The sequence below is a fragment of the Squalius cephalus genome, assembly GCF_949319135.1.
Source record: "Squalius cephalus genome assembly, chromosome: 17".
Lineage (NCBI taxonomy): Eukaryota > Metazoa > Chordata > Actinopteri > Cypriniformes > Leuciscidae > Squalius > Squalius cephalus.
This window is the reverse complement of record NC_137138.1, coordinates 34,340,467-34,400,768: the sequence shown is the minus strand read 5'-3', so window position 1 is coordinate 34,400,768 and position 60,302 is coordinate 34,340,467. Positions and strand designations below refer to the sequence as shown.

At 37.9% G+C, this 60,302-nt stretch overlaps 2 protein-coding genes across 3 annotated transcripts; both read right to left on the bottom strand.

Annotated features, from left to right (window-relative positions):
• Positions 1-8,395: 8,395 nt before the first annotated feature.
• Positions 8,396-24,449, bottom strand: dkc1 (dyskeratosis congenita 1, dyskerin). The gene is made up of 15 exons (XM_079847148.1): positions 24,359-24,449; positions 23,508-23,569; positions 21,761-21,847; positions 21,350-21,441; positions 18,422-18,606; positions 18,257-18,321; positions 15,566-15,692; positions 14,485-14,615; positions 12,892-13,035; positions 12,693-12,813; positions 12,383-12,501; positions 12,193-12,296; positions 10,140-10,188; positions 8,804-8,956; positions 8,396-8,704 (listed from the first exon to the last, which is right to left on the bottom strand). Exons 1-15 carry the CDS (start codon positions 24,372-24,374, stop codon positions 8,636-8,638), a joined length of 1,524 nt encoding a protein of 507 aa, XP_079703274.1. The 5' UTR covers positions 24,375-24,449; the 3' UTR covers positions 8,396-8,635.
• Positions 24,450-27,480: 3,031 nt separating this feature from the next.
• On the bottom strand, positions 27,481-45,132 carry tmlhe (trimethyllysine hydroxylase, epsilon). 2 transcript variants are annotated; one of them, XM_079847171.1, is made up of 8 exons: positions 44,948-45,132; positions 44,681-44,825; positions 42,550-42,726; positions 35,459-35,738; positions 32,577-32,696; positions 30,889-31,125; positions 29,687-29,825; positions 27,481-27,854 (listed from the first exon to the last, which is right to left on the bottom strand). In XM_079847171.1, the coding sequence occupies exons 2-8, from the start codon at positions 44,817-44,819 to the stop codon at positions 27,723-27,725; spliced, it is 1,224 nt and encodes a 407-aa protein (XP_079703297.1). In that variant the 5' UTR covers positions 44,820-44,825; positions 44,948-45,132; the 3' UTR covers positions 27,481-27,722. The 2 variants fall into 2 exon arrangements, with proteins under 2 accessions (XP_079703297.1, XP_079703296.1); XM_079847170.1 differs by having other exon boundaries at positions 44,956-45,106.
• Between the last annotated feature and the right edge of the window lie 15,170 nt (positions 45,133-60,302).

The following is a 60,302-nucleotide window of genomic DNA, read 5'->3' as shown; positions in this document are numbered from 1 at the left end:
CAAATTCTGGGTTGAGCCTTTTGGGTCATTTTTTGGGGGTTATTTTTTAAGTGTTTGGGTAGTTTTTGTGTCACCCAGATCCTGGGTCAGACGTAACAACCCAGTGTTTGGGTAGTTTTTGTGTAACCCAGATCCTGGGTCAGACGTAACAACCCAGTGTTTGTGTAGTTTTTGTGTTACCCCGATCCTGGGTCAGACGTAACAACCCAGTGTTTGGGTAGTTTTTGTGTTACCCAGATCTTGGGTCAGACGTAACAACCCAGTGTTTGGGTAGTGTTTGTGTTACCCAGCTCCTGGGTCAGATGTAACAACCCAGTGTTTGGGTAGTGTTTGTGTTACCCAGCTCCTGGGTCAGACGTAACAACCCAGTGTTTGGGTAGTGTTTGCGTTACCCAGATCCTGGGTCAGATGTAACAACCCAGTGTTTGGGTAGTTTTTGTGTTACCCAGATCTTGGGTCAGACGTAACAACCCAGTGTTTTGGTAGTTTTTGTGTTGCCCAGATCCTGGGTCAGACGTAACAACCCAGTGTTTGGGTAGTGTTTGCGTTACCCAGATCCTGGGTCAGATGTAACAACCCAGTGTTTGGGTAGTTTTTGTGTTACCCAGATCTTGGGTCAGACGTAACAACCCAGTGTTTGGGTAGTTTTTGTGTTGCCCAGATCCTGGGTCAGACGTAACAACCCAGTGTTTGGGTAGTTTTTGTGTTACCCAGATCCTGGGTCAGACGTAACAACCCAGTGTTTGGGTAGTTTTTGTGTTGCCCAGATCCTGGGTCAGACGTAACAACCCAGTGTTTGGGTAGTTTTTGTGTTACCCAGATCTTGGGTCAGTGTTTGGGTAGTTTTTGTGTTACCCAGATCTTGGGTCAGACGTAACAACCCAGTGTTTGGGTAGTTTTTGTGTTGCCCAGATCCTGGGTCAGACGTAACAACCCAGTGTTTGGGTAGTTTTTGTGTAACCCAGATCATGGGACAGACGTAACAACCCAGTGTTTGGGTAGTTTTTGTGTTGCCCAGATCATGGGACAGACGTAACAACCCAGGGATTGAGTTATTTATCGCGGGCTTTCTGCGCCCTCTTCAGGAGAGAGCAGTGCATCTCCGTCAAACTGGTGCATGTCTTCGGTAATATAGCCTGCAGGTTTGTGTACATTTTAGTTTATCTATAAATTCGTTATTGTTATGTATATCGTTTAATTTTATGCAAAGCTCCTAACGAGTGGATCTTGTGGAAACATCATCTTTTCGCTTGATGGAAACGCCTGATGCCTTTGCATAACAGTTTATGATTTTATTCAAAAAGATACAGAATATAAATGCTTAGAAAGTGAAAATGTGTTCTCAGAACTGTACACTGATTGTTTATGGACAGTCAGTCACAGCATATTTCGGCTACGATGAAACGCAGGTAGAAGTTTGTTTAATTTTTACTTCTAATATTTTTTTTAACTCGCTTAAATGTTGGCAATATGTATTTAAAATGATATCAAATATACTGTAGGCTACTGTAAAAATATGATTGAAAATAAAGGAATTCATGAAAGCCAGTGGTTGTATCGAGTATTTTAAAAAGGTTTAGAGGATTTAAGTTAATCTGTAGACATTAATTCATGTATGAAGCACAAAAAAGCTAGTATTAGTAGCCTACTGAATCAACCCAGTATGATGGGTTAAGTAAAAAAAACAATTTTCTGGGTAAAAATGTGTTCTGTCCTAGCCTAACCCAAATTGGGTAGTTTTAACCCAGTGTTTTTCAGAGCATTCCTTTAGTAATCCAGGGTTCTCGCTGTCATAGAAAACTTGACTAGGAACCCAATTGGCAATTGATCACAATTGTTTATGTATAATCGTTAAAATTTCGACAAACGTCTAAAAGTCATTGAAATCCGTTGGTGAAAAAGTGTGTGAACCTCTTCTAAAACAGACACAGGCACAGTCATCGATTCACCTAAGAGTGTTTTTCTTTCTTTTCTATGTTTGTGTGTGACTGTGTCAGAATGGCAAACACATAGTTAAGCAAACCACCGTATAATTAGTGGTGTCACAGAATCCAGCGGCTTCTCAAAACAGTTCATATGATGTCATCGTCTTACTAAACGAGTGTGTTAAAGAGGTCATCAGAGGCAACATGAGGGAAACCCTGCTCTCACGAGCCTCAGAACAACATGCTCATTTCTTTCATGTATAGCCCGAATAACCAGACTCCGGGGTTGCCGAGTCCACGGTTTCCCCGCGGAACTGGGCGTTGCTTTTTGTTTTGCGGGTTAGAAGTTTTACATATTTATTTTTGGTTATTTATTTTTTGTTTGAAATCTTTTAATGAAATCTTTTGCTTGTATATTTTGCCAATGGTGGGACTTAGAGTGCTAAGAGACAGTGTAGGGTTTTGTTTTTGTAGCTGCATTGACCAACAATTCATGTTAAATTCTTGGATATTTTGAAATTTGTATTTAGATTTATATTATTTATTTAACTAAAATGGATTTTTCAGTTGGTGTTTGGTGCAGATTTCAGTACGGATTGGACAGCATGTGACTGTGAGGTAGATAAATTTGATTTATTTAATGAAACATGTTGGCCTGGTTTTACAGACAGGGTTTAGATTAAGCCAGGATTAAGCGTTAGTTCAATTAGGACATATAAGTAGCTTTTATTAATGTGCCTTAGAAAAAAATATATCAGTTCAAGTTGCTTTCATTTAAAGTCCCCCTGTAGTCGATCATTTTATCCCTTAAAACTCATCTTTTATCACCAAAACGACATATTTAAAAGTTTTTTCCTTGAAAAAAATGTCTTCATGTCTTAAAATATCTTGACTGTAACTCGGCACCCTTGCCTCATTTAGTATGCGCGGCTCTATGAATATGCAAATGAGCCCCGCCTCCACTCACTCACTCAGCTCAGAGATCCACTGGTTGACGATCACACGTTGATCTGATTGGTTACAAGGTCGTTTGTGACGTCAGAAGCACCAGCGATTTCAAAGCGTGTTTTTGAGACTGTCTTTGGTTCACTGCAGTTTTAAGGAGGAAATACTCAGCAATGCTGTCGACTTATGAATTTACACATGGTTTGTCTTAAAGCAGATTAAAAACACCACATAGACACATAATCAACATTAAAAGCTGGATTTACACCACAGGGCGACTTTAAAAACAGTTCAAACAGACTGGGATTAACATCTCTGTCATTTAAAGAAAAGAAAAAATTGCCCTGTATATTTTTAGGAATTCCAACAATGAAACCGGGAGCGAATGGGAACGCTGTTCTTTTTGTTTTGTTTTTTTAATGCTTTATTTGAACATTCAGATTACAGTGTGAAACAACAACATTAGAACACAACAATAAGTATTAAGAATAACAGAAATATAAAGAATAGTTAAAGAAAACACTTCCCCAACACCAGCACAAAACAACAACAGAACTAGACAGTCACTAAAAATAACCGAGATTGAAAAAAAGAAAGAAAGAGGGCGTTACTTAAATTAAAAGAAATTTAAACATTAATTAAGGTAAAAAAAGTTTATAGGTCATGCAAATTGTACATGTTCTGAGTGCTTGTGGGAACACTGTTCATGAAACACCCTCGCTTTAGGATAGTGAAGTAATGAGAGTTCATTAGTGTTTCACAGAGCAGGAATTACATTCTCAGCATTTCTTGCAGAAGAAATCTTAGCAACAGCGAGTCCAGTCAGTCGTCAAGATCCAAAGTGCTTTACAATGAGAAATATTGAAAAGAAAGAGCCTACTTAAAGAGATTAACTGTCTTTTAATGGAGTCGTTATTAGCAACAGGACTTAGCAAAAACACCAGCTTTATTTTCATTCAGTTTCTAGGAATGTATTTGACAGCCTGGGGCCGATACCATGAAGCCGGTTTAGGAGGATAGCCAGATATGTTTCAGTTTAGTTTGCACCAACCCTGGGTTTTAGGAGGCACTTTTAGCGTGCTCACAGTGACTCGCGCTCCTCGGCTAACCTGGTCCGGGTCAGGTGATGTTCCAGGTGAGAGGTTGCAAACCGTACTTGGACCAATCAGCTGTGAGCAAAGTGTCACATGTCTGATGCGATAAAGTCACTCCACCTGTTTCTACTCCACATTAAAGATCACTACACAGCAAATGATTTTTAAAGACAAAATAATAAATTTGTATGATTTAGATATTATGTAATTATTATACCCTTAATCGATCGCACATGTACAATTTTAGTTCATCAATTATTATTACGCAGAGTTTAAATGAATAAATATATAAAGGTAATATAAATACGCTTTAGAATCAATAGATAAAGCTATAAAATGACTACATCTTCAATTCTCTCTATGCCTTTATCTACTGTATAAACTAACTTCACAACTTTAACTTGCACTAATATACAGTAGCGAGACTTTTCTTTGAGTCGTCCTCTTTCATAGACAGCTATTCTTCTCGCTGTGTAAATTTGTTTAAATTCTTAAGATTTTAATACTTTTATTTAATAAGTGAATCGCGCTGCTTCTCTCACGAGAAATGAATCTCAGTTTCACTCTTCCTCGGCATGTGATTGGCTGTTTGCTTCTGATGTCACACATAGAGAGAGCTGATGATCAGCATCATGGCACCAACAAAGCCTGGTTGGATTGGTTTGGTTTTGTCAACCCTGAGTTTGTTCAACTACCGTCATACAGAGCCCTGGTCTTGACTTCATCAAGGCATGAAAAGTTATTTCCTGGTTTAATTGGAAGATAGAGTTGGAGATCATCAGCATAACATTGATAATGAATGCTGTTTTTTGTCAAATAAAACCCAAGCGGGCCCAGGACGGATCCCTGTGGAACAGAGGCACTAAAGTGTGTTACTGTCTGTTTCTGATGTTCGAGACAGATTTGGATGTGTGAAAATATTATCAACATTCGACCGACTTATTAATAGGACAGAAAAGCATGAAGATGCTCGAAGAAGACCTCGAGTGATTGCCAACAACAGCAAATAACCGTCTCACCTTTCAATCAAACACTTCGCTAATCATGCGTGTGAAGCTAAGGGAATATTTCACCCAATAATAAACAATAATAATAATAATAATAATACCTCTGTTTAACTCAAAAGATACAATGGAATGTCCATACCATGGAAATCAATGGGGTCCACTATTGTTTGGATCTGCATGTTCAAGAATCTTCACCCAAAACACTGCAAATAATTTGTAGACACTCAGTTCAATTCGAAAGATCATCAAACGTACAGTCAAACACACATTTACTCAGACTCCTTCAACATCTCTCACATTATCAGTTTATTCGCTATAGTTTAGAAAATGGTAATAAAATATGAGCAGAACTCAGTTGATATTTGACTGGTTTTGTCCGTCCTTCTGTTAGACTGTCTCACACATGAATTATGTTGAATATCTGTCAGCTGTTAAATTTAACTACACAATTAGATAATACCAGTTTAGCTCAACCAATCACCAAGCAATGCTTCATTGTGTTCAGTCTGTGTGTAAAAAGAGCATTAGCAATTAAAGACAACACACTTCAGCAACACATGATCAGCTCAAAGTGTCCAAATCATATTTGGTCCCTAATTTGTATAAATGTTACTGGTAGTCGCTGTATGAAGAATATTTGGGTATAATATGTCACAGTTTACTTTATTTTGCTCTCCTCACTTACAGAAATAACTATAGTGTCCTGCACACACTAGTGAAAAAATATCAAAAATGTGCCTATATCCGGTGTCTGAATAATTTTTGGTTTGACTGTACATACAAATTTTTATTTCCATAATTTGTTATGCTTTATTGGCATCTGAGAGGTTATAAAACCCCAGAGATGTGTAGGCAGTTTCCCAGCCGCTGATTCGCTGCTTTATGGTGCCATCATCTGGCAGACACTAACACACACACACACACACACACAATAATGACAATCCATGTTCACACACTTCTGCACTCTGCTATTGTTGCGATGTGGTTTTCAGGGGCTAGATATGGCTAGAAATGCTGGTTCCTGTAGTTCACCTCAAGCTTTCTAAGCCCTGAAAGGCAGAAATCCAGAAGAAAACACTTGATCAATGTATAGTACCATGATGCCACAAGCAATATTTATTCAATGAAGATCTAAAATGAAGATCCATCAATCCTATAAGCATTTTTTGTTGTCTTAGTACATTATTTTCAAATAAAAATAGTGTGAAATCGCCACACTTAGATTGCATCCAGCCTTTTCACTATATAGCAAATAAACAAAGGGGATTAAAAAACAGGTTTGGTTCAATAGCTTGACATTCTGGCTTTATGTAACATTCTTCACTTTTTTTAATTATTGGCCTGTGTGTGTTAAAAACATTATGGAATCAACAATAGTTGAACTAAGTGCGGCGATTGCATTAATGTTTGCCGGGGTTGTACATTATATTTAATGTGCAGTCCATGCATCTGATCTCAGAACAGGAGAACACACACTGATAGTTCAAGAGCACTGAGGAGCTAATACCATTAGCTTTAATGTCAACCCGATAACACCTACCGTTTCATATTTGATGCATTCATTTCTAAAGCCTCTAAATCATCAACATTATCAAAATGTTGCTGATAAACCTGTTGCACACAGTCTACCCCGTGCCTTTCGTCGTCTGATTGATATTTGTAGCACACCTGTAATCTCCTTCAGGTGGAGGTTCACGTCTCTGAGCTTGTTCGTAATATTTCAACATGAACTCTGGCTATGTTTACACAACGATGCACTAACAGTTTCTTTCCATGTTCAGATAACGATCCCTGTTCACACAGATGCACGAAAACGACACACTTAAAGAGTGGAAAACTTGTGTTTTGGGGCCTGGAAAATAAAACTCTTGAAAACGGGGTTTAAAAGCGGAAGATTTTGAAAAGAGTCATTATCATCTCTGTGTAAACTACAAAAAAAAAACATTTCTGTTTTTGTATCTTACATGGACACAATAACAGTATTGTCTTCAAAAACTTTCATTTGGAAACCAGTTTTCAAAAGTTGTCGTGTAAATGAACAGAAAACTCTTAATTAGTGACATTTTTATAGTTGAAACCGTGTAAAGGCCCTTAATGGGCTGAGGAAACTTGAGGGATAATCAAGTAAACGAGTTAAAATGCATCAAATATGATCATCAGGCTTTTGAGGAAGGTTTATTTGTTCATCTGTCAATCATTGTATTGCATTAATTTGTTTTAAAGTTACCCATACACAAAAGAAATATATTTGAAATATATTTTCAGAGTATATTTTGGAATATATGCAAATATTTGAAATTGGCCCAATAAATATATTTCACACACATCATATATTTTTGTTATATTTCAGAATATATTTCAATGTTTTTTTTCTGTATGGGTCCCCAAAAGTGTCAAAAATATATGTGGCATATATTCAAAATGCATTGAAATATATTTTGAAATATAACAAAAATATATGATGTTAAGTGTGAAATATATTTATTGGGCCAATTTCAAACACTTTCATATATTCCAAAATATACTCTGAAAATATATTTCAAATATTTTTCTTTTGTGTATGGGTACAGTGCTTTGATCAATTTATTTTAATTTAAACATCTCACTAAGTCATCATTGGCAGATATAGACTGATATTTATATGCACTTCCTGTAAGTAGTGTAAACTAACGTGTTCACTTACATTTTTCACTTGTTTATTTACTTAAAAATTGAGGAAAACTGTTGCCTTAAAATTAAGTAATGTGCAATTGTCAAGTTTGCATAACTTAATTTTAAGGTAACGGGTTTACTTAATTTTACTAAGTTATGCAAACTTGATAATTGAACATTACTTAATTTTAAGGCAACCGGTTTCCTCAATTTTTAAGTAAATAAACAATGCAAAATCAAAATTAAGTGATCAATTTTTACAGTGTTTTATACGGTTATAAGATCTCACTGATTGACATTACAAACTATCAGAATCTTAACTTTTTGGTCATATCAATTACATATGCATGAAATTGCTGCTCAGTTTGGGTCTCTCCTCCAAGTATGGGCATCATATTCTTTCTATATCAGACGTGATCATAAGATAAACCCTAAAAGCCTGATGCGTCAAATTATTAACTTTAGATTTTTTTCTTTTTAAATCTTTAGACAAAAATACATTTAATATCACTTTACATGGCCAAACTAGATTTTAATAACAGGCGTCCTCCTGAAAGCGGTTCGCACTGCTGGAACAGTCAGTGAATCTAGCAAACAGTCAGGTGTCCTTCCAGGATAAACCCTGTCCAATGAGAGGCCAGAAGAGAGTGAACACAAGCCCGTAAGACTGTGCTGGTCCTACAAATCTCTGAGTGGACGAATCGGCTCCTCTTAAACATGGCAGATGCAGAAGGAAACAAAGAGGCCTTTTTTTTGTAAAAAGTCAGTCATGTTTCATTTGATTACAATTTCTGTATTTACAATAATAATAAAAAAACCTTTCAAATACATGAATGCACCCGGGCGATACGGGTTTCATTTGGACGATCAAAAAAAACAACACAAGTATTCAGAACCGCAAACATTCACAAGAACGAGCGTCAGAGCCGCAGACCCGGCCCGTTGTCCATCATCAGAGCCCGTGTCCAGTCCACATGAGCACTTGAGCGATCTCAACATTACTCGAGTCTGTTCATTCTGAGGCCGCTTCTGCATCCTTCTCCTTTTTCTTTTTCTTCTTCTTCTTAGCGCTCTCCGTAACCTGCATGTAAAAGGAGTTTAGTACATCATCCTCACACTGAACGAACAGACGTGTTTGTGTGTGTGTGTGTGTGTGTCATGAGCGCTCAAACCCGCTGACCTCGGGTTCCTCCTCCACCGGAGCCTCTTCTGCCAGCTTCAGCTTCTTCTCTTTCTTCTTTTTCTTCTTCTCCTTTTTGATTTCTTCCTCTGTCTTGGATGTGTCCTGAGCAACGGCATCACCACTTTCACTTCCGCTCTCATCACGTTTCCTCTAGAACAACAAATAGTGTTAATCCAACACCAAGAGAAGCAAAAACACGTTTACAGTCTCGTTCTTAAACGTTCCGTTAACCGGTCTTCCTCTTCTAGAGTAAGGTCATTAACGGCTTCAAGGTGCTGGATGGCACTTTCTCACTCTACTAAAGCATACAAATACCATAATAGGTTTGCATATGTGACCCTAGACCACAAAACCAGTCACATGGGTCAATTTTTTTACAATTGAGATTTATACATCACATGAACGCTGAATAAATAAGCTTTACATTGATGTATGTTTGATAGGACAACATTTGGCCGAGACGCAACTATTGTAAATCTGGAATCTGAGGGTGCAAAAACATCTAAACATTGAGAAAATCTCCTTTAAAGTTGTTCATTTATGTTGGTGATTGTGCTGCATTCACTCACAGAAATACATGTTTTATATATTTACGGTAGGAAATGTACAAAATATCTTCATGAAACATGATCTTAATATCTTAATGATTTTTGGCATAAAAGAAAAATGGATAATTTTGACCTATACAGTGTATTGTTGGCTATTGCCACAAATATACCCGTGTGACATGTGACTGGTGACGTGATCCAGAGTCACATATATTGAGGTTCACATACTCGTTTCTCTGAAACACACTTCTACAGCCAGTTATTCTACTCTGAAATGTGTGTTTTAGTTTTGGTCTGTGAGATACTGCATGTTGCCAATTATCATTGTCCATTGCGCTCGCTCCATTGAGGACCGTGTGAGCATCGAGTCTGAAGAGGCGGGGATATTTATATTTGGACTGCAGTACCCATTTCCACCACTAGCTGTCATTCTTACAGACTGCACCTTTAAACACAGCATTGCCCTGATTTTACCCAGCATGCAAACATTAACCTGATTCTGTCTTGATGAATTGTTCGATCAGCTAGTTTATTAAACATCAAAGCTGATTTCTATTTCAAAAATGTCTAATAAAAGAACACACAGTAGTGCTTTAAATCATTAATTTAATTTTTATTCACAATTATCCTATATTATTGTATATAATACAACTATATAACATTATACCATTTGAAACGCAGGGCCGTTCACGACGAGAGAAAACAAGATTGAGAATCAACCTAGGTGAATTCAACAAGCTGATTTTAGTGTGTGATCACAAAGAAAACTGAGAAGTCACATGTACCTTTGCTGCGGTCTGAGCAGTCGCTTCACTCTTCTTCACCTTCGCCGTGCTAGGAGAGAGAAAGAAAAAGGTAAATCCCATACGACACACGACTCTTTCCCGAGGATCTGGCGGTGGGTGTGTCCCGAGAGCTCCGGGGACGCCGGCACGTTGCAGACGCCAGATCCCGAGCTCAGGGTTTACTGTAGCAGACAGACTCCCTCTAAGGTCACCGCAGACCAGACAGGGATAACAGTCTGCGGAAACACCTCGGAGAAACACGGAAGAGCTCCCAGAATCAGTTGCATTTGATCTTTATTGCCTTTCAGTTTTGTAATATATCAGATCCACTGATAAATAGCACCATCCTGTGGACACTAAGAATGTAAACCGCATTGAGTTGTTTAAAGGCTAATTTTCACCTGGTATTAAGATTAAAATCATAAGTTTAGAGTATTAAAAGTCATAAGATCGGATCACAAGTGGACGACTCTAAACACAGGTGTAAGCGGGTCTAAAACGCTTTGAGCTCGTCCACTTCCAGAGGGAGTTGAAACACATTCGACCGGACTGCTTTCGTAGTGTAAACGCTCATGTGATCGAGTGTGTTCAAACAGCCACTAAAAGACCGTCTTCTCTCCGTCCACTGAATAATGAGTGAACATTATGAGAAGAGCTCGAGCCGGACGGGTTTGAACTTTATCAGCTGGAGACACGAGTTTGGTTTGAAGAGGGAAATCGAACCAAACACACTGTTCTCTCACCATTCCTGATTTCTAACACACACTCACAGCGCTCGGCTGATCTTGTGTCTGTAAGAGCAGAACTAAAGCTGATGCTCTCCGTGTGTTTATCTGTCGTGTTCATATGTAGATTGCATGAGATTATTTTGTCCATTAGATTGAAAGATCAGAAAAAACACATTTACACACTCATAGACCCTCCTCTGAAGAAATCAGGATTGAAGTGGTTGAAAGTGGATTAAAACACAATGGGCCCTATTTTAACGATCTGAAACACGTATCAAACGCGAAACGCAAGTAACTTTGTGGGCGGATCTCGGGCGCTGTTGCTATTATACCGGCGGGATAAATGACTCTTGCGCTCGACGCAAATCTAAAATGTGTTGGTCTGAAGTCGCTTCATTACTCATAGGTGTGGTTTGGGCGTAACGTGAAATAAACCAATCAGAGTGTCATCTCACATTCCCTTTAAGAGCAGGCGCGCTTGTTCCATGGCGGATTGCTATTATAACGGCGGATTTGCCAGGAGCGGTTCACAGCCGAGGAGACCGGCGTTCTCGTCAGGGCCGTAAAACACAGAGAAGTGACATTGGGGATGGAGAAACCCACCCAAATTAGCTTCGGTTAAACAGGCGTATGATAATTTGGGTAAATGTGTAAGCTAGATTTATGCCTATTTTTCACATCTTCATGGACACAACAATGATTTCCCTCATGTGGAATATTGTTCCTTGTAATAATGTATGGTTTGCAAAAATGAAAAGAGAAGCAAAGTGTGTGTGTGTTGTGCTCACGCTACATTATTGCCAAGCATGCACCCTTAAAATAGCATCTGAACGCGCCACTGACTTTAGACGAGGTTTCTCCTGGTCAGTGGCGGGATTGTTTTCTGGAACTGCAAAATAGCACCAGGGAACGTTTGTGCCGGAACACGCCTCCTCTTTTCGCTGAACCGCCCCCGGGAGCGCAAGTTCATTCCCTAATTTACCAGCGTGTGTCTGTGGAGGGAAAAGTCCGCTGTGCATCGGGTGCAAAATAGGAATGATACATGCATCGCTGTACAAAGTCAATTGCGCTGAGTGCAAGATAGGGCCCATGGTGTGAACGGGAATTTTTCTCCCTCGTCTACTTGTGACCCAATCCACCAAAACGCATCTCAATACCAGCTGTAAACTGGGCCTTAGACTAAAAGTAGACTCTGCCACTCATGTTGTCCATTTGAAAACAGACTATCAATTGGTTTTTTTCACCTATTGCTATTGTTGCTCCTGCTTTGTGAACACTATCACAATAGTAACAAAGTCAGTTCCTCCTCCTCCAGTCATGTGTACCTGTAGTCCACGTATCCCTCTTTCCAGTCCGCAGGAGTGCTGCCGTTCGGCTTGCCATGTTTGTCCAGAAGTCCTTTCTGAATCATCATTTTCTTCTGACTAGCCTGAAACACAAGAATGTTACGTTATGAATCACAAACGCGCACACGGACGTCAGCACTAAAGTGTGTGATTTCTCAGTGATCCTCACCTTCGGTCCGAGACCCCATTTGCGTGGATACGTGTCTCGCTCCATAATGACCCTCTTGATTTTAGCAACAACCCCGTGATCACATGTGGATATGACGGCTGTCGTCATCAGGGCCACCGCTGCGGAAAACACCAGATTAATGAGAATCTGCTAAAACATTAGCATCCCTGCTAACAGATGAAGCGTTTCACACAGCCATCAGTCTTGGGTGATAGATAGACAGTCATCTTCGCAGTAATGCTAATGTAATCTACATCACATCATCATGTGGCTTAGAATAGTGCATGCTGGGATTGCAAATGTTGTTTACCTGTACAAATGGCTTCTCCTTTAGTAGTTATAATGACAATGTCTTGATTGATCTCGATGCCATCTTCATATCGCAGGACGCCTGGTAACATGATCTTAGCGCCGTAACATATAGCGTTCACCTGTCACAGAAACACGTCATTATAATCCCGAACTGAACCGATCTGAGCTGATTCTGAAGGGTGAAGGCGAGTCCTTACAGCGCTGTCCTTCATGACGATCCTCTTGTGAGAGATGAGCAGCTTCTCCAGAGGGAAGATCACTCTCCTCAAGTACGTCTCGTCCTTGTTGTGGTCGAACTGCCACTGCGCGTCCAGCACGTCGTGCATCGTCACCAGGTTATCCTACAGACACACACACTGGGATCAGACAACTGAACGCTTTTAAAGTCATGCAACATGTTTTATTAGCTCTTCATGTACGCGTTTATACCGATTCTGTGCGTTTTAAATTAAAAATACCCGCCACTTGTCGCCACCTACTGGTGTAACAATGTAACGACCATTCAAATAAAGATCGTCAAAGTTACTTTCAAAAGGTGATCGACTCCATTTTGATCACTACTGTTGACATCAGTGTTTATATCCAAACTATAAACTTATTTTGTGATCATTTTAATTATATTAAGAATGATATTTAAGGCCGTTATGTCTCAAAGCATCATTTTACATGTTTTTAAGGATTAGCCGTTTAAGTGTTTGTAATTTTAAACCATTCAAGTGACATTAGATGCCAAATCTCTCGTGTTGTGTGTCAGCATGCAAGGACTAATAAAATATTTTCTCTTTAAAAGAGAACTAACAAAATGACATGTATTGACGGTCATCAGCTTCTGACATTAATTGTTGCAGTCTTTTTAAAATGAACAATTAAACGACTCAAACAAATCTCTTGAATTTTTAACGGCCACTTGTCGCCACCTACTGGTGTAACGATGCAACTGGCAATCTTTATTTTAATGGTTAATTTACTTTCAAAAGGTGATTCACTACATTTTGATGACTACTGTAGACAGTGTTTATCTGAACTATAAACTAACCACAGTACTTCTGTGATAATATGAATTATATTAAGAATGAAATGATTCGGTGAGGCTGAAAAGACTGCAGATACGCTGTGATTGCTCCTTTTACTGCCCGTTTATGTTGTCTTCAGTCGTTGCATGAGAACATTTTACATTATTAGTTAGCTAACAATGGTTTTCATTGTGATATTGAAATTGGTACTGAGAATTGTCAAGTTTTACATCCATTTAATATTCTGGTATTAACAACCCGTTTTACTATAAAGATGACCATTGCGATTTGTTGTAAAATAAAATGTCTTCAAATAAAATCAGACATAAGAAATATTTTTAAACAGTTTGCAGAGTTATCTAAATTGGGGACATAGGTTATGTTTTTAACTATCTGTATATAGATGCAATAGAAGTCTAACCAACACCCTTCAGCATTTTAATCATTTTTACAAATGCACAGACCTCCAATAAGAGGTTTTGGGAGATCGTCAGGTTTAGCTCATTTCTGGGTACAAATTTATACTCAAAAATATAATCAAGTAGATACACTGGGTGGGGAACTGGAGAGAGTGATCATTACTAGCCTACGACTCGGATGAAGAACATGATCCTGAAGCAGTTTGTGTCGGCTGAAGTTTGATGAAGGAGGTCAAACAATAACCACTTCATGATTTTATTAACACTCAGCCATTTTCTGTCCCAAAGATTAATTAGCAGAACTGGGGACGAAGCCCAGAACCGAACTCAACACTTTGGGTCCGGGTTCTCACCGTACCATTTCTCCCAGCACACCGGAGCGAACCCTGCGCAGCTCCTGCATCTGCCCGCCGACGCCCAGCAGCAGACCCAGATGCACACACAGCGTTCGGATGTATGTGCCCGCTTCACAGCTCACCCAGAAAATACCTGCAACACACACACACTCTCAATCTTGCACTTCGGAAACTAAGTCATCACAGCGGATTTAACCCTCTACACACACCTGAGCAACAGAAGAGCCACTGGCTTGTATATTTTATGTGCCAGTGTGTGAATGATTGCACCAAATTATTTTATCTGCGTAAATTGGCACAGCGTTTACATTATCTGAAAGTAAACTTTTAACATAAGCTCTATCATAAAAAAAAAAAAAAAAAAAAAAAGTTTGCTTGACTTAATTAGCCTGCATGTCAAACACTGGAGTAGGGCTGTGAAATGATCAAATCACATCCAAAATAAAAGTTTGTTTACATAATGTGTGTACTGCGTATAGTATTTATGTGTGCATGCATATATATATATATATATATATATATATATATATATATATATATATATATATATATATATATATATATATATATATATATATATATATATATATATATATTATATATATATATATATATATATATACACAAAATAAAAGTTTGTGGTTACATTATGTGTGTGTACTGTGTGTAATTTATATATAAATACACACCCACGCAAGTATGTATTTAAGAAATATATAATATAAATTATATATACACAGTATATACATGCATGTGTGTATTTATATACACAAACAAATTATATGTAGTACACACACATTATGTAAACAATGTGTTTCACATTTTGGATGCGATTAATCGTTTCACAGCCCTACACTGGAGAGGGAAATCTAAACTTATAAGCCAACGTCTAATGACGGGCATTTAATCGCCTAGCATGGAAATCTAGTGGCGTGTGCGAGTGATCTGTAGAGGTTTGCAGTAAAGCCATCAGTCTTGGGTGATAGATAGACAGTCATCTTTGCACAGTGTGCTAATGCAATCTACATCACATCATCATGTGGCTTATAAATAATGAGGAGAAATAAAGCTTGCGCTCCTAACCTAGTCTCCTCTCGGGGTCATACTCGATCAGCTTGCTCTCGTAGATGGTGCGAACTCTCAGCTGGCGCTTCACAGCAGCGATGAGCGGAGGCCTCTGGAACAGCGCTCCTGTTAAACACTCCATCGCCTGAAGAGACACACACACACACTGATCAATCTCTCACACAAGACTTCCTGCACTCATTCACGGTCACGGCCCATGTGTATAGAGGCTTTCACACCGGAAGAACCTTTTCATAGTTCCTACAACTATTGGCGGAAGATCCCGGATTTTGGCGCGTTCGCACCGCAGGAACTGGGAATGCTTTCAGTTCTAGGAACTCCTTATGGAGGAACTAATTTAGCTAATAACTAATGTAACCCTAACCCTCCTACCCTAGAGTCGGTCTAAAAAAAATATATATAGAAAAACATTTCTATGGGAACCATTAGTTCTTGGGGAATCATCCTGGTGGCTCGTTCCGGTGCGAAAGCCCGTGTGTGTTCAGAAATGTCCGCTCTTCTTCGGTGAATCCAGGCCCTCCACTCATGCACGGTCTCCGAGAGCATCCGATACAGCAGAACACTGCAGCAGAGCGACGAGACCGGCAGAGAGAGAGGAGGGCCGAGAGACACTCAGAGAATGGATAAACAAGTTCATCATGTCACACACACACACAGCAATGAACTGACACACTAACGGCGTTATTCAAAACCACAATGGCAGATTTCTGCAATTATTCACTTTTATGCGTTAAACCAGAGGGGTTTTAAAGTCAAAGAGTGTTTTTCAGCCTAATATTAAAGTATGAAATAACACAGAAATTGAATAATAATAAATAAAAACTATAATCTACACAATGAATTAAATGCGCTACAAAAGCTTTTCGGTCAAGTGATTCGCTCTGTCGTTTGATTACAATGACAGACAGCAACAGGTTTATTAGGCTCCTGTCACTTTAAGACTGAATGCACTCATTGCAATGAACCACTTAAAGTTGCACAAACTGTGCTTCAAAAATAGATCAAATATCTGCAGGTAAATTATTCCAGTCTATTACATCATTTTGTATGTTTAAACAAACTTGATCCTCACATTTTGCGGTGGACTGTACATGCTGTCATTGAAGGTGACTATTTTTGGTTTATATTGGATGTTTATTTATAATTCGATTCACTGATGATATACTTTGTTGTACATTTAATATTTCAACTTTGTGGTGTTATTTTTAATGAATGTTTGTGTTTTGTTGGTTGATGTATTGTTAAGTTGTATTTTTGTTGTGTTGTGGATATGTAGTAACTGTTATACACTGTTATATCTCGAAAACGAGATGTTCATCTCAAGGGGTTAATCCTAATAAATAAATTTCTATAAAAATGCAATAGTATATTTCTGCCATCATTCCCCATTATGCTTTCAAAGTCAAAGACAGTGTACTTCTGGTAAGTCTAGCCTAGTATTCAAGTATTCAAGTATGAAGCACTACAAATTTAATACTAATAAAATAAAAACTATGGTCTTCACTGAATTTATTAATTATGCTACAAAAGCTTTACGGGTCAAGAGGATTAAGTGATTCGCTCTTTGTCGTTTGATTACAATGACAGACAGCAACAGGTTTATTAGGCCGCTGTCACTTTAAGACTGAATGCACTGATCCAATATAAATGACATTCGTATGATTATGTACGGGTTGTGTTCACTGAAGACATGACGAGTGTTAACGTAAACGCAGTCAGTTAAGTCGGCATTGACACATAAGTGTGAGTATTTGATCAGTAAAGCGCAGAACTGATATTTTTGAAATACAACTAAGTTCCCAATTCTTTCGTTTTTCGCATACGTTAACTTTGAGTTTTACGACAGAATGTTGGCGATTAAAGGGGTGGTATAATGCCCTTTTCAACAAGATGTAAAATAAGCCTCTGATGTCCCCAGAGTGTGTGTGAAGTTTTAGCTCAAAATACCCCACAGATATTTTTATATAGCATGTTAAAGTCACTTTTTGAGGGTGAGCAAAAACATGCCGTTTGTGTGTGTGTTCCTTTAAATGCAAATGAGCTGCTGCTCCCGGCGCAGAGGGCGGAGCTTCAACAGCTTGTGTCCTTTTACCTCATACACATGCACTGAAACTTAAGAACTTTTAGCCTTTTATGTTCAAACTGGAGTCAGAAAGATGGAGAGACTCAAGTGACAACATGTAGACAACATTTCTGAATGGTTAGTTGATGAATTTATGTAGCTTCTAGTCATTGATTAGCATATTCTGTCTTGATAATCTATAAATCATGTTCCGGGGGCGGGGTTTATGTAAATTCAAGGGTTAGTGACGTCACTAACCCGGGAGGAATGTGGTGTAGTCTCTACCAGCCGTTTGTTGTAGTCCTTAAAAAGGATTTCTTTAAAAGCAAATATCTCCCTTTGCTTTGAACTTTGAGCGTTGCAACTGCAGATGTTGTTTATGCTCAAACAGCAACATTACACACTAACTAAAGTTAGAAAATTTAAATCATAATCAACCAGCCCTTTAATGAATCTAATGTTTTCGTTTTGTCTCCAAGTACTTTCTTAGACAAAAGCACCTTTCTTTAGAATTAAAGAAGAAAAAAAACATTTGTAATCCCTATTGGATAATTATTTCTACCAATCCCAGAGTTTATCCGTCATATTCCCCATCTCTGTTTAAAGCAGAACTCATTCCTACTTACCCTGGCTAGCTGGTGTTCGTTCTCTAGTGCATTGTGCAGCCGTACTATGCCCACATACTCTTTGCCTAAAAGTAATGAGACAAGAGTAGTAAGGAAAGGCTGCTAGTTTTAATGTGAGGCTGAACGGGTCAAACTGTTGACCTGGAAGTGCTGCGGATGACCCACCTGCGCTCTGCTGGGATTTAACCAATCGCGTGGCTCGCTCCACACACACGATCAAGCAACCCGTGACTTTGGGGTCAAGAGTGCCACTGTGACCCGTTTTCTCGACACGAAGGATCCTCTTGATCCACGCGACGACTTCATGGGAAGAGGGATTGGCAGGTTTGTCCAGGTTAATGAAACCAGCTCTGGGAACACAGGTTCAACATAACACTTGTGTGAACTTGAGGTGCAACTTCATGATACACTCACATTTGTGGAGGAACCATCAGTCTGGGGTGATAGATAGCAGGTCATCTTCGCACAAAGTGCTAATGCAATCTACATCACATCATCATGTGGCTTACATCACATTTTAGGGATGCACGATATATCGGCCACCATATCGGACGACATTTTTAATGTTATCGGCCCGATAACAAAATATGCCTGATATATTAAAGCCGATAAATAATGTATTTCCTTCAGCTGAGACACTGTTCAACATGATGGCTTTAAAAATGCTTGAAATATGATTGGAATCACTTCAAAAAAAGGAAAATTACGGTTCAGTGCAACATGTGCAGCGCAAGTCTGTCATATCTAGGGTTGGGTATCGTTTGGGTTCTTTTCGATACCGGTGCCAAATCGATACTTTTAAAACGGTACCGGTGCCTGAATAGATACTAAAATAAAAATAAAAAGCCTCAAAACGATGGTGAATGACATTAAAGAAAAGCTTTTTTATTGAAAAATAATAACAATACAATATTTTCAAATTTAAGTATACTTAAATATATTTAAATAAGTAGCCTAAATATAAAACAACAAATTCACAATAAAACCTAAGACATCAAACCCAACTACAATAATTTAACACTAAATAACACTAAAAAACAGTTACAGTACTAACAGCTAAGTCGTCTGTATTCTTGGTTTGCTAAAAACCAGCTTTACATTTCAGCATTTCTTCTGCAAAAATATTACATTTTTGCCTTCTCTGGCAAAATACGACACCACTCCTGACTTACTGCATGTCCTGCACAAGGTGAGCGTTGTTCTAGAACGCATTGCGAAACCCCTCGTGGAAGAACACCATCATGTTTACAACTGTGACAAGGAGCGCTCGTCGGGATTAGATGTACGCCGGTCTGTTGTAGGGACATCGACTTTTCACACTAAACATGACGCGCGGAACAAAACGAACTTTGATTGCCTGCTTGTGTATCCATTTTACAAACTATAAAAGTATTGTTTTGTTAGTACTTGTGCATTTAAATGTCTGAAACCTAAAATAAACTTTATGTGGTTGAAAACACTGAATAGGTGTGATATATGACAGCGCCGAGCGCGTCTGATCGTACGCATCGAATGGTTAACTAGCGATTACATACTGATTATGCTTCTTACTAGGGCTGAAACGATTAGTCGACGTTGTCGACAACGTCGACAATAAAAAATTGTCGACAAATATCTTTGTTGTCGAGTAGTCGTTTGATCCCACGTGACCTAATGTAGGGGCCTGCAATATCGCGATTTGACCGCTACGGCGCTGTAGCGCTAGAGTGTAATGCAGCCGTTACAAATGCTATTGCGGTAGAAGAAAACACAGCGCGAATTATGACGGAGTGCAAACGAATACGAACTAGCTAGGTGTGTGAAAGTTTCACAAAAACTTCAAACCAAGAATACTGTCGTGTGCAATACATGCAAGGCGGAACTTGCTTTTCACGGGAGCACAACATGCATGTTAAAGCACTTAAAGAGGAAAAACCCGGCACGAGACGAGCCGGTGAGAGGTGAATGTTCTCCAGCTGGAGCTAACGTAAATAACTAGCAGTAAATCTCTTTTTAGAGAATGCAATACTACTAATAATAGCAATAATATTAACAATAATAATATAATTACAGTAATGTGATGATTATTTTTGCATAGAATAAAGCTTGATCGAGCTTAGGAGTCAGGGCTGTTTTTATTATTGTAACTATTAGTTATTACAGTCTTATCACTTGCCTGTATTTTGTTCCATATTTATGAAGACTTACAAAAAGAGATGTTATGAAGAATATCATGTCAGTTATTTTTTATACTGTAAATTAAAAGGTGAATGAGAATGTCTCTGTCAGCTCAGCTGTCAATTTTTTTTAAATTGTGTTCTTATAATAATTGTTTGCAGTTTAAGTTTATCTGTAATGCAGCTGATCATTTTTTTTGTTTATTTTTTTCTATTGAAAGAGAACCGAATATTTAACCAATGCTTTTTGCATTTGTGTGTGATTTGAGTTGGACAGAAATCTGAAAACTTAAAGAGAATGACCTGTTTAGTTGGCTCAAAGTTCATTAAACCAACCATTTCAAAAGCTGAAGTGATTTTCTTTTTTTATATTATAGTTAGAATATGTATAACTCAGTGTTTTAACTAATTGAAAAGGCTGAATAATCGTTCCAAACCTACTGATTAATCGGCGAAATAATCGACGATTAGTCGATTAATCGTTCTAATAATCGTTAGATTAATCGATTATCAAAATAATCGTTTGTTGCAGCCCTACTTCTTACGTCCGTTTCGGAGAACCAGATGGCAAATATTTCATCCGACAGCTGATGAGCTGAGGCATTTAAGTGGCACCTAAATCTGCGTTTTGATTCGGTCCGGTTACATGCCGTTACCTGGGTACCGGTTCCATATAAGTACTGGGTTTCGGTACCCAACCCTAGTCATATCGGCTACATAAAATTATAAAAAGATTATAATTGTGTGCTTAGGTCATGGATTTTAATGGTGAGACTTGTTTTTGTAATCAGGCTCTCAAACATTATATAAAAACTTGGATTTAAAAGTATCGGCCAATATATCGGTTATCGGCTTTCAAACTGAGAATTATCGGTTATCGGTTAAAATTTTCATATCGGTGCATCCCTATAACATTTATTAATACGAGATTTCCTACCTGACATAATCACTTATGTTCCTCTTGAGCGGGTTGGAGCCGTGAGGCAGAGGAGTGTAATGAGCCGTCCGGATGTTGAGCTTATCAAAATGCTGTAGAAAAACATGTAGGTTAGAAGCAGAAGTGACATCAGAAAGTTAGACCGAAGTGTGTGTGTGTGTGATCAGATGTGTCTAATCGTCTTTGTCAGAAGTGGCCTGACCCCTCGCACCAGCATCGTGACCCTGACCCACTGACCCGGCAGAACACCGGCCCAGACGAGCAGAACCACGCGCCGAAACCCTGCGACCCAGAACGAGCCGCGGGGCCGGCGAGGGACAGGAACACTAGCGCTCAGCGAATGGATAAACACGTTCATCATGACACACACTCACGCTTGGTGAAAGGGTTTGTGGGTAAACAGACACTGACCTTCAAGAGCAACGGCCACTGAGACGTGTCCAAGGTCGCGACCTTCGACTCGGGTTTGATCAGGAAGTCTCCACTTTCTTGAATGTCCTGATGGAAAGAGTTCAATGAGTTTATTGGTGAACTGATTTTGGAAATGAACAAAATCTAGTTTGTGATAAAAATAGGGATGTAAAAAAAAAAAAAAAAAAGCAATATGTATCGTGGATAGTTCACCCAAAATAAAAATTACTATGTGAGAAAACTCAGAGTTTGTGTCAGTACGACATTAAACTACTATATAATGTTGAATATAACGTATAATAATAATGAATGGGGGAATATTTGTGGTCCTGATAATGCCAAATGTCTGATGTTACCAGTAAAAGTGTCCTACATTATTTTAAATAGCCTATATCTAGTCAGTGACAGAGAATATTCGTCTACAATAATTCAGTATTTTCAGCTTCAGAATCATGAATATTGTTATTCTGGTGTCTCTATTGTCCTGTGCTTTGGGTTTCAGCACCAAGTCCAAGACTATTCATTTACACTCACAATGTAAAACCACATTTAGCATTTTAACCACCAGTACATTTTTTGCTAACATTTTATCATATGTCTAGAAGTATCGCGATAATATCGAATCGTGACATGAGGGTACCGTTACACCCCTAGCTAAAAATAATCAGGTAGTGTTGTCAACAACACCAAAATTGCATAAGTTGGCATCAATACCATCCAAATTCATACGAAAAGTTGTCTATGATTGATTAAAAGTTCCAGGCAAATCATTTTGATGTAAAATAAAAGTCTGCCCTACAGTGAATATCCTGTTATGCTCATTACAATATGGAAATTAAATTAAATTATAGACAAAAAAAGACAAAAACATGTTGGACCAGACATTCAGTTGTGGACACATAGTGAACGCCACAGTTTTAAGTGTGAATGTCCTGTAAAGAGCACATTAAGGGCTTTCAGGCACCACATTTTTGGAGGTTTCACCATCACAACAACTTCTCATGGGTCTTTAAAAATGACTGACATTAATTTAGTGATCTAATGTAGCACTCTTATAATCGGAAATTACAGTTTAGTAATTATTTAAATCTGACTACTTCTCAAATTGTGTGTCAAATCAAAATCTCTGGAAAATGTTATGGGGTTTATGATCAAAATATGACTTTGTTATTAAACATTGCACTGATTTCATACATGTCCACAGTAGAGACACCAGGACTTTAGTGTATGGGTTTATCAGGAGTTCTGGGAGACACAACAAGTGGAATTATAGATCACTATTCCTAAGAAATACTAGATATTATGGAAGTGTTGCCAATTATTACTCCCATTCTTACACTTTTTTCATTACATGTTGCTGCAAGAACACAAGTACATGCAGATTAGATGCGTGTAAGATACATTGTATTGAATGGGAAAACCCATTTATGGCCATTTTACCAATAAAGTAAAATGGTGCATCAATTCATTCCATTATATCTTTCATAACAGCTGAGAATCATCTTTATACAAAGTTTGGTTTAAAAGAAATCCTGAAACCTGAAAGTTGATTGCTGAATGAAAAATAAAACCACTGTTTTTGCCTATACATGTAATTTCATGTCTTTGTAATTTTTTTAACTACTAAGTCCTGGTGTCACTAGAGAGGACATAGCATAACATTAATAAAATATCTTTTTTCAACAAAACAAAAAAATTCACAAAGGACAAAAATCAAGAAAAACGCATGCTATAAAACTGCAATTACCCCAACATCTTCTGATGAAGTTTTCTGTGATCTTCTTTTCTTCTCTTTCTTGGCTGAACCAACTGAGGACAAAACAAATAGCATACATTAGGTAAGAGTCAGATGTGTAGATCTACACATAAAGCATATTAAATCTGGTTTCTTCATCGAGCGCGTGCACATAGCGGGACCACGTGGCCTGTGCGAGCAGCACGTGGCGTTTGATTTAGCGCTCTAACTGACCACAAAACAGGTTTAAAACTACATTATTAACGTTAAACGTTACATTACAGCACTGTCTGTCACTGCCGATCACATTGCGCTACGATAAATAAGTAGCAAAGAGAAAAATAGTAATTTACAAGTATTAAGTGACCGTGAGGTTTGCAGACATGTGACAACTTAAAGTAGCCGCAAATCTGCCCATTTACTGTATCATCTTTAATTTATTTACTAAGACTATTTATAAACAGTAAAGTTATCAGGCTTCCATGCAAGCAGAAATATACATTTACTTCCTATATTATTAGCTAGCTAATGATGGGTTATTTATGTTGGGGAAATAGATAAACTACCATTAATAGCTTCCCCACCTTTTATTTTCTTCAAGCATTTAATAAAATAAATAAACTAGCATTAACAGTAGCATAAGACGCATTAATGAGCGCATTTGCACAAGTCACGCATTTCTACACGCACCCGGGAATCATGCGTACTGATGAAGTTAATAACTCAGCTCTGATTAGCTTACTTCTACCCTTCTTAATCGCATGAAATATGTGAATACATGCACATTAAAGTACAGTTTAAATGTAAGCAAAATTACAGCAATCGTAGCAAAAATAACGCAAATGTGTAAGGCATGATCTTACTCTCCACGTCCGCCATCTTCGCTGCTGCGCGCTTCAGAGGACAGCAGCACGTGTGACGGTTCGCGCATGCGCTTTACTCTGCGGAGGCGGAGAGAGCGGGCTCACATCTCGCGGGATATGTAGTATCGCGATATTATAACGCTGAGAACGTGGAACGTGGCCGCACGAGGGAGCAAGCAGAGCCCCTTCCTATGGGATCACAGGAAAATCAGCGCCTTGTTTCAGGAATGATGAGGGAAGATAAATTACTCATGATCAGACTACAGTTACATTTTTATTGATGACATTTTTACTTAATTTTCACAAAATGACAGTAAATGACTAATAAATAACGGATTCTCTTTTTTAAAACAGCATGTCACTTATATATGTTCATAAAGAATATAATTACACAGAAAATTGAGGGGCCACAACAAATAAAATATTTAATCTTTTTTGTTTTATTTTGAAAATAATTGAAAAAAAATTAAGTACAAAATTATTTTAATTTTACATTTTTGTTTTAATTAAATATTAATAATAAATATATTACTTAATTATACATTTTCATCAACTTATACAAACTATTCCTTCTACCAAAACTCTGATGTAATGTTTAAATACACATCAGTTGTTCTGTTTGTGTTTGTGTGTGTGTGTGTGTGTGTGTGTGTGTGTGTGTGTGTGTGTGTGTGTGTGTGTGTGTGTGTGAGTGAGTGTTTATATCAGCATTGTACAAGATTATCCTATTCAAATCTATGTGTTAATACACTAGTCACTGGGTCAAAACTATCTAAAAGTGATCCAAAAGTAGTCAGATTACATTACCTAAAATGTGTAATGAAATACAGTTTTCATATAATTTTTCATAATTTCATCTCACTGTTATTTGACTAATCTACTCAGCACTGGTCTTTTATGTAAAATACTAAATTAACCACTCTACTCTATAGTTGAATAACATGACAATCAAGGCTTCTGAAAGGGAAATGTATTTTATGAATGTATTGAAGATACGTATTTATTTATAATAACACGGATCATTTAAATTGAATGATTTCACTTATTTGGCCATTATGTTTTAAGATGTCTGAAATGTCACATCTAAACTTAGCAACAAAAGAAAGAAAGAAAGAAAGAAAGAAAGAAAGAAAGAAAGAAAGAAAGAAAGAAAGAAAGAAAGATAATTTTATCCCAAATTTTTTTTAAAAATCCCAAAATGATTGTACCATATTAAAATTTAAATGTAAAGGGCACTGACTTTTCCTCTACCTGCACATACTATATGTAAAAATGCAATATGTGTATACTTTATAGGCTATTTATTGTATGCATTTTATGTTTATAAAGTAGCCTACATAGTACCTTGTCTAAACTAAACTAAAATGACTAAAATCAAAAACCAGCGAGACTACAGTCAAAGTCAACAAGACAAAAATGCAAGGAATTCAATTTATTTCCTAGAGGTAACATTGGTATTTTTGTGCGTACATTAATTTGAGATCATTTTATACAGGGTGTTAAAATGCTACAGATTAAAGGGGTGGTATAATGCCCTTTTCACAAGATGTAAAATAAGTCTCTGATGTCCCCAGAGTGTGTGTGTGAAGTTTCAGCTCAAAATACCCCACAGATATTTTTATATAGCATGTTAAAATTGTCACTTTTTGAGGGTGAGCAAAAACGCCTCGTTTTGTGTCTGTTCCTTTAAATGCAAATGAGATGCTGCTCCCGGCACAGGGGGCGGAGCTACAACAGCTTGTGTCCTTTTACCTCACACACACACACTGAACATTTCTGAAAACTTTCAGCCTTTTATGTTCAAACCGGAGTCAGAAAGATGGAGAGACTCAAGAAGTGACAACATGTAGACAACATTTCTGAATGGTTAGTTGATGAATTTATGCAGCTGATGTGTAGTTATCTTCTACTCATTGATTAGCATATTCTGTCTTGATAATCTATAAATCGTGTTCCCGAGGTTTATGTAAATATTTAGGGTTAGTGATGTCACTAACCCATGAAGAAGCATATTGTAGTTTCTACCAGCCGTTTGTTGTAGTCCTTAAAAAGCAATTTCTGTAATTAAGCAAATATCTCCCTTTGCTTTGAGCGTTGTAACTTTGCAGATGTTGTTTATGCTCAAACAACATTACACACTAACTAAAGTTGAAATCATAATCAACCACCCCTTTAAAAGATACATAACACATAATGTATGAGATTATTGCAGGATATATACATTATGTATCACGCGGGTTGCCATATTGAGAACACGTGACACAACAGGAACGTGTGTGACGAGCTTTACACTGTAAGTTAATCAGCTACTAAATCTGCGTTTTAATATTCCTCTGATCATCATCATAGAGCTTTCTAGATGGGTTTCGAGGTTTATAAGGTCGTGTGCAATCTGTGATCTCTGACTCAGTTTGTTCGCTGCTTCTATAGTCGCAATAAGCGGAGTTTCCCGCCAACTGGCAACCCGGGTGTCGAAATACTATTGGGTGAATTGGCAGTGGGCGGAGTCACACAGTTCAAAACAAATCATACGCTCCGACACGGAAACACGGTTTGCCAACCGCCAAAAACGCTTAAGAAGAAGAAGAAGAAGACACGGAACCACATTTCAAAGCAGAATAACTGGCTGTAGTGTTGTTTTTCAGAGAAACGTGTATGTGAACTTGTGTAAGCCCTCCTTTAATATATTTCTATGTGAGTTTGTTAAAATGATTAATGTTGTTTCAAGGTTTCAAAAAACAAAATGTTTCTCTCTGTCAAAACATTTACTATTTAAATAAATTTTTCTTTTAAGTCTATATCGGCTACCTGTTTGTCTTCACCCTGGCTCCCTTTTCTTTTCTTGCTTTTTCCTTCTCAGATTCAAACTCTGTGTTAGTCTCAATGGAAGTGTCTTACATTGTTGATTGTTTCCTGTTTTGTAATGTACATGCTGCATTAATAATAATAAAAAAAAGTATGTGAACTTGTTTCCTAAATATCTGTAAAGCAAACATATCATGGTATTTTTATGCTTTAGTACAGCCAAAACATTTTTTTTTTAACATACAGCACCTTTGATTACAACTATCTGGTTTTCTGTGGAAAGAAAGCATTTTGGATCAGAAAGATACATCATCCACTACAAAAAACTAATTTAATTAAAATAGTAAAATCATTCAAACAAAGAGCTGAGTTGATTGTTAAATGAGTACAGATAGAGAGACAGATCAATTCTTATACATATATAAAAACTGAGAGTTAAGTGAAGTCTTTATATTCTTGCTGCCATAATCATCATAGGTTAATGGCCTTTCACAGAGTTGTTGTGATCCTGCTGTGTCCTCTGGTAAACTGGTGTTTCCTCCTCGGGGTCGTCGAGCGCTCAGGCCTGGAGTCCCAGAGATCGGGCCGTGTTCAGCACATCGTCCCGGGTCAGGTAACACCCGCACAGCTGCCTCAGGCCCGTGAACGACTCTCTGCCGTGCAGGACACGCCAGTTATCAATGAACAGAACCTGGGACAAAACAACAGGACCTGTGTTTACATGCACTGATTTACATCAATATGAACACATCCAATATGATTCTGAACATCGTGTACGCAGTGGTGTAAAGTACTGGAGTAAATGTAATTACTTACTGTACTTAAAGGGATAGTTCACCCAAAAATGAAAATTAGGTACACTAGGGTGACCAAACGACCTGTTTTCCCAGGACATGTCCTGTTTTCACGTCCTGTCCTGGCTGTTTTTTATAAAGTGATGAAAATGTCCTAGTTTTCATTATTTTTCATTGGGCCATTAAGCGTGTACTTTAAACACATGATTGCCTTTACACACAAAAAATATGAAACCAGCTTCAGCTTCGCCCCGTCTTGTTATAATCAGCGCGTTCCTCAATCCGCAGCGGCAAGCAGAGAGCACGTCAGAATACAGAGGCCTGTGTGTGTGTGTGTTCATCTCAGCCTCATTGGTCTGTCACTGCTCCTCAATGTCAGAATATTTGAAATGACCAATCAAATCAAAGTAGGCGGACTTTACGTTCACAGAATTTTAGCAGCGTGACTCGACGCTTCAGTTTACGGTCAAGTGTGAGATAAGATGTAAGTAGCTAACAGCGTAAAAAAAAAAAGCCCAAATGTAAATTCACAGATGATTTACAGAGAAAATTCCTGTGTTTTCGTTTCGGTCGGGATCCGTGTAAAGCAGAATGCATGACCTGCAAAGCTGGCACGTATGTGTCAGTGTCAAATAAAGGTGCTAGCGTCCTAAAAGCCCACATAAGGAAAGTATAGGCTACAAGAGAACATCAGGGGGATTGAAATTGTTTTTTTTTTTAATGAAATAGTGTAGTAGATTTTTTATTTTAGTAGTAGATTTTTAACCTATGGCCATGAAAAGAAGTAGTGTCATGTAAAAGGTGTTAAAAGCTAAACTTTTTTTTTTTTTTAATAGTATTCTATTGTTGCGGGCCAAACATTGAATGGAAAGGATGTATTACTTTATGTATTAAAGTACAATAACATAGTTGCAAGGTTGTGAATGCATTTGTCAAGTATTTTTTGATGCATTCACCCCCAACCACGCCCCCACCCCTTAACCACGCCTCCCCAAACCACGCCCCCACCCCTTAGCCACGCCTCCCCAAACCACGCCCCCACTCTTTAACCATGCCTCCCCAAACCACGCCCCACTCCTTAACCACGCCTCCCCAAAACCACGCCCCACTCCTTAACCACGTCTCCCCAAAACCACGCCCCATCCCTTAACCACGCCTCCCCAAAACCACGCCCCATCCCTTAACCACGCCTCCCCAAACCCCGCCCATCAGCCACGCCCCCGTCCTCTTTTCTGAAAACTAAAATATGGTCACCCTAAGGTACACAGACTGTACCTGAGTCTGTGCATCTCTCAGCGTCTCTTCTTTGAGTATGAGAAAGAGCAGGAGAGAGAGAGAGAGTATGTGCTTTCCATACATAATACAATTTAAATTTGTGGCAAAAAATATGGACATAATTTGTCGTTTTTATCCTATTGTTTACTATATTTATTTTCTTGGTCAGTGTCGTTGTGGGTTTTGGTTCTACTGCTTTTTTCGGCTGTAAGGACCTTTGAAATAAACTGAAACTTATAAAATGATTACAATAATTGCACATCTTAGAACATCTGTCAGCCAATCAGATTCAAGTATTCAACAGCCCCATAGTATAAGTAACAATCAAAGTATTTATCATAATGTATTTTTTAAGCTGATTGAGACGCATCCAGAGGAAACTCTTTTAGTATTCTGAAATATGAGCCAGGCATGTTTTCAGACGGTCTTCGCCAGCGTGTGCGGAGACTGATACCTTGCCGGGTTTGAGTTTGACCCACAGCTCGTTCTCGGGTCTCCTCAGTTCTGCGGTGAGCTCCCTGTGAGCCGCGTACCAGCGCCGCACCACATCATGAGCCACGGTGTTCATTACAGAGCGGTCATAGTTATTATACCTGCAAAACAACAAAACACAACATCAGCAGCAGCCTTTGCTGTGTCTCTTCCGTCTCACATGAAACAGGACACACACACACACACACACACACACACACACCAGGGTCAGATTTTTACGAGGCTTGGAGCAAAAATGCCACCAAAATTAATAAAAATGCTCCCAAAATTTGAGATATACAGGGCAAAAAATGCTGCTTGTTTTTAATATTTATAAAAGCCTATAATAAAGGATATAGTGTTGATTTCCACATCAGTACTATTACAAACATGAAGCTTATTGATTTTATACAACAGTACAAAGCTAAAATTATATGCATATTGCGTCTGGAAATTGTGTAAATGTAGGCCTACGTTTTTGACCAACTTTTGATGTTATTTCTAGCGAGAAATTACCCTTGTAACATTTAAAGTCTCCCTGTAGTCAATAATTTTATTTCTTAAAACTCAACAAAATTACATATTTAAGCGTTTTTTCTGGTGAAAAATATTTCTTCATGCCTTAAAATATCTTGAATGTAACTCGACACCCTTGCCTCATTTAGTATACGCGGTTCTATGAATATGCAAATGAGCCCCGCCTCCACTCACTCACTCAGCTCAGAGATCCACTCGTAACTTCCCTAAATCCTAAAAATGTAAACTATATTATCGGCCAGCTCTTTATAGAAAAGTGGATGGATATATAACAGGGACGTTTCCTCAGAGGAGGCGAGGGAGGCAGTGTCTCCTTCAAATTTAAAAAAAAAATATGAATAAAAATAAAGCAAATATTACAAAATTTGACATTAAAAAGCATAAAAATCACTTGTTTTTATAAAGTAGCACTGCATACTCACGTAGGGTAACATATACTATATAGCAAATCTCCACTACTATATTATCACCCAGCTCTAATCTGCTAAATGTGACAATAAGGCATGAAAATAGTAAGATATTGTAATGATTAAATCATGATTTCATGTCAAGCTGCTTTGAAACAATGTGTATTATGAAATTAATTTGACTTGACATTACAAAAAGTCAAAAGTTTCACATGATTACAAAGAAACGCATCGGTCTTACCGAATCATGTAGACCTCGTTGTTCCAGGGATACACGTTGAGCACGGGGCCGATGCCGATCATGTGGTTGCGGTGCTCGCTCAGGTTCTCGATGTACTCGTGTTTGATCGGCACGTGGGAAAGCAGCTCGAAGTTCCCGGGCGTTCGCTGGAGGACCGAGTCAGCGGCGTGGAAGCCGTCCACCAGAAGAGTCCTGCCGCCCGTTCCCTCGTGCCTCAGACAGTGAAACACCTGGATGCTTGTGGACCAGGAGAAGGATTAAAACTTACGCGTGACTTATGACACTCAAGTAAAATAACTATTCCTATCAACTGATCACTTAGACATCAAGGCAATGTTTGTAATAACAAATCAATGCTGTACATTTGAAAATCATCAAATGTCTTTTTCAATGATCTATTAATACTGTTAAACGTGCTGATTAATTAATCGTCATATGACATGATTGTCATACTCAAATAGTAATCAAGTTGTAGTGGCTGTGGCTGCTGGCAGTGTACATTTAGGAAGTGTGTTGCCCCACAAAGGCGAAACGTAGTAATTTTTGTCATTCACCATCAGAGCCTGATGACTCTTCTCTCCTCGGGATTTTCAGACTATGAACACACTACTCACACTATTTATTAGGGGTGTAACGGTACATGTATTTATCCTGAACCTTCACAGTACAGGGGCCGGTTTCACAAAGATAGACTTTGACTATGGCTTAGATATAGTAGATAGTCAGACTTCAGATAGACATCTAAATCAGACACTTAAGACTCTGACTATCTTAAGTAGGACTACACTGCAATGCATTCTGGGTAAAATAAGACACTTTTCAAAACATGGCGGATCGAGTAAGCGCATTCAACCGCTCAGTGCAGTTTACCCCAGCGGAAAATGTGTGTTTGTTGGAGGAGTATAACAGTTAAAAGGACATTTTACTTGGAAAATTTAGCGGAGAATGCAGTAACAAGAAGAAATGTTTAAATTATGAGCCATTTTCCCTTTTCTTTTGGCTGTTTGTAATGTAACTGATTGTTAAAGCTGGTTGCCAAGGTAACAGAGTCTTAGACCTAAGTTAGCCTGGGGGTCAGGGGTCTAATTTTTTTGGTCTAAATTAAGTCAGTCTTTATTTTTGTGAAACAGTCTAACTTGCATTAGACTAGTCCATGAGCAAATTTTAGACTAGTCTAACACTATAGACCGGTCTAAAATAGCTTTGTGAAACCGGCCCCTGATGTCATGGTTCGGTTCATACAGTCAGATGACGAATACAGTCACAGGCGATACACACTCCAGTCCAGAAGGGGGCATGTGGTAATGCAATGCTGTTTGCTAACCGCCACAACAGGTAAAAGAGCAGAAGAAGACACGATCCACGTATCAGCCTAAAATAAGAGTGATGGTGACTCGACAGGTCTCACTGGTGCCACTGCCAATGTTAAACTGATAAGCTCTGCCATTTCTGATATTAAAGTAAGTATTAAACTGATAACCGAGTAGGGTTAGTGTGAACATCAGTGAAGAAACATCAGTCAGGTATCTTAACTGTAATCTAAAGTTACTTCAGTGGTCACTGTTTACTCGAAGCTCTTATAATAGACCAGAGAATGTGAGTTTGAGTCCCTGCTGATCGACTGCACATGCTGTGAGGAAACTGGATCTGACAGACAGGTGTTAAGCCGATCATGGCTAACTGTTTACCCGCAGGGTTCCTGAAAGTACGAGGTGTCGGTGTGGCGGTCCAGTGCCAGCTTCGTGTAGGCTGTGTCTCCTCGAGAAAAATCTGAAGTGAAGTTCCACACCCGCCCATACATGGTCTCTCTGGAAACAAAGAATTGCCTCATTTAAGTCATTTTAACATTTGAACTCGCCCTTGTGCACTATCGAGACGAAAGTCTCACCTTCGAATCATCCTGATCTACATTTCTTCTCCTCATCCCCCACTCCCTCATGCTGAGATCACCAAAAACTCACCCAAGAATCTATATGTTTTAATGTGAATAATTATCATGGAGTATTATACATGTTTAGTATCATTTGAAATGTCTCAGTGCGACTGGTACAAATGTCTCATTTCCAGAGAAGTAAAACAAAAGGTAATAAGGTTTTTAAAGGGATACTTCACCTCTGGAAAGATGAATGTGTATTTAAAATGGGTCATTTATGTAGAATAAATGTGAAATTATTTTTGAATTTGGAGCTTTCTAGACTGAGAAAAGCCATAAAATGAATTTTTGGCTTATGTGGATGAAAGACAACAACTCCCAGAATGCACTTGCTTCGCTGCCCTAGGAGGCCACTCCCAAGCCACGCCTACCGGTAAGAGAGTGCAGTAAACAACAAGGCTAGGCTACTAGTGAGTCTCCATGACGAGTTTGCCCGAGATCGCCCAAAATGTCCGGGATTCGGCTTTTGCGTTCTACAGTCGCCATTCATCATGTTCACTGTGGCGAGCAGGACGAGGCTGAGGGCCGCGGGAGAACGGCGCGAGGCCGGTGGCGTGATCACTGATGAGCCAGTCTCGTATCTCTCACGGAGGAGCGGGAATTTTCTTAGCAATGTTAAAACGCACATCAACCGATCACTTGTTTAGCGTTCATGTAAACACTACATTCAGATTCACCGATCGGAATGAATTCAGTTAGATTGAAACAAAAGGTGTGCATGTAAACAATTAATGGCGACTGCAGAAAGCAAAAGCTGAATCCCGGACATTTTGGACGATCTCGACGGCCGGACATGTCCAGGAAAAAGAGGATGGTTACCCCTACTACTCAGCTTTCTCCACAGAACAAGAGCCTGCTAGCTTAGCTTCCAAAGAAAGACGGCTGACACTGTGTACATTCTGTGAGTGAGATCCCCCTATGGGCGGGTTGAACATGCGGGACAGCGCCTCCTACTGGCTGGAGTCTCTCGCCTCTCGACAAAAAATCCTCCGATGATGCAAAATGACGATTTTTGCGTCATCTGAGGATTTTTTCCAGACAAAAAATACATAAATGTCTCGTCTCAGGGGGATATGAGGGTGGAAAGCACGGTAATTCGAAAATACTACAGGTTTTCTACTAATACAAAGCTTAATGCTAAATCCTGAAGTAGCCCTTTAAGAGTTTAGAGATAGCTGGCACACAAAGGAAGACGGTCTCTAGACAAATGGTCTCCGACCCCCAAAAGGTGTCAACTCTGAATGTAAATTCAGATGTTTCCATGTGAAAGAGGTTCTGTCTATATAATGAAATGCAACTAGAAGATCGGCACGATTCTGTACCTCAGATGAGCCCGTGATGTTGGAGGATCTCAAAGACTTCAGCATCGTGTATTTCCTAATGTCGGGTTTACATCTTTTCTCTTTATCCTAGAGCATTCGATGTTATTGTATTGATTATCTTTGAACTGATTATGAAACTGGCAATGATACCTGTCATAATAAATTGTTACATTTGTTCATTCTAACTGACTCTGACATTATTTTCATTAAAGAGTTAAAAGAATAGTCAAACATTTGCTCACATTTAATGATGCACGGATATCATTAAAACCTTTTCATTTATGGAGTCAGATGAAATAACGAGAAAATACATATGAGAAAATGTATTTCATTTAATCAAAATTACTTCACAGTAACACGCGGAGACCTTCCGCGCTGGTCGGACGCCGGCTTTGGACCGATCGAGTGCGGGCTTACAAACTACACTCATAGGGTCAAATAGAGCTGTTATGGAGCTATTTTTAACCGTTAATGCGTTATTGTCGCGCTAACTTGCCCTAAATTCAACACAAGAGAGACTTTCTTCACACACAGTATGAGTTGCAGACACGTTTTTCTGCCCTCTTCTGATTGACAGGATAGTCGGCCCTGATCATCGGCTGCTTTTAAACAACTGGCCAATGGCCGATAAAGAAAATAACAGCTTTTATCGGCTGATACTGATTACTGGCCGAGACATCAATGCATCTCTATAAAAAAATAAAAATAAAAAAAACATCAATAAAAGCAGTAAATGTGACTTTTGCACTATAGTCCTGTTGTGTTCCGCAAAAGAAAAAAACATTGGATGACATTAGGGTAAATAATGATGTGATTACATATGATCATATGTGACCCTGGATCACAAAACCAGTCACATGTCGCACAGGTATATTTGAGGCAATAGCCAACAATACATTGTATGGGTCAAAATTATAAATTTTTCTTTTATGACAAAAATCATTAGGATATTAAGTAAAGATCATGTTCCATGAAGATATTTTATAAATTTCCTACCGTAAATATATAAAACATGTATTTTTGTGAGTGAATGCAGCACAATCGCCAACATAAATGAACAACTTTAAAGGAGATTTTCTCAATGTTTTGATTTTTTTGCTCCCTCAGATTCCAGATTTACAATAGTTGTATCTCGGCCAAATATTGTCCTAACAAACCACACATCAATGTAAAGCTTATTTATTCAGCTTTCAGATGATGTATAAATCTCAATTTAAAAATATTGACCCATGTGGTTTTGTGGTCCAGGGTCACATATGATCTATCGCCTATCAACACAATTGTTATTTTGGGGCAGAAAAACACGAGGCCTGACCTGATGAGGCTCACTCTTTGAGCCACTGTTTCTGTGGCTTCAAGGGTCGGTGGGACGTCTTCAACAAAGGCGATTCCATAAAGCAAGAAGCAGTTGAGGAAGTTCTTCAGCTCCTCGTCGCAGCTCATGAACTTCTCCCAGCGTGCACTGGGAACCTGAGCGCTGGTGTAGATCTCAGCGTCCCACAGCACACGGGGTTGCATGGCACTTCTCTTCTGGCCCTCGTAGCTGTTCTGCGCTAGCCATGCTAGGCTGTAGCGCGTCACGTGACCATCTGGCCCTGGAGCGGGTCACAAAACACTTCATTAAGTCAAGTCACCTTTATTTATAAAGCGCTTTTTACAATACAGATTGTTTCAAATCATGTTTCATGTTGTGTCGAGCCTTTTTAGTGTTTTAAAAATAGCGATTTTGATGCTATCATAGTCGTGCCCCATTCACTCCCATCACAAGGCAATTAACCTAAAACAAAAATACGGTCAAACTTAAAAGTGGCGTTTCCATTCTAATTATGCTTTTAAATGAAAGTTTGCCTTGGGTATTTTAACAAAAAGAGCCTAGGTTGCATTTTGGCGAGAGTTACCCTTTAAGTAAGTTATTAATAAAAAAGTTATTAATTTTGTTCATTTATATATACAGCCGCTCTGGAGAAAACCGTGATGTCATCGTCTAGCTCACTTCAGTTCTCATATAATGGTGTCAATGCAGGCAGATCAATAATAATATTGTTGAATATTAAATTGAATGTTCCCAACTAAGCAAGCCAAAAGCCAGAGGCGACAGTGGCAGGAACCAAAACTCCATCAGTGACAGAATGGAGAAAAAAACCTTGGGAGAAACGAGACTCAGTCGCTCAGTTCTCCTCTGGCCAATGAATAAACAGTGTATGATTATGATTCAGGAAGCATTATCAGAAAGCATATTGAATTGGAGCATTCAGAATATTATCCAGTTCCATCACTTCATTAGAAGATAACATATGAGTCCAGACTTCATCAGTGTTTATCAGTGGAGAACGCCTCTAGTGCGGTGACATGCACATCAGGATATCTGAACCTTTAAAGGGATATTCGCACTACATCTCCCACAATTCTCTGCCTGGACTCATTAGCACTCATTGTTTTCACCTGTGTCTCATTGCCTTGTTTAACTCACACTATAATAGCCTGGTTTTCACATTCATTCCCTGCGAAGTCTTGTTTAGTGTTACACTGCATTCACTCTGTTGATCGTGTGTTCTTGGTTTTTTGATCTTTGCCTGTGTCTTGGATTCCTCTTGTTGTTGTGTTTGTTTGTATGGACCGCCTGCCTGTGTTTGACCTTGCCTGTACTTTGGATTACCCTTTCAAAATAAACTGCATTTGGATCCTCAACCTTCGTGTCTCAGAGCAGTACGAGATAGGCATAACGCTGATTACTACTATTTTTAGTGATTACTACTAAAAATAAATTTCCATTTGCTCCTATTTTTCATTTAAGAAAGCAAAAAGCTGGGTTACAGAGAGGCACTTACGACAGGACTAAACCGGACCAATTTGTAAATGTTACAATATTCAGTTGTAAGGGAGAGCACTTTTGGACTGTCTCAGTTTGTTTAAATCCAATTAGGGTTTAGAGTATTTATTTTTTCCCACATTTAATTTTATACGTCTAGTACAATTATGCGAATTTGTTTCATTAATACATTGTATACTTTTTTTCTTGATTTTGAAGTGAAACGTGACAACATGCCCCATATGATCATATGACAGAATAAAATGTTATCTGATCTAATAAAAAAATATACAAGACTAACTAAAATATTTGGTCAATAAAATGCAATTATTAACTTTTTCATATAAAATAATGGCATTTTTAATAATTAAAAATAAAGTAATTTTTGATTTTGACAACAAATACACAGCTATACAGCATAGTTCAAAACATAATAATAATGAATAACTTCGTAACATTGACTCTCAGTATTTATTCACTTTTTTTTAATGGTTTCTCAATAGAATTCATAAAACTATAGAATAGAATATCATAGTTCTAATAGTATTGTAACAGAGTGTGACAACATGCCCCGTCTGCACAACTGGGATTTTAACACGGCGAGTGTCTTCTGCTGGTTAGATCAGCATTAAAGAACAGATATAAGATTAAAATAATATCAGATTTGTCAAATTTTAAATAAACACAAAAAAAAAAGTCATGAAAAATTAATTTAGCTATGGTTAAATAAAAGTTCAGTGATATCTTCCATAGATTTTTTTTATTTTTTCTCTATATAGTGTTGATGTGGCACCTAGTCAATACACTAAGTTGTGTGTGGACAGTTTTAAACCATGTGTGTTACAAGCGTTCACCCCTATATCCAACAATATGACAATAAAAAAAATTTCCTTTCCTATGTAAGGTTATATCCAACTTTACAACTTCATCGCCATGACATCACAACACAACACTATAAACCCTGAACTGTAACTGTAAAAATTATTATTTAAACAGCTTTACAACACAAATGATACACAAGCGTTCACAGAAGAATTCATGTTAAGCATATAATTCTGTTTCTCCCAAAAATAATCTTAAAGTCCCTCTGTGGTGAAAATCCAGCTTTTAATGTTGTTTATGTGTCTGTGTGGTGTTTTTAATCTGCTTTAAAGGAGAACTCCGGTCAATTTTAACATTGAGCTCATTTTTTTGTACATTTGGAGTGCTGTCAGTACAGAGAACAACGACAAAAATCGGTGTTGCCTACACCGAGTTATTCTATCGAAGTCCAAAGTAGTCGATTGCAGAGTTCACACGCATAGGTTTAATACCTATGATCACGCGCGTGAACTCGGCAATCGACTACTTTGGACTTCAACCGAAAAACAGGATGTAAACAAAGGTATTTGCGCTGGCTTAAATAACATCATTTTTATACATTTCTTTCACATCTACTGCAGTCAGACTCACTCGTGTTCACTCAGAAGGAATCACTCACATTTTCTGTGCACTTGTAATGACACATCAAGGATGTTAAGAGGCTAAAAGCAGGTTTAGTACTTGCCCTATTGAAGTCAACAGGGTGCAAATTTTAAAAATAGAATAACTCGGTGTAGGCAACACCGATTTTTGTCGTTGTTCTTTGTATTGACAGCACTCCAAATGTACAATAAAATGAGCTCAATGTTAAAATTGACCGGAGTTCTCCTTTAAGGCAAACCATGTGTAAGTTCATAAGTCGACAGCATTGCTGAGTATTTCCTCCTTAAAACTGCAGTGAACCAAAGACAGTCTCAAAAACACACTTTGAAATCGCTGGTGTTTCTGACGTCACAAACTACCTTGAGTGAGTGGAGGCGGGGCTCATTTGCATATTCATAGAACCCCGCATACTAAATGAGGCAACGGTGTCGAGTTACATTCAAGATATTTTAAGGCATGAAGACATTTTTTACAAGGGAAAAAACTTTTAAAAAATTAATTTTGGTGATCAAAGATGAGTTTTAAAGTAAAAATTCTTGACTACTTTAACTTTTATTGTATCTGACTGCAAATTAAAAAATGATGACTGCATCATCCCAGTCTTTTAAAGTGATAGTTCACCCAAAAATGAAAATTCTGTCATCATTTACTCACCCTTATGTTGTTGCAAACCTGTATGAGTTTCTTTCTTCTGTTGAACAAAAGATTCTCTGAAGAATGTTGGTTGACAGTGGCCATTGACCTCCATAGTAGGAAAGAAAATACAACAGAGCGCTCAACAGAAGAAGGAAACTCATACAGGTTTGCAAAAACATGATGGTCGTTTTGGGGTGAATCTTCCCTTTAAAGCCCTTTTCGGACTGAATTGGTTTTTAAACGACGTTGAATTACAATTCTTATCACACAATGACTGAGATTATATTTGCCAATCCAGACGGGACAAACATCTCCGTGTTTATCACTGAGGCAGGAGTGTGTGTTTTCTAGATGTCATGACGTGCTTGCGCACATCACGTATGACGTATGTGTCTCTTGATGAATTATTTTCTATTTAATTTTAAATGATTATTTAAATAGAAGTTATTAGAAGTGGCAGCTTATAATAAACCCACGTAAATGGGCAGAGAAATCTAGACCGCCGTAAAGTCCTTAATTCATTTTATTGCATTACTTTTTCATCCGATGCAGTCCATGTTGCAATGACCAGCAAGATTAGAGTGCACACGTTAGCTCAGGTTAGTCAGAAACACATGTGGAGAAGAAGAAATCATTCACATTGGGACGGGATTAGATTTCCCAGAGGAAAAACAGCAGGTCGTTTGCTCTGGAATTTTTACAGAGGTTGTGTGAGAAAAACAGACTTGACATTCAGACAGGATTAAAATCTCAAAGTACATCTGTGAAACACACATTTCTCCAAGAAAATTAGTCCTGTCCGAATAGGAAAAGTGCTACCTACAAATAAACTGACAGTATTAAATATGTTATATATATGATTATATAATTATATATGTTATAAATATTAAATATGCAAGAGCTATTGAACTCAGTGCAGGCGTGTTAGTGTCAGAAATGGCTATATTAATGATGTGCACAATGAAGGAAATAATATAAGGACAATAATCCAGCTTTTAATGTTGTTTATGTGTCTATGTGGTGTTTTTAATCTGCTTTAAGACAAAGCATGTGTAAATTCATAAGTCGACAGCATTGCTGAGTATTTCCTCCTTAAAACTGCAGTGAACCAAAGACAGTCTCAAAAACACGCTTTGAAATCGCTGGTGTTTCTGACGTCACAAACTACCTTGTAACCAATCAGATCAACGTGTGATCGTCAACCAGTGGATCTCTGAGCTGAGTGAGTGGAGGCGGGGCTCATTTGCATATTCATAGAACCGCGCATACTAAATGAGGCAAGGGTGTCGAGCTACATTCAAGCTTATTTGATATATTATTTAAAGAAAAAAAAAAACGTTTTCTGGTGATCAATCATGAGTTTTAAGGGATAAAATGATCGACTACAGGAGGACTTTGAATATTATTAAACACCAGTTGATTAACAATCTTAGGCCAAAGTATCACAGACACTAAAGTCATGAGAAAGTGTTACTGTGTAACTGATTTAAAGTGAATCTCACATGGTCTCTCTGCCGCGTTTCGTAAGAGTCAAAGTTCTGTCGGACTCTCGCGGAGCCTTATCTTTACTTAGGAAAGAGATATCCATCTTTGTTTGGGAAGAGTGTTAAACTTATCTAAGCACAATAAGACCACAGTCTCTGAGGAGAGGACTGAACCATGAAGACACAGGTCAAGCTGGTTCATCTTCCTATCCCAATATTAAGCAATCTTGCATAAAACAGTGCACATTATGTAAAGGTGCCATTTTAATCCAATTTTGTCTGGTTTGGTTTTGAAAACCAGGATGTTTACCAGGGAATAAATAAAAGTGGAACAACAACCAATGAGAAAAATCTCAATCCTAAATGGTTAGTTAACTGAAAACTATCTTCATCCTCTTTTCAGCAACGGCTCACACGTCCGTCAAGCTCCAGAAAACCACAACAAACGTTTCAGTAATCCATATTTGTCAGTAAAGATATACTTGTAATCTTTCACATCAAACCTGGCAAGAACGGATCAGAGATTTGGCCGAGGATAAGATTATCAGTGAATAACTGTCGTATGCACATGAGACTTATAAAAAAAATCTGTTAAATTTACGGTAAAAAAAACGGCAGCTGTGGTTGCCAGAAATTTACCGTAAAAAAATATTTACGACTTAACTTCAATTTACAGTAAAAAAACATATTTCATTATGTGATATATTGTTAATTTTCCGACCTATTGAAGTGCTAAAATATGTTTTGTACTATTGTAACACACTGACAACAACCAATCACAGTGGTGTTGAGAGTCACATGATGAATCAAAGCTCATCACAAGCAGCTTTTCCACAAGACAGTTAAAGGGGTGTTATAATGCCCTTTTCACAAGATGTAAAATAAGTCTCTGATGTCCCCAGAGTGTGTGTGTGAAGTTTTAGCTCAAAATACCCCACAGATATTTTTATATAGCATGTTAAAATTATCACTTTTTGAGGGTGAGCAAAAACGCCTTGTTTTGTGTCTGTTCATTTAAATGCAAATGAGCTGCTGCTCCCGGCGCAGAGGGCGGAGCTTAAACAGCTTGTGTCCTTTTACCTCACACACACACACACTGAACATTTCTTTTATGTTTCTTTTATGTTCATACCGGAGTCAGACAATGATGGAGAGACATTTCTGAATGGTTAGTTGATGAATTTATGTAGCTTATGTGTAGTTATCTTCTACTCATTGATTAGCATATTCTGTCTTGATAATCTATAAATCATGTTCCTGGGGGCGGGGTTTATGTAAATATTGGGGTTAGTGATGTCACTAACCCGTGAAGAAGCTCATTGTAGTTTCTACCAGCCGTTTGTTGTAGTCCTTAAAAAGCATTTTCTGTAACAGCAAATATCTCCCTTTGCTTTGAACTTTGAGCGCTGTAACTGCAGATGTTGTTTATGCTCAAACAGCAACATTACACACTAACTAAAGTTAGAAAAGTTAAATCATAATCAACAGAAGCTGTACAGTGTCATTCACACACACACACACACACACACACACACCATGATAACACACATGACATTTTAAAAATGCAACAAACATTAATTTAACAACATTAAATGTAACATAAAACCCTGATGTACATAAACTGATTAGAATAAACCAAGAAAAACTATGAAGAAACAGTTATTTCAACAAAAACACATCAAATGTGAAGTGTCACGACGGTTTTTCACTGTAAATTATACAATGACTTGTTCTTTTTCACGTCCAACCACTTTATAAGCTGGAAAACTGTAAAATGACATTAAATGTACAGTTAGATCTATCACAGTTGTGTACCATGTATATAGTACGGAAACTTTCTGTTAACCAGTAAACAGTTTTTACTGATAAAATCACGATCATTTTAGTTTGTATCTCTTTGTGGAGCTTGAGATTGTGATGGAGAGTGAATAGACTGAAGTGACTGTGATTTCAGTGCGGTTAAACGATGTTCTGCACTCACATGTGAGGAAGAGTGTGTGTGTCTGCACTCACATGTCAGGAAGAGTGTGTTCTCGTCGGCTCTGCTCTTCGCGGGCCTGATGTCCAGGGCGATGCTGGCCGTGTCCAGGTTACGCTGGTTGGTTTTTGAGTTGTAGCATGAAGCTGAACGGCAGTGATCTCTCAGCCAAACATAGTCGAAGTGCATTACGAGACCCCCATAGTTGAGCGCTGCAGAATTATATATATGAATTAAAGGGACAGTTCACTTTGAAATTAAATTTTGGTATGTTTTAGCTTACCTGAAGGGCATCCAAGATGTAGGTGTCTTTTTTTCCGCAGTAGTTTCAATTTTGATTTTTGAATTTTTGAATTTTTAGGTCAAACCGTTCTTGTCTGTCAGTCCTATAATGCAGGTCTATGGTCACGGTCTCAAAGAGCATGCACAGAGTCCAAATTAAACAATTCCCCATCGTCCAAATTAAACAATTCCCCATCGTAAGTACACATTGATGGCCTAAGACACGAAACGAGCGGTTTGTGTGAGAAAACGAACAGTATTTATATCGTTTTTACCTCTTATAACACACCCACGTCCAAGTGATCTGAGGGCGCGGGCGCATCCTGCTGTGTGACGTGTGCGCAGACTGGTGCATAGATATATATGTAGATATACACTAGATGTCGCATTAAAGACATTCGTTCCAATGAACTGCCGTAGCCAAGGCGACATCTAGTGTATATATATCTATGCACCAGTCTGCGCACACGTCACACACCAGGATGCGCGCGCGCCCTCAGATCACTTGGACGTGTCTGTGTTATAAGAGGTAAAAACTATATAAATACTGTTCGTTTTCTCACACAAACCGCTCGTTTCGTGTCTTAGGCCATCAATGTGTACTTACGATGGGGAATTGTTTAATTTGGACGATGGGGAGTTGTTTTAATTTGGACTCTGTGCATGCTCTTTGAGACAGTGACCACAGACCTGCATGATATGACTGTCAGACAAGAACGGTTTGACCTAAAAATATCAAAATTGAAACTACTGCGGAAAAAAAGACACCTACAAGATGCCCTTCAGGTAAGCTAAAACATACCAAAATTTAATTTCAAAGTGAACTATCCCTTTAACAACTGTTCATCTTTTTACTACGGTTTATGATAGCAAACATAACATTCTATAACGATGCAACATATATATCAGTGTAATAATGTGGATATAGTATTGATAGGCAGATTAATCAACATTTTTAGTGATTTTTTTGATATTGTGTAAAATAAAATAAATATTACATTGAAACATTTTTGTTTGCTATCATTAAATTGACATTATAGTGGCCTTTGTTCTCAAGATATATTTATCAGTCAATGCATTAAAAATAAAAAACTTGTTTGAGCACTAGTGTACAGTGAAATAGTTTCTTTATCTGATTATTTAGTTGAGATATAAAATGATTCGTTTTGATGCTCGGCAGTTCAAGGTAACACTTTGCATAAAGATCCCATTAGCTAATGTTAGTCTGTGCATTAACTATCACTAACAAAACATGTGTTACAGTCTTTACTCATCTTTGTAAACATTATTTAATTTAAAATACAAATGTTCATTGCTGGTTCATGTTAGTTACCATTAAGCAATATTAACAGATACAACTTTTGATTTTAGTAATGTGTTAGTGAATGGTGAAATTAAGATAAATTAGCTAAGTTGGTAACACTTTACAATAAGGTTCATTAGTTTACATGAACTAAGAATGAACAATACTTCTAAAGCATCTATTAATCTTAGTTAATATTAATTTCAACATTTACTAATATTTTATTAAAATCAAAGGTTGTATTTGTTAACATTAGTTAATCCACTGTGAACTAACATGAACAAACAGCTGGGTTTTTATTAACTAACATTAACAAAGATGAATAAATACTGTAACTAATGTATTGCTCATGGTTAGTACATGTTAGTGAATACATTAACTAATGTTAACTAATTAACCTTATAGTAAAGTGTTACCGCTAACTAAGTTTAATAAAGTATTTTTATTGTGAATTCAATGCAGTTACATCTAATGTTAAGAAATTAAATATTATTATCTCTCTCTCTGTCTGTCTGTCTCTCTCTCTCTCTCTCTCTCTCTCTCTCTCTCTGTGTGTGTCTGTCTCAGTGTCTCTCTCTCACCCAGGCAGTCAGACAGCAGCTGATAGTTGAATGGAGATGAATGGGCATCAGTGTGTTGTAATCTTCCTCCTAGACTCTCCAAACCTTGTTTCCAGAGCACAGATCCACTCAGTCTCTTCAACATTCGCGTTAAGGACATGATGACCTGCAAAACACACGCGCACATAATCTATAAGTCAGCAAAAAATCAAGTCAACACGCATTTTGTTCGGATAACAATAGTTACAATGTAATATAGTGCATCAAAGTGTGCCCGAGTCGACTCACTGGCGCACCTCGAGCTCCAGTGAACTTTAATTCACGGCTGGTCACAGACTGATGGTCATATAGCCGTTAACATTAATCATTGAACTTGATCTTCACCCCCGCCATTGTGTCCGTGTGTTTATGGGGTGTTTGTTCACGCGCGCGCTCAAACCCACGAGCTCTTCTACTATGGCGAAGGCTTTCCTTCTCCATATTCATGATCAGAGCTGCACCATTGGAGGGAGCAACCTTATCATAACCTAATAAATATTAACAAGTTAAGCCAACGTGGCTGGCGCATTGCTGCCAGGGTTTGAAATAACACCTGCCAAACGCGGGGTTTTTATGTCCTTTGTAGGCTATTGATCTGGCCACCTAAAATAGCCTAATGTTTTGGTGAAAAGTATGAGGATGAAAGAGGAAGGCAGGAGATGCTGGATGACAGGATGTTGTTTGAATAAGAAATTAATGTATGAAATATATCATATATGACGTTGATCTGGTTTGTTTGTTTCTTTCTTTCTTTTTATTTTGGCACAACCTGGCTGGCACATACAGTAGGCTATAGATTATTTTTCTACTCAATTATGTCGTAATAACGAGATGTTATGTCGTTAAAACGATATTTGTTCGTTGTTATTTCGTTAAAACATATATCGTTTTAACGACATCGGTTGATCGTTAGATCATGTGAAGTAGGCTATATTTATATATCGTTTAACGATATTTGTCGTTAAAACGATGTTGTACCGATGTCGTAGATATATCGTTTAAACGACATCGGTTGATCTATAATAGAAAATTTATATAGCCTTGATCGGATCATTCACACGTTCGCCTTCGAGAAGCGGAAGCAAATATTAGCATAAAACACCTTCCGCTGTCTGTATCAACAATGGCACGAGATATTGTTCAGATTTACTAATGTTCATCACGGATACTTCATCTACAAACTTTCGCAAACTTTTTGACTCCTTATAACGTAGAAAATGTTCCCAAGGACCCTATACTCCTACGAAAAGTAACCATGGTTTTACTACGATTAAAAAAAACATGCATGTGTTATTCCAACACACATAGTAACTTGTACAACAGACTATTTAAATTGAGCCGAGTACATTTTCTATATTTGGTTGACTGCATGAATAGGCTGTGATAGCCTACTTGAAGCACAGATGTGAGAAATATCTCATTTAAGTGTCTACTTTACGTGTGTATTGAATGCAGTGGCGTGCACAGGGGGGGGGGGGGGGGGGGGGGCTCAAGCCCCTGCCCCTTTTGTCTCAAAATGTATTGTGCCCCTCTCTGATAAATGTAAATAATAATAATTATTAAAATAATTATTATAATAAATAACAATACACTTATACACCATTGCCACGAACAATAATAATACAAACAAATATTAAATATTATTTTTTTGGCGGAAGCATTTGGCGGAGGTGAAGTGGCAGTAGGCGGAGTTCCTTTTTTCAGCGCTATGTACGCAGCAGTTCGCCGCGAGTCTTCAAACTTACACGGGCAGCAGGTAATATTAAGCTAATACGGAAAAGTTACATTTATCCTACCATGCTACTGTAAAAGTTGCGGCAGCATGTGAGTTATGCTTAACAATCATAAAAGTATAACTCAATTTCAGCCGCATTCTGAGTCTGACAATGTCATTATTTTTTGTCCAGGCCATAGCAAGTGTAATTAGCTTGGGGAAATACATCTAGTGAAAGGAAATTTCATGTCCAAGGAAAAGTCCATGTCCAGCTCTAAATTGTAAGGAATTTATATCTTTGATTTCATAGTACACTTTACAATAAGGTTCATTTGTTTATTATTCATATTAACTAACATTAACTAATCATGCAAAACAACTAAAAACATTACAGATCATGTACAAAGTAAAAAATCATCAATTGCCAGAAAGTATCCAAGGGTTGTTCACAGAAAGAGAATGCCAACATGACTTAAGGGGAACTTGTACAGTTCAAAAAGAACATAGGACCAATGCAAAATACCATTGCATTTCAGTTAAAGGTGTAAATCTATGGAATAGCTGTCATGAGGAACTAAAAATATGTGGGGCACTTAATAAGTTAAAGAAACTATTTAAAAAAGAATGCACTGAAACTATATGAAACCATTTAAAGAATGATAAATGAACAAGCTGCTTTTGTTGTATTTGGATTGTGCAATGGTATTGCATAGGAAATACTAATGTTTTTGTATTCTGTTTATATTTGTTTGTCAACATTATAATGATGTAAGACAATAATTATTTTTATTTTTTATTAAAATATGAGATGTTTTAAAAAGGTAGGCATTATAAGCAAGAGCTTCAGCCTACACCTGTTTCAGACTGTGCTGTTGTTTGTTAGCTCAACTGTGTCTGAAACTAAACTAAACTAAACATTTGTTAGGCTATTTGTTAATCTTAGTTAATAATAATACAACTTTTAATTGTTTGTTCATGTTATGTCACAGTCAGTGCATTAACTAATGTTAACAAATACAACTTTTGATTTTAATAATGTTTTAGTAAATGCTGAAATTAATATTAACTAAGATTAATAAATTGTGTAGAAGTGTAGTTCATTATTAGTTCATGTTAATAAATGTAACTAATGAAACCTTATTGTAAAGTGTTACTGATTTCATGATAGCTAACACTTTATTGAATACATAGGCCTACAATTTATAACATCAACATAACTAAACATGAATTCCTCATAATTACCGACTTGATTCTCTGTTTTGTTTGGTAATGTAAATAATAATTAGTTATATTATCATCATTTCCGAGAGAGGCTTTCTGACCTACTGCTGACCTAATTGTAAGGAAGTCATTAAAATATATAAAACACAACAGACAGACGGATACTGCTTTAAATACAGGTGATTTATTTTAAAAATAAATGTTTTTAAAAAAAAGTGCCCTTTTTGGTCCTTCCGCCCCTGCCCCGGAGGAGGTCTGTGCACGCCACTGATTGAATGCATTATACTGAGTCACTTTGGAATATAAATCGCAGCAGGTTTCTGATGATAGAAACGTGACTTAGTCTGGGAAATATGTTTAGGGGTCCCCGGACCCCACGGTCTTGAGAACACCACAGTTTAAACTTAGGAAAATGTTGTCATGTCATATTTCATTATCCTATTTAAAGAAGTATCCTAAATGTGTATATGCACAATACTTCAGAGTCCACTATTTTATTAAAGAAATGCAAGAATGGAATACACAACATATCACATTACACAACATTAGAATTAGACAAGGTTATTGCACTTGTGCTCTGTCTTCCAGTTTTTATTTCCACAGCATGAAGACAAGATCATACAGATTTATGAATGAACCGCTCATTTTAAAATATTCCCAGTCTACTGACATTTATTACGGCATCCGCTTTAAACATTATACAATGCTCATGATTAGGGCTGCCAGATTCATCAAAGGCTGTGGTTTAATTTTAATGCTAAATCTCACAGATTGGTGTGTGAGATGAATGTTTAATGTAAATGCTGCTCCATTTGAAGGCCAGACGGCGCTCTTATTATGAAGTGAATCTGGAGTAAAAACATGTTATTAAATGGTGTCTTTTTGTTGGACAAGAGGTTCATAAATGCTTCTCATGTTTGGAAAGATGTGCTGCTTTTTCACATTGTTCACTGATTCTCAAATCACCATAATACCACAAAGAGATTCTGGGTTGAGTGAGCGGCGCTGAGCAAGAAGACTCTTCAGTAAAAGACTGCGCTCACATTATCGCAGACTGAGTACAGCCAAAGAGCCTACCACAGTTGAGACACTTTTTGCGTTTTGATTTTTCACACAAAAATAGATACTGAAAAGAAGTGAATTTCCACATGACATTTCATTAGCTTTTAGACTAAGATATTATCAATCAATAATACCCACAAGTAGCCTAGTTTATATTTTCCACAAGTAGCTCATAAAAATAAGGTGCTTTTTGTCTCAACTTTGTCTCAACTATACCCATATGTGGTACAGTTGAGACACCCATTTGTAATGATGTTAAGGTAACTAACCATTCATTTTAAATATAAAAAATAAAGACAAATAAAGAAAATAACAATTGGGCAACATTTTTGTTTATTCATCCATTTATATTCATTCATTTTATTTAAATTAGCGCTGGTTAAAATTTATAAAGCAGGAACAAGATATGAAACAATATTTATTAATAATACACAGTTTAAATATCACAAATATCAAATTTTATTTTCATTTGCGTCCTATGCTGGCTAATTACGACGTTTAACCTGTTATCATAACACTGAACAACTACACAGTGTGTTTCCTAATAGAGCTCTATCGGGGGTACAGTAGATACACGTGTGTCTCAGCTATCCCCCGCTGGCCAGCTCGCACATTTCTCTAGATTTTGCAATGACCTTGCATAACATGAATGACAATTATTGACAATACCATGAAATATGCCAGTTTTTAGGGCACAGAATAACGTTTGTGGTGATTCCAGTTACGTTTAGCAGTCATATAGGGATAATAAGCTATTCATTGTGGAGAGTGCATGGTGAAGTGAACGTCATACCTTAGAAAAAAAACTTTTCCGATATCTTATCGGAGAAAAATATCGGAGATGCGTCCGTTGTTCAAATTTCCCATGATCAAAGAGGACACTAATACGCATGTGCACAGCAAAAATCACAACTTGTGTCTCAACTGTACACATGTCTCAACTGTACACAGTCTACTATATATATATATACATACACTCACCTAAAGGATTATTAGGTACACCTGTTCAATTTCTCATTAATGCAATTATCTAATCAACCAATCACATGGCAGTTGCTTCATTGCATTTAGGGGTGTGGTCCTGGTCAAGACAATCTCCTGAACTCCAAACTGAATGTCAGAATGGGAAAGAAAGGTGATTTAAGCAATTTTGAGCGTGGCATGGTTGTTGGTGCCAGACGGGCCGGTCTGAGTATTTCACAATCTGCTCAGTTACTGGGATTTTCACGCACAACCATTTCTAGGGTTTACAAAGAATGGTGTGAAAAGGGAAAAACATCCAGTATGCGGCAGTCCTGTGGGCGAAAATGCCTTGTTGATGCTAGAGGTCAGAGGAGAATGGGCCGACTGATTCAAGCTGATAGAAGAGCAACTTTGACTGAAATAACCACTCGTTACAACCGAGGTATGCAGCAAAGCATTTGTGAAGCCACAACACGCACAACCTTGAGGCGGATGGGCTACAACAGCAGAAGACCCCACCGGGTACCACTCATCTCCACTACAAATAGGAAAAAGAGGCTACAATTTGCACAAGCTCACCAAAATTGGACAGTTGAAGACTGGAAAAATGTTGCCTGGTCTGATGAGTCTCGATTTCTGTTGAGATATTCAGATGGTAGAGTCAGAATTTGGCGTAAACAGAATGAGAACATGGATCCATCATGCCTTGTTACCACTGTGCAGGCTGGTGGTGGGGGTGTAATGGTGTGGGGGATGTTTTCTTGGCACACTTTAGGCCCCTTAGTGCCAATTGGGCATCGTTTAAATGCCACGGCCTACCTGAGCATTGTTTCTGACCATGTCCATCCCTTTATGACCACCATGTACCCATCCTCTGATGGCTACTTCCAGCAGGATAATGCACCATGTCACAAAGCTCGAATCATTTCTCAGTCACCAGATCTCAACCCAATAGAGCATCTTTGGGATGTGGTGGAACGGGAGCTTCGTGCCCTGGATGTGCATCCCACAAATCTCCATCAACTGCAAGATGCTATCCTATCAATATGGGCCAACATTTCTAAAGAATGCTTTCAGCACCTTGTTGAATCAATGCCACGTAGAATTAAGGCAGTTCTGAAGGCGAAAGTGGGTCAAACACAGTATTAGTATGGTGTTCCTAATAATCCTCTAGGTGAGTGTATATATATATATAGCCTATTAGCGCTCTGCTCTTCTCACATGCTCTGATGGAGAGTCAAATCATCCATCAATTCCGTTATCTTCATCCCGAAAGCCCTGTCCAACCTCCTTGGCTCATGGGGATCTCCATCATTTACTCCTATAGGCCTAATACAAACCATCCTCATTTCTTCTTTTGGCAACTCCATCACCACACAGTCTCTGGCTCCAAAACTCTCCCAATCGACTTAATAGTGGGGCTTCACCCTGTGCTTCACCTCGCAGTGAATCTTCTGATAGATCCTCATCCTTCTCTCGCACTTTAACACATCTGTCATTCGCGGGTCAAAATGACCCGAAGTCCTAAAATTATACTTTTTGTTTTTGTCCAGAAAGCTTATTTGATTTCATTTTGATACTATTTTTTTCTATTTTTTATCGCAATTTTTTATTCATTTATTTTATTTACCTTTAAATGACTAGATTTGATCAATAAATAGTGAATAAACAGTAATTTCAGCACATTCCTCACATTCTTTCAACTTAAATTAAAAATAACTCACACTTTCATGCATAACCCTTTTAATTCAGCTCAAAATATCTTACATTGGGTGTCTATGCCGACCTCTTGTGGAAAAAATAAAATAATATAACATGATATTTCATGACTCTTGCCACTAGATGGCCTTATAGCTCTATATGGAGCAAATGAGCTGTTTCTGCTGGATCATAAAGTCAGTTTTTTCTTCAGTATGTATTCAGATACACAATTTTTTTTTGGTAAAGTTTTAGCATTTTTTGGTTTGAATTTTGAGCATTTTTAGGTTTTTCTATGTTTACTGAAGCATTCCTCACATTTATTCATCCCTAAGGAGGTCAAATTGACCCGCAAGGGAAGGATTTGTTACTTTTTTTAAATTTCAACCACAAAACTCCTCGAATCCATTACTTTTTTGTGTGTGTATTCGTGGTTCAAGTGCGACAAAAGTCCTCAATGACCCGAGGGAAGGAAAAAACTCTCCCAATTCTGGTGTTAAATGGCTCACTCCTGAAGTGATCCGGCTTGGAAGAGCTTCTTTTGTGGAGTGATCGGTGCTTCCACATCAGCCTTCGCTATCAATAAATCTGTATAATTCTACATTTTGAGCTGAACCTTGGCAATGACCACAGATCGTACTTGTCTGTGGTTGCTGTAATGAGGAAGTCCTTCCAGCTTATTTCTGCCAAGTTTGAGGCACAACATATTTTGCTTTCTTAACGAGTTAAAAGTTCTAGTGAAGTAAGTGGTTAACATTTGTTTTTCCAATGTAAGCTACTGCCACTTAAAAATGTTGAGAATTTAAATCATGCATCTTTGTAACTAGTGTAATGATGCATTGTCGTTGTTCAGTTCATTTCATCTTAAAGGTGCCATTATTTACTCTAAACCTATATTATTTTCCTTCTGAATCCCAGAAATGTTGTCTTTTAGTAAATCTTTTTAAAACTGTGATACACTGAGCCCTTAATTACCAAAAAAAAGGGTATAAGTTAATTTTGTTATGTAAACGGATAACGTAGCCTATATTCAAGTAAAAATCAAATGGTTATGACACAGTGATTATCTAAGATTCTGAACCTGAATTTGGACTCTCTGCCAAATTATTACGCCTCATTGAGGTCGCTATACCTGACTGCCTAATCCCCACACCTAATCATACACACCTATACTATAGCGGGGGTAATAATCTAGTGAGGACCAGAATCACAAACATGTTAAAACATATTTTAAGATACATTCCAAGAGTTTCATAAGCCATTCTTGAAAAATACTTAATAAGTTCTCAAATGGTTTCTTAAGAACATCTTATTTTCTTTCCTTAGAAGAAAAGGTGGTTGGTGTTGTGTGACTGTTTAACGGTTATACAGAAAACTCGCTGATCAGCTCAAGAAAGAATGACACTTCTTTTCAGATGCCTGCATTACAATGATAATTAAATACGCCTAAGCGCACAAACTATTTTAGACATGACTAGTTTGATGGGTGTTCACTTGTTTTAATATGCCGTAGGTATGTACAGAGAGTTCCTCAGACTGAGGCATGAGCCCAAGGGTACGTTTACACGACAACGATATGGTTAAATCGGAGAAGTTTTTCCTTTTGAGTTTTCTGCGTACAGGAGAAAGACACCGTTGTCAAAACGATCCCCATTCACACGGAACCGTGAAAAGGACTTAAAACGATGTATTCTGCGTCCCGGCCAGTAGATGGCGATGAAACACTATAGATTGAACACGTAATACGCATGCGCATGATGTCATGGTCTTCAGAGATTCGCATTTTTGTTGTTTACACAAAGACCGTTTTCAAAAACTTGCACTTTAAAGGGGTAGTTCACTTTAAAATTAAACTTTGGTATGTTTTAGCTTACCTCAAGGGCATCCAAGATGTAGGTGTCTTTGTTTCCGCAGTAGTTTCAATTTTGATATTTTTATGTCAAACCGTTCTTGTCTGTCAGTCATATAATGCAGGTCTATGGTCACTGTCTCAAAGAGCATGCACAGAGTCCAAATTAAACAATTCCCCATCGTAAGTACACATTGATGGCCTAAGACACGAAACGAGCGGTTTGTGTGAGAAAACGAACAGTATTTATCGTTTTTACCTCTTGTACACTTTCCGGCGCTTGCGCAGACTAAGCCAGAACGCGCGCACACATCACACACCAGGAAGCGCGCGCGCCCTCGGATCACTTGGACGTGGCTGTGTATAAGAGGTAAAAACAATATAAATACTGTTCGTTTTCTCACACAAACCGCTCGTTTCGTGTCTTAGGCCATCAATGTGTACTTACGATGGGGAATTGTTTAATTTGGACTCTGTGCATGCTCTTTGAGACCGTGACCATAGACCTGCATTATATTTACATTTTACATTTATTCATTTAGCTGACGCTTTTATCCAAAGCGACTTACAATTGCTATATATGTCAGAGGTCGCACGCCTCTGGAGCAACTAGGGGTTAAGTGTCTTGCTCAGGGACACATTGGTGTCGCACAGTGGATTCGAACCCGGGTCTCTCACACCAAAGGTATGTGTCTTATCCATTGCGCCACCACCACCATTATATGACTGACAGACAAGAACGGTTTGACCTAAAAATATCAAAATTGAAACTACTGCGGAAAAAAAGACACCTACATCTTGGATGCCCTTGAGGTAAGCTAAAACATACCAAAATTTAATTTCAAAGTGAACTAGTTTTCAAAAGTTCGCGTTTTCAGGCCACCAAAACGCTGTTGTCGTGTAAATGAATGGCCAAAACACATAAAAAGTTTTACGTTTTTAGTTGAAAACGGTGTCGTAAATTAGTCACAAAACCACAAATAGTCCTGTGTGGAAAGAATTCGGTTGGAAAGTCGTGATGAGATTCTTTAGGACTCCCTCAATTATATTCAGTTTTGACAAAAGTAAATCAAATTTGTGTTGGAGAAGTTGTAACCAAATTGGAGATCATACTCACATTTTTTGGGATTGCCCCATCCTGAAACCCTTTTGGCGCGGAGTTACACAGGAAATTCAAGTCATGTTAAAATGTAACCTGTCATTAGAATTTGTTCACTGTGTAATAGGAGTAGCCCCAAGAGAGGGTCTTAACAAACAGTACACTAAATTGATTCAGATATTACTCTTAGTGGCAAGAAAAATGATTACTAAGTCCTGGCTCAAGGTCCAACCCCCTACACTTGAACAATGGCAGAAGGGGTTGAAGGAGATAATATACTGTATGGAGAAAATCACGGCCCAACTTCACTTGAATGTTGATCAGTTTAAGGATCTTTGGGATCCGGTTATTCGTTATTTTGGCTGGACACAATACAGTTTTTCTCGATTGCTTGAACACATTTCTTGAAACTATGCCTCGTATTCTCAAAACTGTAAACACAAATCCATAACGTCTCACCCAATTCCCCAAACATCCTATTTTCAGGTCAAAATGAAGCTCTACACTCAAAACCATTCACTCTTGCTGAAAAACCAAACTTTGCCCTCAGACAGGACACACAAGCCCTCAAAATCACACACACTACAACATAGTCTAACACACTGGTGCAATAAATTCAAAACAACATTCCAAAACTGGTAAGTTGCGTTGCTTGTGTTCCCCCCCCCCCTCTTCACAAACCTTTTCACATGATGAACACAACCAATGGATACATTGGCACATTTTTATTCATTCATGTACTACACAGTACAACACACACACAACAAAACAAAACAAACATTTTTTCCCTGTTTTACTTTTCTTTTCTTTTTTTTTTCTCTCCTGAAATTTGTTTTTTATATTTACCTGAAGTAAGATGTGTGTGACCATCATAATAATAATAATAATTCATTACATTTATATAGCGCTTTTCTCGGCACTCAAAGCGCTTCACATAGATGGGGGAATCTCCTCAACCACCACCAATGTGCAGCATCCACCTGGATGATGCGACGGCAGCCATATTGCGCCAGAACACTCACCACACACCAGCTTACTGGTGGAGAGGAGACAGTGACAGTGATGACACGTATGGTTGAAATCATATGACAGTAAAAGAGCACACACAAACTTTATTCTAATATGGAAGTGTATTGGAATGGTAAAGAGTGCCGGTATGTGACAGAAGGGCCTCCACTCAAGGAGACAATATGATGAACACGTCTAAGAATGTTCCACATATGGTTGAAATACCATCATTGGCCTAGAAAGATAACATTCTGGGAGTCAAGACTATAAAGGATGAAGGATGCCCTCCCTTCACTGTCACACTCTGTGTCACTCTGTGTGACTGTACGACTGCTGGCCTTTTCTTGCAAGAAAATAAACCTCATCAAAGACTATTGGAAATGTTTGTCTCTTATTCACTGATAGAATTTTGTTTGTCACCACTCCTCCCTGAAGACTCTCGAGGCGACGGTAAAGTGACTCAAATTTGGCCTTACTCGTAGCCCAGCCTCCCTCATAGTCAAACCATTGATAAAGACATGGGCAACTAGCTTGAATTTCATCTGAGACTGCTTGTCTTCTTGCCCTTGCCCTTCCTCCTCCTCCTCCTCCTCCTCCTCCTCCTCCTCCTCCTCCTCCTTATCCCTCCTCAATCTCTTCCTTCATGTCTTTCTGGATCCATTGTTCCAAAACTCAAACTGATTTGGGCCCTTTTATCTATCTATTGAAGGATCTGATTGATGTGTGTTATATTTTGACTCTTAGTGTTTCCACCTGGGTAATTGTGTGCTAACTGAGCTGAAGCTGTGCTGACTTGAGTGAACAATATTGAATGCAAGCGCTTTCTAAATGACATGGTCATTTAAACATGGTCTAGGCAATGAGAAATGAAGGGATTTGTGTGTAGAGTTCTGCAGTGACAGTTCAACCAATCTGACTCATGTGTCAAAACAGGGAATAGTGTTTATAGTTTAGTGAAATGGGTGTGCTTTTTGATAAATGGCATTATGGTTTTGAAATTTTAGTTCAAAAGCCTGGTTATAGTGTTTAAGCAATCGAGAAAAACTGTAAAATGTGAGTGAAGGGGGATTTTCTTGCTTATTTTTCTTGCATTTTGATTTGTTACTTTTTTTAAATGCAGTAAAATGTAGATAAAGAATATTGCACTATAATTGTATGGTATGGGAATATCTAACTGAAAAAATGTAATTGTTATTTTGGATACTGATTGACATTTTACTATGACTTAATTTTTTTGTGTGTGTGTAGGACACTGCCGAGTTTGCCGTTGTTCTTGTTTGTATGTTTGTAAAAAACAAAAGTCATTTAAGATGTGCATTTACATATATAAAAATGTTTTTAAAAAAAAGAAAACAGTGTCGTGTAAACAGACCCCAAATGTGAAAAAAAGAGGCCTTGTCCACAGTTTTGGTTTGAAAACGCATCTTTTTCTCTCTGTTTTGGCCTTCCGTCCACACTGAGACGCGTTTTTAGCATCGAAGCTTTTTGAAAACGCTCTCTGATATTCATGTTTATGTCGGTAATGTGCCTGTTATGTGCTATTCACTTTCACGCAGTTGTTAAAGGAGAACTCTGGTCAATTTTAACATTGAGCTCATTTTTTTGTACATTTGGAGTGCTGTCAGTACAGAGAACAGCGACAAAAATCGGTGTTGCCTACACCGTGTTATCCTCTTTTTAAAATTTGCACCCTGTTGACTTCAATGGGGCAATGTTTAAACCTGCTTTTAGCCTCTTAACATCCTTGATGTGTCATTACAAGTGCCCAGGTCATGTGAGTGATTCCTTCAGAGTGAACAAGGGTGAATCTGACTGCAGTAGATGTGAAAGATATGTTTAAAAATGATGTTATTTAAGCCAGCGCTCATACCTGTGTTTACATCCTGTTTTCGGTTGAAGTCCAAAGTAGTCGATTGCCGAGTTCACGCGCATAGGTTTAGTTACGAATTTGAACCACTGAATTTGTGGAAGTGAATTTGCAAAGCGAAATAAAATGGACTGAAAATTGCCTGTTGAATATTATAGATTATATTTTTAAACAGTTTGAATATTTTGGAAGTGGAATATGAAAGGTGAATATGGATTATTCACAGCTTAAATATTCAACCATGCTGAATTTCAGCCCATAAAAATGCAAGCCCTAAACATACAATGCATTAAAATGCAAGCATGGTTAATGCAATGCATTTTTTTTAAACACGCTTTTTTGTTTCAAAAACATTTGACATTATTTTACTACTTCCATGAGTCATGAGTTAGTAATGATGATCTTATTGTTGTATCTGTCTTTATCCTCTAAAACCTGATGTATTCTTCTTTTGGGGGAGATTCTCTGAGAAATGCTGGAGAACTCTCCCAGCCGTGATTAAAGCATTTAAAGGACATTTGCTGAAGTCTGACCCAGAGAAACTAACGTCGATTGTAGACGAGACCCAGGTAGACTTAGGTCAGGTACGAAGAGAAAGAAATCAACAACAAAGGTCAGGACAGACAGAGAAACAGATAGTTGGGTGTTATGGGTTGTTGCTCAAGTGTTGCTAGGTGGTTGCTACATGGTTGCTATGTGCACATTCGAAAGTTTTTGTTGCTTTTAAACTTGATGCGCTAAAATGTGTGATTTACATATTATCCAAGCAGCCTAAATAATATTAATGAACATTTCTCTATGTAGTTATGATAATCTAACAAGCTCAGAGACATTGAGACAATATAGTGAAATATCTGCTTGCTGTCATTCATTCTTGCACAAGTGTAATTAAAATGCATTTGTATGTACCCCCCCATCCCAACCACCCCCCACCCCCCACCCCTTGGAAAATGAACATTTTTCCTTTTAAATCTGTTCTATGATTAAGTGATATATCACATCCTTATTTCTTATAAGCATACAATTTTGCAATCAATCTGTTTTCGCCACATGGTGAGTCATCTTTTGCCACAGACAATGTGTTGATGTGTTTAGTAGACAAAAAACTTTTTTTTTTTTTTAATAAGGAATCTTCCAACCCGCCCGCATCCAAGTGTGATGTCAGAAGCCACGCCCATGTCCAAATACGTCAAACCAGTTCAGTGGAAACTTCGCCCTGCCGCCAATTTGTAAAATTGTCTTTTTTTTTTTCAAGATAATATACATTATAAAATGTCTATAAAGACACTTATTTACTATTGTGATATGAATAATAAAATAAAACCTTAAACTGCAAGCTACACATATAAATGAAAAAAAAAAAACCCAGACAGCATGGTAACATTGATTCAATATTGAGTTTTGATCCAAACCATCATTTTGGTTGACATCAAAATTTCAATGTTTAAAGTGTGTTGGATCAGCATTGAAATGTTGATGAAAGGGAACAGCACACATGGGTGAAGACAGTGACATTGAACTAACAGTGAGTCTTAGTTTATGAGCACAAGATCTTGCAGGCATGTATCTGTGCATAACACTACTGGGTGTTTCCCAATCAGTGGGGCGTTTCAGTTCATGATGGGCACTTTCAATTGTTATACCTCATTTGCTCTAATACACTGAGGGGTTTGGTTTAGGGGTGGGCCCTCATGATTTTAGCAAGTCTTTTGAAAAATGGTTGAAAAACACCAAAGTTGGCACTAATTGGTATACGCCCATTTTGGTTTTGCATGTGGGCTTCCCAGTAGTTAATTGATGCTTCCTTATTAGAGAGAAAACACAAGGTGCATCCTATACGGAAGTCTTGTGTGTTTGACATGCATGAACTCTCAGAGTTTCAAACAATGGTGCATATAATGTATTTCTGTTTTTAGCATGCTTTTTACTTGCATTTTATTTATTATTACTAAATCTACTAACATACATTAATTTTCCAAGTAAGTAAAGTGTTGAAATAAATCGCACAGATAGCATGGGAACATTGATACAATGTTGAGTTTTCATCCAAACTATAATTTTGGTTGAGATTGACATTTCAGTGTTTAAAGTGTGTTGGATCAGCATTGAAATTTTGATGAAAGCCAACAGCACACATGGGTGGAGACAGTGACATTGAACTAACAGTGATTTGTAGTTGATGAGCACAAGATCATTCAGGCATGTATCTCTGCAGAACACTAGTGGGTGTTTGTCTATCAGTGGGGCGTTTTCAAACCACAATGGGCATTTTCAACCGCTTTACCTGATTTGCTCTAATCCACTGGGGGCTTGGTTTAGGGGTGGGGACTTAAATGTTAATGTTTTTCAACCATTTTTCAACAGACTTGCTAAACCAGCAAGTCTGTTGAAAAATGGTTGAAAAACATTTATTGTAGTTTGAAATTGGCCACTGGTTGGTAAATGCCCATTTTGGTTTTGCATGCACACTTCTCAGTAGTGTAACGCTTCCTCATTAGAGAGAAAACTTAGGTGCATCCTATACAGAAGTCTTGTTTGTTGAAGCACCTGACATACTTACATGACTTCTCTAGCACAGTTTCAAACAATGGTGCATCTACACACTTAAAAAATGCACATTACTTTAGTAAAGTTTATCACGAATTTCCTGAATAAAGTTCTAACATCATTTAACACATTTCTTGAAGTGCAGGAGACATGAACATAAGCAAGAAAGTTACACTGCAAACATAGCCCATGTCTGGCATCCGTCAGTGCTTGCATGCAGAGCACATTGCTCCTTTAGTAGGAATGAAGGCCGACGAAGATGGACAATAAAAAAAAAGCACCCCCTCCAGATAATGTTGACATTGATTATACACCGAGTTGTTGTCGACAGCATAATCACCTGACCTGGGACTTGATGATATCCTGTGCCTTATCACTGCTTAATCAGGTAATCATTCATATTCCTGAATCTGATTTCCATTCAGTTCAGCTTGTTTCCACTGAAACACAATAACAAAAAACATCTTGTGTTTATTAAGAAAGTGACTGACATTGCTATTTTGTGATATTTAAAGAGATTAAGGTCTACATAAGGTGAATCTGCAGCTTCAAAGGGATAGTTCAGCCCGAAATGAA

Bases quoted from the DNA above. Each gene is read 5' to 3' on its own strand.
- tmlhe (XM_079847171.1), bottom strand. From the start codon at position 44,819: ATGTCCTTAACGCGAATGTTGAAGAGACTGAGTGGATCTGTGCTCTGG. The intron at 32,697-35,458 runs GTCAGGCCTCGT...CTTTGTTTCCAG, and splicing joins CAAAGAGTGAGCCTCATCAG to AGAGACCATGTATGGGCGGG. The intron at 27,855-29,686 runs GTATCAGTCTCC...GTTTTGTCCCAG, and splicing joins TCAAACTCAAACCCGGCAAG to GTTCTGTTCATTGATAACTG.
- dkc1 (XM_079847148.1), bottom strand. The intron at 14,616-15,565 runs GTTAGGAGCGCA...TGTGTGTTGCAG, and splicing joins TGACCCCGAGAGGAGACTAG to GTATTTTCTGGGTGAGCTGT. The intron at 12,502-12,692 runs GTAAACAACATT...TGTTTTCCGCAG, and splicing joins AGGAGAAGCCATTTGTACAG to CGGTGGCCCTGATGACGACA.